We start from the raw sequence: 64,894 nt of genomic DNA on the forward strand, positions 1-64,894 counted from the left end.
CTATTGCTGTCGCAGATACAGAGACTAGAGGAGCAACAGACTGAGCTGCTAAAGATTGAGGATCATTCGGCTTAAAGTCTTCGGGTATAATTTATACCCTAACTGTAAATATTTCTTTTGATGTATATATTGCACATAAATGTATTGACATGTAAAAATGGGTCTTGAGCAGTTTGTATAAAATTTGTATAAAGTTGTAATATATATTGTAGTTTGAAATTCTCTTAATATAAATTTTATAATGATGTATATAAATTGTTTTGTCTCTAATAAAATATGAATGGAACTATTTTATTTAATTTGAATGAAATAGATTGCTAGTATTTTGATGATTATTGGATAGTGGATTTGAAATTTGAAAGTTGATAAATGTGTTGAGAAATTGATTGAGATTGAGTATGAAATTGAAGCAATTGTTGAAAAAAATTTTTAGAATTGCTTTTTATAGGTATTTGAAGAACTGTTTTCTCAAAATACAGAGGGAACTCTGTCAAAATTTTTATAAAATTTGCGTAAAAATAAAATGGGCAAAAAATATTAACTAGTTTTAATTTTAACTGAATGTTTTAAGTACTTATTAGAAAATGCTCACCACTTATCAAAAGTAAGAAAATTTTTTTAAAATCCCTTGTAGGGTACTTAATGAGTTATCGGTAGGTGAAGTTTGATAGTTCATTAGGTATTCTACGGGATCATGTTATGCCTTACAGAGGGGTAAGGTGTGACATGTTTTAGTGGTATCAGAGCAAATTTTTGAAGTATGTTTTAACCTATGAATTTGTGTCTTTTCTTGTTAAGTACAACTGCTCAATGTCCATAATTATTACATACAGTGCATTACATCATAAATATGAACTAACGGAGGGAAATCTCCATGTGTTACTTGTTCAGGAGATACCCTAACTTCATATTGAAATGGAAAAAGGAGATCGCTCAGTCGAGCAATCTGTTGAAGCTGAGGCATAAGGGGAAGCCCCAGCTTTACCGAATGTCAGTGGGTCAGTAGCACCAGCCCCGCAAATGCCGCAATTTCCTGCATAGTTCGCACAGCAGATGGCGGCAATGTTTCAACAAATGGCTGGCGGTATGCCTGTTCAAGCTTCACCCCAACCACCTATGGCACAACCACTGCCTCCAGCCAGACAATATGATAAATTATTGAAGTATGGGGATACATAATTCAAAGGTACAGTGGACCCTTTAGAGGCAGAGCAATGGCTTGAAAGAATGGATAGAGTATTTAAGAAGCTGCACTGCCAAGATGAACTAAAGTTTGAGTATTCGGTGTCGCTCCTGCAAGGGGATGCGTATGATTAGTGGAAGACCATCCCCCACAGCTTGGCTGAACCACCAATGCTGACCTGGGATGACTTCATCAGAGAGTTCAGACAGAAATACATCCCAGATGTATATGTTGATCAGAAATTGCAAGAATTTTTAAGTTTGAACAAGGGAACCGATCAGTGGCAGAGTATGAGAGAGAGTTCTTCCGCTTAAGTCACTATGCAGGGAGTCTCCTTACTACCAGCAAGGCTAGGTGTAAGAGATTTAAGACGGGTTTGAAGCCCAGCATAAGGATGCAAGTTGTGGGATTTCGACACAGCAACTTCTCAGAGCTCATGTCTCAAGCACTTGAGTTAAAAAGAATAGAATCAAAAGCAACCCCAGTGAAAGAAAAATTAGAGAAAGCTGAAAAATCAGAAAAAGACAAGGGGGAAAAGTCAGTAGAACAGAGTTCTGGTGAGACTTCTGGGAAGAAGAAGAAATTTAGTGGACCCAGCAGGGGTCGAGGTGGAAGATTTGGTAGGGGCCGATTCTGCAGGACGTAAACCCCTAGGTGCAGTCGTGATCGAGCGAGTTCACCTTCTGCCCGCCCCTGTAAGATTTGTGGCAAGATTGATAGGGGGGAATGTTATTGGGCCACTGGAGCCTGTTTTAACTGTAGAGGCAAGGGCCATATAGCTAAAGACTGCACTAGTGCTCCGAGATATGGTCCAGCTCCTACTACTGCCAAGGGATCTATTCAGAGTCCTGCTCTCAAAGGTTCACAATCAGTTAGTAGAGGAAGAGGCAGAGGTTGTCACACCTTACCCCTCTGTAAGGCATAACATGATCCCGTAGAATACCTAATGAACTACCGAACTTCACCTACCGATAATTCATTAAGTACCCTACAAGGGATTTTAAAACAATTTTCTTACTTTTGATAAGTGGTGAGCATTTTCTAATAAGTACTTAAAACATTTAGTTAAAATTAAAACTAGTTAATATTTTTGGCCCATTTTATTTTTACGCAAATTTTATAAAAATTTTGACAGAGTTCCCTCTGTATTTTGAGAAAACAGTTCTTCAAATACCTGTAAAAAGCACTTCTAAAAATTTTCCTCAACAACTGCTTCAATTTCATACTCAATCTCAATCAATTTCTCAACACATTTATCAACTTTCAAATTTCAAATCCACTATCCAATGATCATCAAAATACTAGCAATCCATTTCATTCAAATTAAATAAAATAGTTCCATTCATAATTCATTAGAAACAAAACAATTTAGATACATTATTACAAAATTTACATTAAGAGAATTACAAACTACAATATATATTACAACTTTATACAAATTTTATACAAACTGCTCAAGATCCATTTTTACATGTCCATACATTTATGTGCAATATATACATCAAAAGAAATATTTACAATTAGGGTATAAATTATACCCTATAACTTCAAGCAGAATGATCTTTAATCCTTAGCAGCTCAGTCTGCTGCTCTTCTAGTCTCTGTATCTGCGATAGCAATAAAAGCTATCGCTGAGTACTAGGACTCAGTGGTGCACAACATACTAAAATAATCTTTATGCAAAACTTAAATCACATTTATTCAAAATTTGAACTGAGCATGCGAATTAAACACAAAACATAATTTATGAGATTTTAATCCCAAACAATTTCATTTTGAAGTATCAAATCACATTTCATGAAACCCACAGTTAGATCATGCCATTCGAAACAAATAGAATCTCAATAGCCAGAGGCTATAGAGAAATCACATCACAAGGCTAGCTAGCTCAAATATATGGATATCCATTCACATCCTCTTCTACTGGCACACCTCAACACTTCTCCAGAGAAGGAATCAAAATTCGAAACTAATTACCCCCACTAGTCGTGCTAGTGAGGTGTTCAAATGTATGGCCATGACACTGTAGTTTCAAAACTTATCTTAACAATTTGCTAAACATTGTCATTTCAAATATACACAATAACTTTCACAATTTAAATCAAACATCATAAGAATGCCATAATTCAATATTTCACATTATTCAAAACAGTATGTAGAAGATGATTATAAAAAGTATACGTTGTGCACAAACCTCAAACGAGTCGCCTGTTGGCCTTAACTCGACTCCTCGGGTTCTGTCCCGGTATTCTTTTCCACTGAAACACATAATTTCACAGTGTTTCATTACCATAACTTAGCATAAATCCAATAATAAATTTAACTTCACTTTTACCTAGCTCTAACGTGCTAAATTCGACGTTCTTGAAATTTTGTGTTTTGGGTTACTATTCACTGCACTATTCAAGTCAAATTATTGACTTTCTAAGGCTTAATAGGTATGGGAACTCTAACTTCACTCACATACCACATTTTGGTCACCAAACTTGTTGGTTTTGGTCACTTTCTCAAAACTTAGGTCTTTTAAGCAAAATTGCCAAATTTTTAATTTTGGTGTCCCTAATTGTACTGTTTCATTGGTCAGTTTAATGTTGGAATTTGGCAAAAATTTCTTCATAGAAAATGTTCTTTATTATCTTAAGTTTATTCTCCTTTTTGAATCACTCCAATTGGATTTTTTTAGCTCAAGTTATAAGTAAATTACGTTTACTGTTCATGCTGCAGAATTTTGGTTCTGTAGATTTGTTGATCCAACTTCATTCAGTAATTTGATCAAGTTAGGTCCATAATTTGGTCTAATTTTCTTCATATGAAATGTTCTACTATTCTTACGTTTCCATCGGTTCAAGAATCGCCTAAATCGGAGTTTTCTAGAGAGAGTTATAGCCATTGAAACTTTACTGTTCATATGACAATCTGCAGTTGTGCAGATTCAGGTCACCAACTTTGCTCAGTAATTTGATTGGGTTAATAGTATAATTTGGGTTGGTGTTCTTCATAAAAGTTTGAGGTCTATATCTCATCTAACCACTGGTAAAATTTCAGGTCATTTAGACCTTTCTAGCTCGAGTTATGACTAAATGAACAAACACTGTTCATTTGGTCAGTTTGTGCAGTGGCAGCCTGTGATTTCTCAACTTCGGTCACTTTGTTCACTAGGTTTTAGTCACTTTTTGGGCAGGCTTCCTAAATGAAAATTGTGTCATTTAGTGCCTATTTTCATCCCCAATTAGTCCCATATCCATTGGATTTGTAAAATTTCATTTTTGGTCCCTCAAAGGGAATTTTGGTCATGCTGCCAGCACATGACCTTATCCAATCCGAATTGGCTTTTAATTCCAACACTTCTAACACACCTCATTTGGTCACAAATAACCATTTTTCACTTCACATTAGGTCAAAGATACCATTTACAAGTTTTTCACATTTTTGGTCTCTAACCCTAAGTGTCCCAAAACCCTAACTTACTAACTTGTTGCATTTAACTAATTCAAAACATTTAATCACGATCATTCAACACCAATAAGCTCACATACACGTTTAAATTCACTAAGTTCATGCATACACATCCTCAAACCCTAGTTGACTAAAATTTAGGTTTGGTCCTTCAACAATTTATTTCATTTCATTTTTCCATAATTTCTAGTGTAATTCAACTACTTAATTATAAATTTAAACATTATATTAAAAACTAACCACTAACCTCTTTTGTTGAATTTCTCCCTCTTCAAATCTTCTTTATTTCCTCTTCTTTTTGTTGTCAAGATGCTTGTCAAAGTCCAAGAACAAGATTTACTTAAAGGAGTTAGGGAGTTTATAAATTAAAATCAAGCTTTTGAAAGCTTGAGATGGGTGTTAATGGTGGAAAGAAAATGAGAGAAATGAGAGAGAAAGGGGTGACGGGAATGGAGGAGAAGTAATTAAATTTTTTTTTCTTTTTCTTTTCTTTTAAGTATTTTGTCTTTAGGAAGACCATAAATTCCAATTTAATTAATTATATTAATTATGACTTTTGGCATCATGCATGATATCATGCATGATGTCATCTTCCTACACCTTTTTAACTTTTTCATTTTCTCTTCTTTTTTTTTTCTATTAGTTTTTTAATTTAATTTTCGATTCGAAGATTTTCTTTTTTCCGATTTTATTTGACAGTTAGGTCAGGAGTCAGCTCTCGGGGTCAATTGACCAAATTGCCCATCGCCGGTTCAACCCGGTTTGCAAATAATTTAATATTTCTTTTGGCTCCCTGACCTAATTATTTGACTGGCTTAATAGTTCTTTTTCGTGATTTTCTCTTTTCCACTGTGTTCGTAAGGGTCCTAAGGACCGCAGCGTCACATTTTACGGTTCGAAATTTGAGTTTAAATCGACTTCATGATCGTTCGAGAAGGTCACCCATCGCTGTGACTCTCGGCTCGTTTAACTTCTTATGTTCTGTTTTTCTTATTTATACTTAACTAATTGACAATTACTAATTATTTGTGTTTATAGCTTCTCTAGTTATCTTAAGTGTGGTTCTAATCCCCTTAATTGTCCGGACCGACACCGGTCACCGGAATAGTAAAATATACCAGGCTATACAAATGGGGGTGTTACAGAGGTAGAGGCACTGCTTCGGGCAGTCAGGGCACAGTTGGTCAGTTGGCACAAGGGAGTGCTTCAGTCAGGGTTTATTCAATGAGACAACGAGAAGAGGCTGAGACTTCTGATGTTGCAGCCGGTACTTTCTCTATCTCTGAGCAAGATGTATTTGTGTTGTTTGATCTGGGTTCAATCCATTCATATGTTAGTACTAGCATAGTCAGTTCACTTGCTGTTCCATGTGTCCAAATGGGTTTTAAAGTGCTAGTAACTAGTCCGTTAGGACAAGAGGTTCGGGTCAACAGAATCTATAGAGACTGTCCTTTGGTGATCCAAGGACATGTTTTCCTGTCAGATTTGATTGAAATGCCCTTCAAAGATTATGATATTATCTTGGGCATGGATTGGTTAGCCAGGCATCACGCCATGATTGACTATAGACTGAAGACAGTCACTTTTGATCTCCCTTTGTACGGTGATGTGGTAATACACGGGGAGAGGCATTTACTGCCATCAAACATCATTTCGGCTGCACTAGCCAGAAGAATGATCAGAAAGGGGTGTGAAGCATACTTGGCACATGTGATAGACACCCAAGTGGGGAGTCCAGCACTAAGGGACATTCCTACTGTATGTGATTTTTCGGATGTGTTTCCTGATAAATTGTCAGGATTACCTCCAAAAAGAGAGGTGCAGTTTGAGATTGATGTTATGCCTGGTGTGGACCCAATCTCCATAACACCATATAGAATGGCACCTGCAGAATTGAAAGAGTTGAAAGTGCAGTTGCAAGAATTGCTTGACAAGGGCTTTATCTGCCCTAGAATGTCACCTTGGAGAGCGCCAGTGTTGTTTGTTAAGAAGAAAGATGGCACTCTCCATTTGTGTATTGATTATCGACAGTTGAATAAGGTGACAATAAAGAATAGATATTCATTGCCCCGCATTGATGACTTGTTTGATCAGTTGAGGTGTGCAGCTGTGTTCTCCAAAATTGACCTGAGATCAGGTTATTATCAGCTGAAAGTACAAGAGCAGAGTATTCTTATAACTGCCTTCAAAACTCGCTATGGCTATTATGAGTTCTTGGTCATGCCATTCGGGTTAACTAATGCTCCAGCTGCTTTTATGGATCTGATGAACACTATCTTCAGACCATACCTCGACCAGTTTGTTGTGGTATTTATAGATGATATATTGGTCTATTCGAGGAAAGTAGAAGACATGATAGACATCTGCGGATTGTACTGCAGACTTTGAGGGAGAAACAACTATATGCCAAATTGTCAAAGTGTGAATTTTGGTTGAAGAAAATATCTTTCTTGGGGCATGTAGTATCAGAAGAAGGCATCAAGGTAGATCCAAGTAAGATATAAGCTGTCCTTAATTGGAGGCCACCCAGAAATGTCACAGAGATTCACAGTTTTCTGGGTTTAGCTAGATACTACCGTCGATTTGTGAAGGGATTTTCCATGTTGGCATCTCCATTGACTAAGCTACTTCGAAAAGATGTAAAATTTCAGTGGACGGATAAATGCCAACAGAGTTTTGATGAATTGAAAAGATGTTTGACTGAAGCTCCAGTCCTGACTTTACCTACACCGGGTAAAGAATACACCGTTTACAGTGATGCTTCTCACAATGGGTTAGGTTGTGTATTGATGCAAGATCGAAATGTCATTGCCTATGCATCACGCCAGCTGAAACCGCATGAGAGAAATTATCCAACACATGATATGGAGCTTGCAGCTATTGTGTTTGCTCTTAAGATCTGGCGACTTTATTTTTATGGGGAAAAGTGTTACATCTACACAAATCATAAGAGTTTGAAGTATTTGGACACTCAGAAGGAGTTGAATTTGAGACAGAGGAGATGGTTAGAGTTGATAAAAGACTATGATTGTCTGATAGACTATCAGCCAGGGAAGGCTAATGTTGTGGCTGATGCCTTGAGTCGCAAGATTGTGGCAAGTCTACGGGTTACTCCTTTGTCTTTGGTACATGAGTTAAGATCATTGCATGCCAGCTTAGAGATTAATGATGATGGGCAGACAACAGTTGCATGGCATGTACAGCCAGTGTTGATTGATCAGATTAGAATGGCTGCTCATAATGATCAAAAGTATCAGAAACTGATGGAAGAAGTCCGACAGGACAAGAAACCAGAATTCTCAATCAGAGATGATGGTCTACTGCTACACTAGGGCAGAATGTGTGTTCCTAATGATGTTGAATTGAGGCAGATCATTTTGAAGGAAGCACATGAGTCTCCTTTTGCCATGCACCCTAGTGGCACAAAATGTATAGAGGGCTAAAGGAGCATTACTGGTGGATGGGTATGAAAAGAGATGTGGCAGAGTTTGTTTCCAAATGCCTAACTTGTCAGCAAGTGAAGGCAGAGCATCAAGTACCCGTTAGGTTGTTACATTCACTACCAGTACCGGAATGGAAATGGGAGAGAATAACGATGGATTTTATAATGGGACTTCCAAGGACACAGAAGAGTCATGATACAGTTTGGGTCATTATTGACAGACTGACTAAGTCTGCTCATTTTCTACCAGTCCGAATGGACTACAGTTTAGAAAGATTGGCCAAGTTGTACATTGATGAGATTGTGAGACTGCATGGAGTGCCAGTATCCATTGTGTCAGACAGAGATGCTAGGTTCACTTCTAGATTCTGGAGTAGTCTTCAGAGAGCCCTAGGAACTAGATTGAACTTCAGTACTGCATTCCATCCACAGACAGATGGCCAATCTGAGAGAGTAATTCAGATCTTGGAGGACATGCTACGAGCTTGTGTGGTTGAATTTGAGGGCAGTTGGGACACACGCTTGCCTTTGATTGAGTTTGCTTACAACAACAGCTACCAATCAAGCATTGGAATGCCTCCATATGAAGCTTTGTATGACAGAAAATGTAAAACCCCGTTGTGTTGAGATGACGTGGGTGAAAGAAAGATGATTGGACCCGAAATTATTCAGTAGACTGAGGAGAAGATCAGGGTGATCAGAGATCGACTTAAGACTACAACAGACTGTCAGAAGTCCTACATTGATTTGAAAAGAAGGGATATTAAGTATGCAGTAGGTGAGAAAGTTTTCCTCAAAGTTTCTCCTTGGAAGAGAATTATGAGAGTCGGCAGAAAGGGGAAACTAAGTCCTCGTTTCATTGGGCCATATGAGGTTCTGGAAAGAGTGGGTCCTTTGGCATATCGTTTGGCACTACCTCCAGAGTTGGAGAAGATACATAATGTCTTCCATGTATTGATGTTAAGGAGGTATCGATCAGACCCATCTCATGTACTACCAGTAGAGGAAATTGAAGTAAATCTAGACCTCACATATGAAGAAGAACCCATATAGATTCTGGCTTATGAGGTAAAGCAGCTATGGAACAAACAGATACCGTTGGTAAAAGTGCTGTGGAACCATCATTCTGGCCAGGAGGCTACTTGGGAACGAGAGGAGGACATGAGGAGACAGCACCCACAATTGTTCAGAGATTGATACCAGGTAAAATTTCGAGATGAAATTTATTTAAGGGGGGGAGAATTGTAACACCCCTATTTGTATAGCCTGGTATATTTCACTGCTCCGGTGACCGGAGTCAGTCCGGACAATTAAGGGGATTAGAACCATACTTAAGACAACTAGATAAATCATAAACACAAATAATTAGTAATGTCTAATTAGTTAAGTATAAACAAGAAAAACAGAACATAAGAAGTTAAATGAGCCGAGAGTCACAACAATGGTTGACCTTCTCGGGAACGACTACAAAGTCGTTTTAAACTCAAATTTCGAACAGTAAAATGTGACGCCGCGGTCCTTAGGACCCTTATAAACACAGTGGAAAAGAGAAAATCACAAAAAGGAACTGTTAAGCCAGTCAAATAATTAGGTCAGGGAGCCGGAAGAAATATGAAATTAATTACAAACCGGGATGAACCGGCGAGGGGCAATTTGGTTAATTGACCCCGAGAGCTGACTCCTGACCTAACTGTCAAATAAAATCGGAGAAAAGAAAATTTTAGAATCGAGAATTAAATTAAAGAACTAATAGAAAAATAAATAGAAAAAAAAAAGAGAAAATGAAAAAGTCAAAAGGTGATGACATCATGCATGACCTCATGCATGATGCCATAAAAAAATAAGAATTTGTGAATTTAATTAATTGGATTTTTGGGTCTTCCTAAGAGATAAATATCCAAAATAAAGAAATAAAAAACATTTTTTACTTCTTCTTTTTCTTCTTTTCCCGTCACTCCTTTTCTCTCTCAATTCTCTCATTTCCTTTCCACCATTAACACCCATCTCAAGCTTTCAAAGCTTGATTTTATTTTATAAACTCCCTAACTCCTTTAAGTAAATCTTGTTCTTGGATCTTGACAAGCATATTGACAACAAAAAGAAGAGGAAAGAAAGAAGATTTGAAGAGGGAGAAATTCAACAAAAAAAAGGTTAGTAATGAACTCTAAATTAATTCTTCAAATTTCATGTAAATATGCTTAAAGTAACTTAGAAATAAACTTAAAATGGAAAGAAAACTTGTTGAGGGATTATATAGAATTTTGGACAGCTAGGATTTGGTTGGACAAAGTATAAATTTGTTTGAGCTAAACATGTTTGGAAGCTTAATTGAGTTAAGGGAGCATGTTTATAAGTGTTTGATTAGCTAAATGCAACAAATGACATGAATTAGGATTTTGAACATTAGGGTTTAGAGACCAAAAATGTGAAGAAGTTCTAAATGATGTCTTTGACATAGTTTAAGAGAAGAAATGGTCATTTGTGACCTAATTAAGTGTGTTAGAAGTGTTTAAATCAAAGCCAAATTCGGATTAGGTATGAAGTATGACCAAAAGTCAACTTTGAGGGACCAAAAATGAAATTTTACAAGTCCAATTGATATGGGACCAATTGGGAATGAAAATAGGCACTAAATGACACAATTTTCATTTAGGAAGCATGCCCAAAAAGTGACTAAAACCCAGTGAACAAATTGACCAAAGTTGAGAAATCATAGTTTGCCTCTGCACAAACTGACCAAATGAATAGTATTTGTTCATTTAGTCATAACTCGATCTAGGTAGGTCAAAATAACCTGAAATTTTACCAGTAGTTAGATGAGATATAGACCTAAAACTTTCATGAAGAACACCAACCCAAATTATGCCATTAACCCAATCAAATTACTGAGCAAAGTTGGTGATTTGAACCTGCAAAACTGCAGATTTACCATATGAACAGTAAAGTTTCAATGGCTATAACTCTCTCTAGAAAACTCCAATTTAGGTGATTCTTGAACCGATGGAAACCTAAGACATAGTAGAACATTTCATATGAAGAAGATTAGACCAAATTTTGGACTTAACTTGATCAAATTGCTGAACGAAGTTGGATCAATAAATATGCTAGACTAAATTCTGTAGTATGAATAGTAACTGTAATTTGGGTATAACTTGAGCTAAAAAACTCCAATTGGAGTGATTCAAAAAGGAGAATAAACTTAAGACAATAGGGAACATTTTCTATGAAGAAAGTTTTACCAAATTCCAACAGTAAAAAGACCAATGAAACAGTGCAACTTAAGACTCCAAAACTGAAAATTTGGCAATTTTGCCTAAAAGACCTAAATTTTGAGAAAATGACCAAAACCAACAAGTTTGGTGACCAAAATGTGGTATGTGGGTAAAGTTGGAATTCTCATACCTATTAAGCCTTATAAAGTCAATAATTTGACTTAAATAGTGTAGTGAATAGTAACCCAAAACACAAAATTTCAAGAACGTCGAGTTTAGCACGTTAAAGCTAAGTAAAAGTGAAGCTAAATTTATTTTGGATTTATGTTAAGTTATGGTACTGAAACACTGTAAAATTGTGTGTTTCAGTGGAAAAGAATACCGAGACAGAACCCGAGAAGTCGATTCAAGGCCAACAAGCGACTCATTTGAGGTTTGTGCACAACATCACTATGCTTTAAAAATTCATTGATAAAGTGAATGAAATATGCATTTTACTTTTGCTTTGAATTGTTGAAGGTTTATTGTGACCTTATTTATGATGTTTTGATTTAAATTGTGAAAGTTATTGTGTATATTTGAAATGACAATGTTTAGCAAATTGTTAAGATAAGTTTTGAAACCACAGTGTCATGACTATATATTTGAACACCTCACTAGCACGACTGTTGGGGGTAGTTAGTTTCGAATTTTGATTCCTTCTCTAGAGAAGTGTTGAGGTGTGCCAGTAGAAGAGGATGTGAATGGATATCCATATATTTGAGCTAGCTAGCCTTGTGATGTGATTTCTCTTTAGCCTCTGGCTATTAAGATTCTATTTGTTTCGAATGGCATGATCTAACAGTGGGTTTTATGAAATGTGTTTTGATACTTCGAAATGAACTTGGTTTGCATTAAAATTTCATAATTCATGTTTTGTGTTTAATGCTCATGTTTAGTTAAATTTTTGAATAAATGTGATTTATATTTTGCATAAAGATTATTTTAGTATGTTGTGCACTACTGAGTCCTAGTGCTCAGCGATAGCTTCTATTACTATCGCAAATACAGAGACTAGAGGAGCAGCAGACTGAGCTGCTAAAGATTGAGGATCATTAGGCTTGAAGTCTTCGGGTATAATTTATACCCTAACTGTAAATATTTCTTTTGATGTATATATTGCACATAAATGTATGGACATGTAAAAATGGGTCTTGAGCAGTTTGTATAAAATTTGTATAAAGTTGTAATATATATTGTAGTTTGAAATTCTCTTAATGTAAATTTTGTAATGATGTATCTAAATTGTTTTGTCTCTAATAAAATATGAATGGAACTATTTTATTTAATTTGAATGAAATGGATTGCTAGTATTTTGATGATTATTGGATAGTGGATTTGTAACAGCCCAATCCATCTCTAGTCAGTATTGTCCGCTTTGGCCCGTGGGCCTCACGGATTTGTCCCTTGGGAGGTTTCATTCCCAAAAGCGCGCTAACCAGGTGAGGAAGGCTCCCACATATATGGCCCAAATCTTTCTTCCCGTTTCCGATGTGGGACACGAAGTTTCCACCCTAGTGCGTAGCTGGTTGAACAAACACGTCCCAACCCCATCCCTGGGTCGTGACAAGCCCACCAGCTTCCGCCTGGTGCGTCCTCGCACCACACACCGTATTAGAGGGAGTCCAGCTCTGATACCACAATGTAACAGCCCAATCCATCTCTAGTCAGTATTGTCCGCTTTGGCCCGTGGGCCTCACTGATTTGTCCCTTGGGAGGTTTCATTCCCAAAAGCGCGCTAACCAGGTGAGGAAGGCTCCCACATATATGGCCCAAATCTTTTCTTCCCGTTTCCGATGTGGGACACGAAGTTTCCACCCTAGTGCGTAGCTGGTTGAACAAGCACGCCGCAACCCCATCCCTGGGTCGTGACAGGATTTGAAATTTGAAAGTTAATAAATGTGTTGAGAAATTGATTGAGATTGAGTATGAAATTGAAGCAGTTGTTGAGAAAAATTTTTAGAAGTGCTTTTTACAGGTATTTGAAGAACTATTTTCTCAAAATACAGATGGAACTTTGTCAAAATTTTTATAAAATTTGCGTAAAAATAAAATGGGCCAAAAATATTAACTAGTTTTAATTTTAACTAAATGTTTTAAGTACTTATTAGAAAATGCTCACCACTTATCAAAAGTAAGAAAATTGTTTTAAAATCCCTTGTAGGGTACTTAATAAGTTATCGGTAGGTGAAGTTCGGTAGTTCATTAGGTATTCTAGGGGATCATGTTATGCCTTACAGAGTGGTAAGGTGTGACAATTCCTGTACTCAATTTCGAGTAAAGTACCTTTGGTTATCTACACTTGATCATTTCGTCCATGGTGACAAGTGTAATATTAATGAATTAATAGCGCATTTTACATTCAATTCTCTTTTTCTTTTTCTTGAAATCCATTCTTATGATATATTCCACTTTCGTTTCTTCAGGACCATTCATCAATTAACACCTAATAATTCAATAGACTCAGAAATTCCTCTGGTTAATTTTGAAATCCCCATAACTGCCATTACTTCAAGTGATTCTGAGGGGGAACTCGTAGAAGAAAGGGATGAAGATATGAACCTTCCCTAGTGCCTTGTGGGGATGAAACGCACACCATAAATTTAGGCACAGAAGAAATAAAAAGGGAACTTAAGGTGTTGGGGAGTAGAGAATTAGAAGATATGGTCAGTTTACTCAAAGAATTCTTAAACGTATTTTCATGGAGCTATAACGATATGACCGGCTTAGACCCTCACATAGTGACGCACAAAATTCCCCTAATTCCTGGGATGATCCCAGTAAAGCAGAAGCTAAGAAGAATGAACCCTGACACGCTACTCAAAGTTAGGGATGAAGTCAAAAAGCAGTATGATGCTGGGTTTCTGGAAGTACTTAAATATCCTCAATGGATAGCTAACGTTGTCCCGGTAATGAAGAAGGACGGGAGAGTCAGGATGTGTGTTGATTACAGGGATCTTAATAAAACAAGCTTGAAAGATGATTTCCCTCTCCCACATATAGACGTGCTAGTAGACAATACTGCAGGATTGGGCAGATGTTCATGTATCGATGGGGCGTCCGAGTACAATCAAATCCCCATGGATGAACAAGATAAGGAGAAAATTGCTTTTATCACTCAGTGGGGGGTATTCTGTTATTGGGTCATGCCATTTGGCTTAAAGAATGCTAGCGCTACCTACCAATGTGCTATGGTCACGTTATTCCATGATATGATGCACAAAGAAGTGGAGGTGTACGTAGATGATATGATCATTAAATCTAGGGAAGGAGAAAGCCATGTGCAGGTGCTGAGGAAAGTATTCAAGAGACTCAGGAAGTATCAGCTGAAATTGAACCCTGCCAAATGCGTGTTCGGAGCTAGATCTGGGAAGTTGTTGAGATTCATAGTGAGTGAGAAGGGAATAAAAGTAGATCCAGACAAAGTTCGAGCCATTCAAGAAATGCCATCCCCAAAAACAGAGAGGGAGGTGCGCAGTTTCTTGGGAAAGCTGAACTACATTTCGAGATTTATTTCCAACCTCACTCCTAAAGCTGAGCCTATCTTTAGACTACTCTGAAAGAACAACACCACTCAATGGGATTCAGTTTGCCAAGAGACTTTCGAGAAAATTAAGCAGTACCTGTCAAACCCGCCGATATTGGTTCCTCCAGTGGCAGGAAGGCCACTGATTCTGTACATGGCAGTCCAACAAAGCTCAATGGGATGTGTTTTGGGGCAGCATGATGATACTGGTTGAAAGGAGAGGGCCATTTATTATCTGAGCAAGAAGTTCAATGATTGCGAGTCAAGGTACTCTTTCTTAGAGAAAACTTGTTGCGCGTTGGCCTGGACAGCAAATCGGCTTAAACACTACATGTTGAATCATAAGACATGGCTCATCTCCAGGATGGATCCTATTAAGTATGTGTTTGAAAGCCCTTTCATGCCAGGGAGGATAGCGAAATGGCAAGTCATACTCTCTCAATATGACATTGTCTACATGACCCGAAAGGCAGTAAAGGGTAGCATAATCGCTGATCTTCTAGCAAAAAACCCTATCCAGGATTATGAAGCCTTGGATTTTGAGTTCCCTGATGAGCATGTTAACGAAGTCAACGGCAAGGAAAAAGAGCCAGCTGATGTATGGAAAATGTATTTTGACGGAGTTGTCAATTTGTCTGGTAATGGAATCGGAGCCGTGCTGGTATCCCCTGACGGAAAACACTTCCCGATAGCTATCAAATTAAGGTTTGAATGTATCAACAATGTCACGGAATACAAAGCATGTGTGATGGGTTTATAGGCTGCCATCGAAATAAAAGTCAGGAAGTTCGAGGTATATGGAGATTCAGCCTTGATCATTTATCAAGTCAAGGGAGAATGGCAAACCAAGGATCCGAAGTTAATCCCATATCAGAAGTACCTACTGGAATTGATCAAGAAATTTGAAGAAATTTCTTTCACTCACCTCAGTCAGGATAAAAATCAATTCACGGATGCCTTAGCCACCCTGGCTGTCATGGCTCAAATAGAAGAAGGGCAGACGACTCAAGTATTGCAGATCAAAGCAAGGAGTGAGCCGGCGTACTGCTTCATGATCGAGGAAGAAATAGATGGTAAACCTTGGTATCATGACATCCAGGTCTACATCAAAACCTGGGGCAAGTAGAAACGAAAGGAGAATGATCCGGAGATTAGCTTTGGGATACTTCCCCAGTGGTGAAATTCTATACAAAAGGAGCTCCAATGGCGAATTGTTAAGATGCGTAGATGCAAAAGAAGCAAGGAGGATCCTTTTCGAGACTCATGAGGGGAATTGTGCAACCCATGCTAATAGGCATATGATGGCTAAGCAAATCATGAGACGGGGATACTTCTGGACTACTATGGAAAAGGATTGCATCGAGTACTTTTGGAAGTGTCATAAATGTCAGATCTACGCGGATCCGATAAATGTTCCGCCTCACCAATTGTTCAACCTCGTCTCACCATGGCCTTTTGCAATGTGGGGAATCAACATGATTGGTCCCATCAACCCCAAGGCATCCAATGGGCATAGATTTATCCTGGTAGCTATTGACTATTTTTCAAAATAGGTCGAAATGACATCATATGCTCACATCACGCAGAACACATTCCTCAAAATCCTTCGAAATAATATCATTTACCGACACGGCCTCCCCAGCGAAATCGTCACTGACAACGCCAAAAATTTAAATGGTCCGAAGATCCAGAGATTATGTGATTAATATAAGATCTAACATTTTAATTCTTCACCATACCGTCCCCAAATAAATGGAGCAATGGAAGCCATAAACAAAAATCTCAAGAGAATAATCCGAAAAATGACAATCACCTATAGAGATTGGCATGATATGCTTCCTTACGCCCTTCACGCATACTGGACCTCTGTAAGAACATCAACTGGGGCAACCCCATACTCACTGGTTTACGGGATGGAAGCTGTTCTACCTATTGAAGTAGAAATTCCTTCCCTAAGGATTCTGAAGGAATCAGGGATTGATGAGTCGGAATGGAACCAGTCAAGGTTGGACCAATTGAATTTGCTAGACAAGAAAAGGCTAGCGGCGGCATGTCATGGGCAGTTATACCAAAGAAGAATGGCTAGGGCATTTAACAAAGGCGTTCGCCCACGCGAATTTCAACCAGGAGATCTCATCCTGAAAGGTGCTCCCGAATCAAAACGATGCCCGGGGTAAATGGTCGCCAACCTATGAGGGACCCTACGTGGTTAAAAAGGCATTTTCCGGTGGGGCCCTGATCTTGACCCATATGGATGGTGAAGAATTCCTAAGACCCGTGAATGCCGACACTGTCAAAATGTATTATGCCTAAAAAAAAAAAAGGGTGAAAATCATAAAGGACGCCCCTAACAAAATGTGCAAAAGAAAGTGAAAACCCGGAAGGGCGCTTTCTGTAAAATTAGTGAAGGGTGAAAACCCGAAAAGGCACCCTAAAAAAGAAAAGAAAAAGAAAAAGAAAAAAAGAAAATAAAATCTGAGGGTGAAAACCCGAAAGGGCGCCCTTAGAACCAGAAAATGGAGAAATAAGGAAGGGGACACAGGACTAGGAACGGAAATAAACCATCACGGCATGAATCTTCGTCAATAGAGTACTTGAAATAATGGCAGTTAAGAGACTTCAAAGTCAACTATGAGGAATCTGTGAGATCTATCCTTGTACCCTTTTTCTTTGAAACTGTACCTTTATCTCTCAAGCCATAATAAAGTCATCATTTCACTTTGATCTATCTTCTTCGCACATTTGCATTTTAATTTATCTTTTTGCTTTATCTTTCTCGTATACTCATACTCTAATGCTGTCTTTTTCTACATCTTTATTTTGTGCGCTATTAATCTGTTGAAATTTTGTCATAAGATTAGGATTTGGATATTGATAACCTTATGTACTTTGCTATGAGATTTGCAGGGAATGGTCTAAAAAAAAAAAAAATTAGAGGTGAAAACCTGGAAGGGCGCTTTTAGTCAGATGGGCAAAAGGGAAAGTGAAAACCCGCAAGGGTGCTTTTCACAAAATAAGGAAGTCAAGAACAGAAAGAGAGTCCTGGGAAGTGAGTAAGAAATGGAAAATGATGGGTTAAGTCTTGTAACTTGTCTTCCATTAATCGTTCATCTTCAGGATCCTGTTAAGTACACTTCATCGCGGAAGAACTTCTCGTGTCAGGTTAGGCTTGCTTTGTAAGCATTTTTAATTTTTCAGCATTTGAATTTCTGTTATCAACCTCTGGTTCCTTGATCCAAGTTGATTTTAATTTTTCGCATTTAAATTCCTGTTATCAACCTCTGGTTCCTTGATCCAAGTTGATTATAATTTTTTGCATTTAAATTCCTATTATCAACCTCTGGTTCCTTAATCCAAATTTATTATAATTTTTCAGCATTTAAATTCCTGTTATCAACCTCTGGTTCCTTGATCCAAGTTGATTTTAATTTCCAGCATTTATATTCCTGTTATCAACCTCTGGTTCCTTGATCCAAGTTGATTTTAATTTTTCGCATTTAAATTCATGTTATCAACCTCTGGTTCCTTGATCCAAGTTGATTTTAATTTCGAGCATTTAAATTTCTGTTATCAATCTCTGGTTCCTTGATCCAAGTTGATTTTAATTTCCAGCATTTAAATTTCTGTTATCAACCTCTGGTTCCTTGATCCTAGTTGATTTTAATTTTTCGCATTTAAATTCCTGTTATCAACCTCTGGTTCCTTGATCCAAGTTGATTTTAATTTCCAGCATTTAGATTCCTGTTATCAACCTCTGGTTCCTTGATCCAAGTTGATTTTAATTTCCAGCATTTAAATTCCTATTATCAACCTCTGGTTCCTTGATCCATGTTGATTTTAATTTTTCGCATTTAGATTCCTGTTATCAACCTCTGGTTCCTTGATCCAAGTTGATTTTAATTTCCAGCATTTAGATTCCTGTTATCAACCTCTGGTTCCTTGATCCAAGTTGATTTTAATTTCCAGCATTTAAATTCCTGTTATCAACCTCTGGTTCCTTGATCCATGTTGATTTTAATTTTTCGCATTTAGATTCCTGTTATCAATCTCTGGTTCCTTGATCCAAGTTGATTTTAATTTCCAGTATTTAGATTCCTGTTATCAACCTCTGGTTCCTTGATCCAAGTTAATTTTAATTTCCAGCATTTAAATTTCTGTTATCAACCTCTGGTTCCTTGATCCAAGTTGATTTTAACTTCCAGCATTTAAATTTCTATCATCAACCTCTGGTTCCTTGATCTAAGTTGATTTTAAATTTTCAACATTTAAATTCTTGTTATCAACCTCTGGTTCCTTGATCCAAGTTGATTTTAATTTTTCGCATTTAAATTCCTGTTATCAACCTCTGGTTCTTTGATCCAAGTTGATTATAATTTTTCGCATTTAAATTCTTGTTATCAACCTCTGGTTCCATGATCCAAGTTGATTTTAATTTCCAGCATTTAAATTTCTATTATCAACCTCTGTTCCTTGATCCAAGTTGATTTTAATTTTTCGCATTTAAATTCCTATTATCAATCTCTGGTTCCTTGATCCAAGTTGATTTTAATTTTCAGCATTTAAATTCCTGTTATCAACCTCTGGTTCCTTGATCTAAGTTGATTTTAATTTCCAGCATTTAAATTCCTGTTATCAACCTCTGGTTCCTTGATCCAAGTTGATTTTAAATTTTCGCATTTAAATTCCTGTTATCAACCTCTGGTTCCTTGATCCAAGTTGATTTTAATTTCCAGCATTTAGATTCTTGTTATCTACCTCTAGTTCCTTGATCCAAGTTGATTTTAATTTCCAGCATTTAAATTCCTGTTATCAACCTCTGGTTCCTTGATCCAAGTTGATTTTAATTTTTCATATTTAGATTCCTATTATCAACCTCTAGTTCCTTGATCCAAGTTGATTTTAATTTCCAACATTTAGATTCCTATTATCAACCTCTGGTTCCTTAATCCAAATTGATTTTAATTTCCAGCATTTAAATTTCTGTTATCAACCTCTGTTTCCTTGATCCAAGTTGATTTTAACTTCCAGCATTTAAATTTCTGTCATCAACCTCTGGTTTCTTGATCTAAGTTGATTTTAAATTTCCAGCATTTAAATTCCTGTTATCAACCTTTGGTTCCTTGATCCAAGTTGATTTTAATTTTTCACATTTAAATTCCTATTATCAACCTCTAGTTCCTTGATCTAAGTTGATTTTCCAATATTTAAATTTCCGTTATCAACCTCTAGGTTCTTGACCTAAGTTGGTTTTAGTTCCCTAACTTTAAAGTCAAATTTTGAGTCTTAACATTTTAATACCCAATCACCCAAAATATGGGTCTGGATCTTTACATAATTCCTACACGGAAAATTTTATTCCCTTCAATAGAAATTATATAAAGAGGGGCAGCTGTCACCACCATATTTTGGCCGATCACCGAAATCAATGAACTTTGAAAAATCGACCCTCAATTGACATTCCTCGGTTACAAGTAACCTGAATAGGAAATAAGCCGATCCCGCATCTAGTCGAATGTTTTCCTATCTCTCAACAAAGAAGGTCACACCAATATCAGGTCCCCACGCTGTTCAATCACATTTTCGATCTCCCAAGGAGATCGCATTAATATCAAGTCTCCATGTCATACGATTCATTCCCGATCTCTCAAGCCAATATCAGGCCTCCATGCCATTCGGTCTCGTCTCAGATCTCCTATCAAAGGAAATCAAATTAATGTCAGGTCTTCGTGCCATCCAGTCTTATTTACGATCTCCCTTTTATAAATATTGTGGATAATCGTTTAATAAAGTTAAGGTTTCAATCCGGCTTAATGGTGCTTCCAATCTTAAGTGTTCAAATCAGGTCTCCAATTTTAATAATCTTAAGTTCCGTTCGGTGTTTGTTCTCGACTTAGGCCGATCTCATGCTTACAATGTTTTTTGTTCGACCTCTCATACATAGATTAATAATCGCTTTCAAGTTTAGTGTTCTAATATGTTCAAACAATCAGGCGCTTGTACAACTTGGATACTTTCCGATCTCATCAAGTCATTAAACAAAAGAGAGAATTTCATTTCATTTCAAAGTAAAAAAAAATACAAGTCATTTGGCTAGAGGATCACCCCCAGCCTGTTTGACATTTCGCTCATCCTCTCTATCTCCCTCAGCCTCCTCCTCACTCTCCTCTTCGTCTTGGGGAGCCAGGTCCACCATTCAAGAAAAGTCCTCCTTAGGATAACGCCTCTTGAGCTTGGCCAAAAGGTCCCCATGGGCGTTCACGTAAGCACCGGCCTCCCTCATCACTGCCTCTTCTTCTTTCGCTCTAAGTTCTTCAGTGAGGCGAGCGACATCAGCAGCTCAGAGCGCCCGAGCTTCTTCAAGATCATGAGCCTGCTCGGCCAATTTGTCTTCATAGAATTTCATTCGCCCCTCAATTTTAGCTATATAGTCCTGGGCAGATGAAAGTTGGGCTCGGGCGGAAGCTGCATCCTAGCCGCCTTCTGGATCTCCTGCCTCAAATGATGAGCCTTTTCCCTGATGATATGTTGGTTCACCAAGATCTCCACACTCAAGCTCATCGTCTGGGCTAAGAGATCATCGATGTTGCCCTGGGTCAGCCTGTGCCGATCCTCCTGGAGGCATATGGAAGCTCCCAGAACCTTTGCCAAACCTGGATTCTCCCGTACAGATCGATTCTTCTCCAAGGAATGAATGAGGACTTGGGAGCCGCGGGAAAGGGTCCTCGTAGTAGGTTGGGAAGGGCCACCTTCCTCACTCGGAGGAGCAGGTGAAGGTGGTGGTTCTTCTGGTCGAGGAGGAGACCGAACTACTTCTATTTCAGGGATCGGTGGTCCCAAGGGTCAGGATGAGCCTCCCAGCACCTCTCTTGAATCATGCCTTAGCGTCTGTGAGGCCTCGGCGCTCTTCATCTCCCACACTTTCTTGGAGACCTCCCTCTTATGCTTTCGGCTCTCTTTAGAAGCCTCGCTGCCCGCCATACCTGCACAAAGAAAAGTCAGTGAGTTCGCTAAGGCCCAGAGATCAGAGATGTAGAAAGTACCAGGGCCGAGGTCAGAGAGCTGAAGCCCGCGTTCTTCGCCAGTAACCAGCTGCATCATCCAATGGTGCAGTTTGACCATCACCGCATCTAAACAGGAGAACTTCTGAGTGGCTGCCTGATCTTTTAGCTCCATTACCATTGCGCCCTCTTCCCTACTCTGGGTGACATGCTTTGGAATTGATGGGCCCAGATGCAGCCAGCTATGTGGGAAACCCTCAAAACAGTTCAGAATCTTGCTCCTCAGAATAAAGAAGCGATTCTTCTAATTTTTCAGTGAAGAGGGGAGATCGGTAAAAAGCCCACAGTGCGATTTGGCTTGGAAAAACCAATACTCGTCATCCTTTCGATGAGTAAGTCTATGCAGCTCGGCAAAAACCTTTGCTGTGGGCTCGAGCTTCTTGGCTCGGCATAAGCCTCTGAAAGCCACTAGAATTAGCCATGAGTTCGGATGTACTTGGGCTATACATACTTGGTGGAATTTCAGAACGTCCTTGAAAAAGTTATCAAGGGGAAACCGCAGCCCTGCTTTTAATTGCTCTTCATATATCATGATCACATCATTTTCTTCAAAGAAGTGATCGGCTCGGAGATTGCCATGACATCTGATAAGCTCGTATGAGTCAGTCCGAAGGTTGTATTCTTGGCTAATCAACTGCAGATCAGTTTCTTAGACGATTGACGGCAACTCATCCACGGAAAGGTTTTCTCTCCCTGAGGAATGCGTTCGTCTTGAGGGTGCCACTTGACCACGGGCTGAAATGAAAGTCGTAGGAGGTTTAGATTGCCCACCTAGTCCGACCACTTCAACTTCATCCAACGACCACGAGACATGGATAGAAGGAGGGCTCGCCGCTCTCTGACCCTCGGCGCCGCTCATTTTCAAAGAAATAAAAAGTTTTAAGTAAGAAAAGGATTAAAGTCCTTACCGGAGTGTGATCGGTGCCAGAAGAACTTGAAGAAACGAGAGAATTTTGGAACCGCTCGCGAAGTGCTGAAAATAACATAAAGGAGCAACTGACTGACCCTTCCCCTATTTATTCTCGTCTGAGCATTCAATGCTCACAGTGTCCCAAGCGGCGCATCGGTTAGCAGAATTTGCCAGCTTTTCTGACACATCGCAAGAACATTCCAGAAACTCCATAAAAAAATAAGGGGAGATCGGCTGGTTAAAGATCGGAGAATTAAAGAAGATGTTCAGAATTACAGATCGGCTTAGGGCTATTCAGTTAGGAATCAGATCGGATATGCACATTAGAGATCGGAAAATAACTAATGCAATAATAGTAAAATGATAATTGTCAAAATAAAATTTCATTTCCAAAAGAGCAGATTACATCATTTGGGCGATCTCAAGAGATCAGATTATATCATTAAGAACCTTTAAAGGTCGGATTACATCATTTGGGCGATCTCTAGAGATCGGCAGTACATTCTACATAGTAAGGACCTACGTCAAAGCCTAGTCTCATGGCTGAATCAAAATATGTGTTTAATTAGAAAGTCAGCCATAGGCATCGGATAGATGTACAGCTCAGATGGAGTGACTATGACTCTCATGAGGATGAGGAGTCATCGTCAATGTCATCGACCAGAACCGAGCTGCAGTCAGGACGCCCGATGTAGTGAGGAGCCAAATGAACTTTAAAAGGCAGTCACCGATGTTAAGAGGAAAATTAACAGTCTTCTCGCCCGAAATCGACTCACCGATTATATCGGTAGATCGACCCGAGATCGGTATGATCGATATTTTCAATCTTGATCGGTAAATTAGTCCTATTCTCTCACTGTCATTAGATGTGGTTATCATGATTTTTCGATCACCGGGGTCGTAAATTTTCAGTCAGGGAGCTAGGAGAACAGTCAGAAAAAAATCAAAAGCAGTCACCATGGCTAGAATGTTACCGGAGAAATTAGAACAGAAGAAGAGAGAAATGGAAGGAGAAGAAATGGAATGTGGGAGAAATTTCCCGCTAAGGCATATATATAGGGGGTCTGAGCATTTATTACTAACGAAAATCGAAGCGGATGCATCGGTAACCGAAGGATTAAATGCTTTGACTAAAGCAGCTCAGATAGAGGGGAAGATTCTGGAATCGGAGAGATCGGGAGAAGGGCCTGGTATGAGAAATCGGAAAAGGTCATCGGAAGGGATGGGAGATCGGAAAGCAAGGAAAGGATGAGAAAACTTTCAATAACTATCGTCATAATCAGAGCCGAGGTAGTTAAAGCGTTGCAGACGAAATCAAATCTCCACCGCACGCCTCATTTGCAGAATCGCCCACATTGCTGACAGGTGCCAGGACATGTCATGACAGTTCTGTACATCTCGATCTCCACCGTTGATCTTACTTGTAAGGACAAGCCCGGAGCCCTTGGATCAAAGAGAAGACGACAAGACCGGCGCCTTTTATTCCCGGCCCTCGGATCTCCCTTGATAAGAAAATTTGGAGCCATTGGATTAGAAAATAGAAAGGATAAATATTCTGAATAGGATCTCAGCCATTCATTTTGATTCTCTTCAATTCTCAAGCATCAGATCATGTCCTTTAAAATCCAAACCTTCCATCTCCCTTAGGGGAAATCCTGACCCTTCATTGGGAGCACCCGTTCCCTATAAATACCTGCATGAAAAAAACTGTGGGGGGAACGAAAAAAGGGGTGGTGATTATAGTGGAAAGGCTCTGAAACTTGATTCAGTCTTGCTACTCTGCTATTTTTAAGCTTTCAAAATAGAAAAACTTTAGAAACTAGTTTTCTAAAGTATTTCCATTGAAGGAGTGTTGGATACTGAAACTCTTCATTTTCAGTTTGTTCATTACTCTGCGATACCATCTCTCAGTTTCAGTTTTGTCTTCATCATCTTTATATCCACTTTTTATTTTCCAAGCTCAATCTCATTCCAACCCGGTTACTGTTACTTCGGCTCAACTGCATTCTAACTTGGTATTCTTCATTTCAAGGCAAGCATTAGTCCCCAGACTATTAGCACGCAGCTCCACAATATTTATTTCAATAGATTCAACCCCCTATAGGTGAGCGTCTAGACTATTGCTTTATCAAGTGCTCATTTTTATTTTCTTTGTTTTCATCCTCGTAATTTTCGTCAAGTTTATGTTATGTTAAAGACCCCCACGAAGGTGGTTATTATCTTGAGTCTACCTTTTTGTTCATCAGTTCATGTTATTTATTTGTTCTCAGCCTTTGTTGCCTTCAAATGTAGTTGTTCTGGTTACGGGTAATGTGTAGATAGTTTGATAAAATATTGGTAGCGTATCTTAACATGAGAGTTTCTTTAAAATAATAAAAGTTTGGATAATAAATCAGAGGAAAAGTTATGAAGTCGAACCACTAAACAAACTTAGGAAATAACCTGGTATAGTGGGGGATCGAGGTAAGATCAGGTCCCAGACTAGTAAACGAAAGAGATCGAACATTGTCTGTCAAAAGGCACTAGTAAGGCGATCACAAAGGAGATCGGTAAAAATTCAGTCTGGTATCCCCTCCCTAGTTGTAAGGTATCAATGGGTTAAGAGAAGCCTTGTTCGGGTTCTCAGCATCTTCGGATGCCAGAATCCTTAGTCTAAGGTTCTTACGATATACGATCGTAATTAAATTTTAAGAGGTCGAGGGAGAGTCCTTACCCAATCCTCATTCAAACAAAAAACAAGAGATCGGAGGAGAGTTCTTATCTGAGATCCTTCATTAAAACTCTAAAATTGCATATTTAAAGAGATCGGAGGAGAGTTCTTATCCGATTCTCAATCAAAATTTTAATAAATACTTAAAGAGATCGAAGGAGAGTTCTTATCTGATTCTCAATGAAAAATTTTAATAAATATTTAAAGAGATCGGAGGAGAGTTCTTATCCGATTCTCAATCAAAATTTTTAATAAAATCGGAGGAGAGTTCTTATCCGATTCTCAATCAAAATTTTAATAAATACTTAAAGAGATCGAAGGAGAGTTCTACTCTCCTCCGATTCTCAAATCAAATTTTAATAAATATGCGAAGATAGGAGGAGAGTTCTTATCCGAGATTCTTCATGCTTAATTCTAAATTAAAATTTAAAGAAATTGGAGGAGAGTTCTTATCCGATTCTCAAATCAAATTTTAATAAATATGTGGAAATCGAAGGAGAGTTCTTATCCGAGATTCCTCACTCAAACTTTAAACAGATTACCCCTAGAGATCGGGAGAGGTTTTTACCTGGATTCTCTCAAATCCAAACTAAAATAACACAATATGCAAAGTAATCCTCTAAACCAAAACCGCTGCGCAACATTAACTCACTAAGGGTCGTCTCATGTACTTATGTATCTGGGTAACCTGAAACAGTGAAAAATCAAATATTCCCTTTTATCAAAGGGATTAACACCATCATTCTAACCCCCCCCCCCCCCCCAACTTCCGATTTTAATTTGTAAAGAGCATAATGTTAAATCTGTTTACCCTCATAGAGGAACCCTTATAGAGGAACGAGGCGGGGTGCTTAACACCTTCCCTGCCCGTATATGGACCCCGAACCTAGAATCTCTATTTTTGAAGTGGTTTCTTTTAATTCATCTTTTTTTTCGTGTACAAATGGTTTCCTTTAATTTTCCTCAAAATTAAAGTGGCGACTCCTCACTCTTTCCCACTTCAATGAGTATTCGTCCAGGCGACCGCAGAATACCATGCGACACCCAATAACACATATGCACGGTTCACATTTCTATTCCAAGGTAACCTAGACTTCTTGTATTCAGCAGGCTTCAAGCGAGGAATCTGCAAATACAGCAAATGATGAATGAAAGAGTTGAGAAAATTTTCACCCAAAAAAAATGCAAGTTGAGAAAATTCATTTTTTTATATAGATTTTAGGTTTTCATTCAAAAATTCCTAAAGTGTTTAAACACAAAAATAAAATGAAACCCTAAAAAATTTCAAAGTCTAAGAAAAAACTTACCAACTTGAAAATTGAAACATTCTGGCTTGGATAAGCACGAAGTAACACTCAATACCAGCTTATAACCAATCTATCATCTGTAATTTTAGATTAAAAAAGGTGCGTGTGTGGAAGAAAATAGAGATCTGCCACTGGTTTCTGTGAAAGACGGAGTTTGGTTAAGAGATGGGTCTTCTGCATATGGGTATGGCTTAGTGATAAAGAGGATTTGATGGTGATGCAAGGGAGGAGATGGAGGTGCGAAGGTGCGATAGTGAACAGGAGATGGAGGACTTAATGATGCACAGCTAAAGGAATGGTTTTGGCTAAGAGGGAAAAATAAAAAGAGGGAATCACCTAAAAAAATTGGTGTTGGAATTTTTTTAAAAAAAATTGATAATTTTATTTAATTAATTAATATTTGTATTAATATTTTTTACATAAATTATTTTCATTAATATTAATAATAAAATATTAAAACATAATAAATTTATAATTAAATGTTGAGTTGCATATAATATAGAGAATAATTAAATTTTTTAGCATTTTATATTTTTCTTTTCTTTTTAGTTTTACCAACAAATACATGTTGGTTACTAATTACCAACCACAAGAATTGGTAGGTAAAATGTTTTAGCATTTAAATTTTATTTTTTATTTTCTCCTTACTTTTACCAACTAAATGGTTATAATTAGTAATTACCAACCATATAGTTTGGTAGGTAGAATTATTTTGCATTTTTAATTTTTATATCCTCTTCAATTTACCGATTAAATTAATGTTGGTTTACTGACCACCTTAGTTGGTAGGTAAAATATTTTAGCATTTTAAGTTTTTTTTCTTTACTTTTTACCGACCAAATGGATATGGTCCGTAAGTACCAACCACAAGGTTTAGTAGCTAAAATTGTTTAGCATTTTAAATCTTTATTTGCTCTTCAATTTTACCGACCAAATAAATGTTGGTTGGTAAGTAGCGACCACATACATTGGTAGGTACAATTTGTAGCATTTTAAATTTTTATTTTTTTATTTTCCCTTTACTTGTACCGACCAAATGGATATTGTTGGTAATTACCGACTAAACTAGTTGGTAGCTAAAATTTATCATTTCAAATTTTTATTTTCTCTTTAATTTTACTGACCAAAAAAATTTTGGTTGGTCATTATCGATCATATTGTTTTGTAGGTAAAATGTTTTTAGCATTTTAAATTTTTAATTTTTTTTCTCTTTACTTTTATGACTAATAAATTGGGGTTAGTGATTACCGACCATAGTGGCTGGTAGGTAATATAATTTAGCATTTTAAATCTTTATTTGCTCTTTTATTTTACCGACCAAATACATGTTGGTTGGTAATTACCGACCATATATGCTGATAGGTAAAATTGATTTGCATTTTGAATTTTTATTTTTTTGTACTCTTTAATTTTACCAACTAAATTAGTTTTTGTTGGTAATTATCAACCAATTATATTGTCGGTATATTTTATAATTTGTCGCTAAATTTGCTGTCAGTATTTGAATCAACTTTTACCTACGAAATAATGTCGTCAGTAAATGTTTAGTCGGTACTCAGTCGGTAAAAATGAATGTCAATTTTTATTTTTTTGGCATCTCTTGTTTGTCGAAAAAGCATCGGTGTTTACCAATGATATTTTTTTAGTCGGTAATATTCGTAGCAAATTTTTAAATTTTTTGTAGTGATTTAATAATAATAATAATAATAATAATAATAATAATAATAATAATAATAATAATAATAAATTTTAAGAATAACACAAAAATGAGTTTTAAAAATACTCTCAACCAAAAATAATAAAAATGAAAAAATAAATTTTTATTCACCAGTGTGTGACCTTGCATACGAAGTTCAACTCTAAATATTTAAAATTGTTATTTAATAAATTAAACAAATTTTAAAAATAATATAAACAATTATTTATCTTTTTAATATTATTGTTTAAGGATTTAAAATAATGTTATTTAAATTTACGTCTAAAATATTTTAATTTTGCATATCAATTAAAAAATTAATTCATAGGGTAATTTTTAGGGTTTGAATAAGAGACCCGATCAATGTATAATCGTGGTTTATAAAATTTAAAATATCAATAATAATATTTTTGAAATGAATCTTTAAAATTTAAATGAAAACATTAATCTTTAATTTGTTGAAATAAAACTATAAAATTTATATGAAAATGCTATTGTTATCATAAATTATATATTATACATATAGAGAGAATTGTTAACCAAATTGAATCATTTAATAAATTTTCTTTTAATAAAATAATTAAATTTAAATAATTTGATTTGATTTTTCTATTATAACAATGTTTCAATATTAATCTTTTAATATAATACATTGATACATTATGTAGTAGTTGACATGGGTCAAATAATTTAACCTTTAATATAATTATTGTTTTATTTGTTTCACAAAAAATAACTTCTATATGAAAAATATTTTTTTGAATAAATATTTTTCATAAAAATATTTTCAATATTTGGTTTTAATATTAAATTAATAATATGTATTTATATCATGTATATATAAGTGTTTTCATATTCTAATAAGATTATCAAATTTTATAAAATAAAAAATTATTCTTTAAAAATAACTTAGTGCCTGTTTGGTATTGCTTTTGAAGGGTCGAAATTATTTTTCTGACTAAAAATATCATAACTAATATATTTTAGTATTCTTATAATTGAAACATTTCAAATTTAATTTTATATTATTTTTTTAATACTCTATAACTAGTATATTTAAAAAAGTAATTTTCTCAACAGTAATGTCAAACAGGCCCTTAGTTTTCTCCTTAGGTAGAAAAATATTTTTTGTTAATCTATTTTCTTAAGTGCTCCAAATGCCAAACAATTGCAAAAATATATATATATATTTTTCAGGAAAATATCTTCCATAAAATAAATAAAGCTTTACATGTGTATTCATTTTCTAATGATACTAATCAAGTCCGATTTAAGAGATAAGTCTCTACTAAAAAATAAAATTGCTAAGAGAATTCGTTCCCATAGATATCTACTATATTCTAAAGCAAATTGATAAGTTATTTATTAAATGAATGTAAATGATGAAACAAAAAAAAAAAGTTGCTTGAACAATTTAGCAAAGAACAACTTATCAATTTGCTCAATGATGTAGTAGATGCTCACTAATATATTGCAGTTTTTTTTTATTTTTTTAAAAAAATTTAAGAGTTTATTTGTCCTATTTCTAAAATTTGAAAGATTTTTTTTTTAATTTAAAAGACTTATTTGAACTCTAAACACTATTCGCCATTTTAAAGGGTTATAAAATGCCATTTGCCTTTAATATAATAAATTGATACATTATCTAGTTGTTGATAAGGGTCAAACAATTTAACGTTTCAGATAATTATGTGTATTCATTTTCTAATGATACTAATGATCTAAGATTCAAGAGATAAGTCTCTTCTCATGTAGTTTCTTGTGATTCGGATGAAAATAAAATTGCCAAGAGGATTCGTTGTAGAAACCGACTTGAGAACCTAGAATCAGTAGGTTGTAACCTTTGCTAAATTCCATGATTTCACCCAATCATGCTGCTTTTGTTCCAAAGTGACAATTTCAGGACAATATCTTCATTGCAAATGAAATCTTTCATGAATTGAAAATTGCTTATAGTTGCAAAAAAATGGAACATGATAGCGATGGCCCCGACCTTACCACTCTTCTAGTTTTCTTCCTTTGGAACCTTTGGAAAATATGAACAGATGGGTATTCGATCGATAGGGATTTCCTTATCAGCAACTTATTTCTCAAGCCATTAATCATCATCATGACTTTATGGAAGCTCATTTTCTTCTGCAAGCTCAGTTGCCCCATTCGGTCTTTCCTCCTAAGAGAGGGGGTCCTTTTACATGGGTGCCTTCCCAGGTGGGAGAGATCAATATTAACTTTGATGGTGCAGTTAATTCCTATTATAACAAGCACGCAAATCTAATGCACACACACAATTGCACAATCTCATAGTATTGAAGAGAGAAAAAGAATAATACAGGATTTAACATGGTTCAACCGTAAGGTCTACGCCTACGGGCAAGACAAGAGAAAAAAGTTCGACTATGATGAAAAGAGCAAGATAACCACAAAACACTCTGTCTTGCCATATGCCTTTGTAAGGGCACTACTGAGGACTACAAATACCAACCAAGTCTAGGCAATGCCTAAACTTGCTGACTGGGACTCCCTTAGTCATCATATCTACTGGATTATTATGTGTAGAGACTTTCTGCACAACTACAGTCTCCTGAGATACAATGTCCCAAATGAAGCAATATCTGACATCAATATGCTTAGTTCGCTCATGGTACATCTGATTCTTTGTAAGATGTATTACACTCTGGCTGTCACAAAACACTGTTACCTTGTTCTGTATCAACCCAAGATCACTCACCAAACCTTATAACCATAAAACTTCCTTTACTGCCTCTACTAAGGCCATGTATTCAGTCTCTATAGTAGACAAAGCAACTGTAGCTTGCAATATTGCCTTCCAACTGATAGCACTTTTAGAAAGAGTAAACAAATAACTTGTCAAAGATCTCCTCTTGTCTAAGTCCCCTGCAAAATCTGAATCCACATAGCCAACAACTGAATCACTCATCTTGGCCTTGTCAAATGTCAGACCAACATCTGTAGTACCCTTCAAATACCTCAAAATCCATTTCACTGCCTGTCAATGCTCTTTCCCAGGACACGCCATGTATCTACTCACAACACTAACTGCATGTGAAATGTCAGATCAGGTGCATCCCATAGCATACATAATGCTACCAACCGCACTCGAATAGGAACACTAGACATGTGCTTCATCTCCTCATCTGTTTTTGGTGACATGTCTGCAGATAACTTGAAATGGGCAGCATACGGAACAGTCACTGGCTTATCATTATTCATGTTGAAACACTTAAGCACTTTCTCAACATAGGCCTGTTAAGACAAGAAAAGCTTCCTAACACTTCTATCCCTGGTAATTTCCATTCCCAATATCTTATTTGTAGCACCCAAATCCTTCATCTCAAACTCATCACTCAACTGCTTTTTCAGAATATTAATTTGTGACATGCTTTTAGCAGCAATAAACATGTCATCCACATATAATAGCAAATAAACAAAGGAATCATATGAAAGCTTCTTATGATATACACAACTATCATATAAACTATGATTAAAGCCATTATGAACTATGAATATATCAAATCTTTTGTACCACTGCCTAAGAGACTGTTTCAGACCATATAAAAATCTCTTAAGCAAGCAAACACGATTTTTCATACCTGGAATGACAAATCCCTCAGGTTGACTCATATAAATTTGCTCCTCTAACTCACCATGCAAAAATGTTGTCTTCACATCTAGTTGCTCAAGCTCTAGATCATGAAGAGCAACCATAGCAAGTAAGTCTCTGATAGAACTGCGCTTCACAACTGGAGAAAACACTTCATTAAAGTCAACCCCCTCCCTCTGAGTAAAGCCTTTTGCTACCAATCGTGCCTTATATCGAGGTGCTTCAACCCCTGTAGTGCCTTCCTTTTTCTTAAACACCCATTTGCAACCTACCACTTTTTGTCCCTTAGGCAATGTTACAAGCTCCCAAGTTTGATTCTTGTGAAGAGATTCAATTTCTTCACTCATAGCACTGACCCACTGATCTGCATCTGAACAAGAAATAACTTCTCTATAATTACTGGGTTCATGCACATCAACTGTTTCAACAACTGACAAGGCAAACGCAACTAGATCTACATATGCATATCTCTGTGGTGGTCTAATATGTCTTCTCTCTTTACCAGTTGCAATGCTATATGGTTCCCGTTGCTTTTGCTCAGGTGCATCCTCTTGTTGATCAGGATCTTGCACCTCATCCTATGAATTACTGGACTGAACTGCTGAAGTATCAATATCAAGCTCCTGCTGTTCTCTGACACTGTGATTTGATTCTGCTATTAACTTCTCTCTCTGACTATCCAATGAAGCAGACTCATTAAATGTTACATCCCTGCTGATAATTAATCCTGGAGACTTTGGATCATTGCACCACAACTTGTAGCCTTTCACTTCAGATGCATACCCTAAAAATATGCATTTTCTTGTCCTCGGCTCAAGCTTACCATCTCTCACATGAGCATAAGCAGGGCAACCAAATACTCTCAGCTGAGAGTAATCAGCAGGTGAACTGGACCAGATCTCAAAAGGAGTTTTGCACTCAATAGCTGTAGATGGAGATCTATTAACCAAGAAATAGGTTGTATTAATTGCTTCAGCCTAGAAATCCTTTTCCAATCCTGAATGTGAGAGCATGCTTCGTGCTTTGTCACAAAGCTTTCTGTTCATGCGTTCTGCAATACCATTCTGTTGTGGTGTCCTTGTACAAGTGTGATGTCTCACTATACCTTCATTGTTGCAGAATGCATCGAACTCACGATTGCAAAATTCCAACCCGTTATCAGTTCTAAGACGCTTGACCTTCTTTTCTGTCTGCTTCTCAATCATCGTCTTCCACTTTACAAAGGTTGAAAATGCCTCATCTTTTGTTTTCAGAAAATACACCCACACCATCCGAGAGTAATCATCAATCAAAGTCATGAAGTACCTGGCACCGCTCTTGGAAGGGATTCTGTTAGGACCCCATAGATCTGAGTGGATATAATCCACCGTTCCTCTGGTCTTGCACACTGCCTTTTTGTCGAACTTCACCCTGGTCTGTTTGCCAAACACATAGTGTTCACAAAAGTCCATAGATTCTATTTTCTGCCCGTCCAACAAATCCTACTTGCTTAACACAGATAATCCTCTTTCACTCGTATGACCAAGACGCATATGCCACAATTGAATTTGATTTTGATTATTGCTTCCGGATGCTACTGCAGCTTCCCCTGAAACTGTACTGCCCTGAAGAAAATAAAATCCTGAAACCAAACTGCTTTTCATGAGTACCATAAAGCCCTTACACACTTTGAGAACTTCATTCTCTGCATGGTATCTGAATCCATGAGAGTCAAGTGTCCCAAGAGAAATTAGGTTCCTTTTTAGTCCTGGAACATGCCAACACTCTATAGTTCTGACAATGCCATCAAATATCCTCAATCTGATGTTACAAATTCCTTCAACAGAGAATGCATGATCATTGCCCAGAAACACCTTGCCACTCACTGTTTGTAAGTGACAAACCAGTTTCTGTATGGACACATGTTATAAGAGCACTAGTATTAAGAAACTAGAAATTTTGTCCATGATCTGAACTCACAGATAAAATTTCTCTAGCACTGTCATCACCATCAGAATCAATAAAACTATCAACCACATTCGCAGAACTTTCTAATTGCTTTCCCTTTTTTTTTTCAACTTGGGACAGTCTCTCCTGTAGTGACCTTGCTCTCCACACTCAAAACAGTTGGCATTTTTCATTCTTGACTTAGATCTGGCCTTAAATTTCTTTCTACTGAAAGAACCCTCCCTTGAATGTGTTCTCCCCTGCTCACCAAACTTTCCCCCTCAAATCTTTCTCTATTATCTAGAAATTTCTTTTTCAACTCCTTCAATTTTAAAGAATTACTAACATTGTCTAGTGAAATACTGTCTTTCCTATATAACAGAGTATCAATAAAAGTTTCATAGGAGGGTAGCAAAGAACATAACACAATAAGGGTTTGATCCTCACTATCAATCTCAATAACAATATTTTTCAGATCCATAATAATTGAATTGAATTCATCCAGATGTTCTTTAATGGGCGTACCTTCGCTCATTCTTAGATTGTAAAGTCTTTTCTTTAGATACAGGCGATTGGTCAATGATTTTGGTAGAGTATAACTCCTCTAATTTCTTCCATGCCGTAGATGCTGAGCTTTCATCAGTAATCTTGCGTAGGAAATTATTAGTTATGCTCATAAAAATGGCACTTAAGGCTCTTTCCTTTAGATCAGCCTTCTCCGCCTCTTTCATACATTCTGGAAAGTTATCCTCGATTGCCTTCCATAAACCTTGTAGGATTAAGAAAGATTTAATTTTAATCTTTCACATACTGAAACTCGATCCACCATCAAACTTCTCCATCTCATACTTCGTTAAAGACGACGCCATCTGTAAACTCTAGGTTATGCGCACAAAGCTCTGATACCAATTTATTATAACAAGCACGCAAATCTAAGGTACACGCACAAATCGCACAATCACATAGTATTGAAAAAAGAAGAAGAATAACATAGAATTTAACATGATTCAACTGTAAGGTCTACGTCCACGGGCAAGACAAGAAAAAAAAGTTCCACTATGATGAAAAGAGAAAGATACAATCAATCAGAACTCTCAAACCCTAACTCCAGTGTATTTTCCAAATATCTCACAACTCTACCGCAAATGGTAGATGTCACGACCCAACCTATGGGCCGGACCGGCACTAGGACCTGGGCCAGCCTAAAGCCCCCGAGGCCCGTAGTAAGCCTAACTATTCCTCAAATCCATAACCAGGCCCACAATTTAGGCCCAATATGCGCATAAAATAATTTAAATTAAACTGTTAAAATTATATTTCGGGCCAACTTAGCCCAGAAATTATCAGAAACAAAAATTAGGGGAGCCCAGCTCAACCCTGTTACCTCATTTATAACCATTTAAAACTCATAAAATTTTTTCTTTTCATTTATTAATACAAAAACTTGAATTCATACAGTCCCTGACAGGCTTAATGCTACTACTAGCACATGCGGAGTCCTAAATTACAAATTTAGAGAATAATAATACAATTAAATAATCAACGTTAAACCTGCGAGGAAGAAAATAGGTTGCTCTATAAAATAACTCCTCCTGTGGCCTGGAAAAATATTGAACAGGAGTGAGCGTTCGACTCAGAGAGTAAAATATCAATTTTAACCATAATCTCTATAACTATCTAAAACTAATGCACCCTGTAGAGTGAAATGCAACATCAACAACATTTTCACATCATAACATCAAAAAGGTAATTTGGAGCACTCACACACCCAGTGATATCAATCATAATATATGGGAGCTGATCCCCTATACAGCTCTCTTAAATCCAACCTGGTGCCAGTGAAGAACTCAAGCCGGACTTTCGCTTAATAAACCAAATCGGGGGTCCTAGCGAAGAACTCAAGCCGTGACTACCCCCCGAAGGATCGGGCCCCAGCGAAGATCTCAAGCCGTGACTACCCGTCCTATCCATAGTCCACACCACATCACACGCACGCCAACGCACCCACACTGCTCCAAATTACCACAGCAACATACATGGCACTTTCACAGTTATGAATGCAACATAAATCATGCCTAAAGTTTATCTACATAGATATATGCATATAAGTAATGCATGGGCATGCTTGAACATATAATAATAATGAAATTACAATTAAAATTAATATTTTACTCACAGTACACCGATGACTATTGTGGCTGCTGGATGCAGAAAAATAGCTGACCTCGATCACCTAATAATTAAATTATAAATTTATTAGTACTAAGTTAAGATAAAACTCTAAAGAGGCAATAGACAGCCTAATTTATGCCGAAAATCCGGCAGAGTTTCCCCTATACCTGGGACCTATCCAACCTGCAAAAAGGCTCAAATAACACTTCTAAATTCTCAATTTCCACAATCACATCTCATCAATATCACATGGCCCCTCCTGGGCCCTCCAAATCAGACAATACTCAAAATCTTAAAAATTACGTTTTAGTCTCTATAATTGACATTTTTCAAAAATCCACTCAAACAAGCTCTAAAAATTCTAAAATTTTGCCCCGCGGTCCTTAATAATATTATAAGGCTATTGCAAAATGAATTATAATTTTCTAATCACCCATGAATATTTTATTTAAGAATTTTACTCGATTCCATAAGTTTTCAACATCTAACATATTCTTAATTCAACCTAATTAAATATTCACATATTTAAACCTCCATCCTCAAGCTTCAACCAATTATATAAAATTTAATTATCTTAATTTCAAATAATCTTATATGCCCATATGCTAAAAATCTAACTAAATTCCATCTATATTTTTCAAAAATATTCTACAATCACTCAAAAATTCAACAAATACCATAGAATATCTCCAAATAATTTTACTTTCATCATATATTTTTCTTAGAATTTTTTTTCTAATTTTTCCTGTTTAAGAAACACTGTATTTATGCTCCACAGACAGAAAAATAATAAAAATTGTCTTACCCGAAGTTTATCTGTGTCTCAAAAATTCCAAAAATTTATGAGGAAGCCTCTGGAAGTTGAATTATCTCCATAGCCCACCGGAGCCACCGCCGGAACCACCGCGCACGGTGGCCGGCCGTCGGTCGCCGGCGACATTTGTCAGATCTGATCATACCACCATATTCCTCTCCTCTTCCTCAGTCCATAGGTGGTCTCGGATCGTCGATCCAACGGTCGGATCGTCGTAGATCTGATGAAAAAGCTTGAAAAACCCGAAACTTCTCTCCTCCATATCTCACTCATCTGATCTCCATTTGCTTCAAAATTGGTATCAAAAGAAAGCTCTCGGAACAAGCTTTCCAACGCCACCGGAATCGCCTCGATCGGACGTCGGACGAAGCTGGAATCGCGCCGGAAAGCCGCTGCCCACTGTGCGCGCGTTTTCTCTCTCTTCTCCCTCTCTTGCCACCGTTTCTGGTGGTTTGGCCGTCGCCGGAGGGTCGTCGGCCGGGTGGGGAACTGCTTGGGACGTCGCTGGCCGGTCGCCGGAGAAACGAAGAAGAAGAAGAGAGGGAAGGAGAGGAGAGAGAAGAGAAAAGGGGGAGGGGGGGGGAGTTCCTCCTCCCGTTTTTGAACCAATATTTTTTTTATTTTTTTTATTTTTTTTATTTTTTTTATTTTTTTTTATGGTTGTTACATTTTTTCCCCCTTAAGAAAAATTCGTCCTCGAATTTTCGATTAAACAAGAGATAAGGAAAAGAAGATTATTAGAACAAGCACAATCATTACTCCTCCAGCTATGCAGAAATTGATAAAACATTTATTCTTCAAACTCTTCGTATATTATATATGATATTCTACCGCTCTCTGATTCTACTATAGTATCCTATTTGTCATCTCTTATCTCTTGGCTATTCACTGACCATTCTTCTGACACCTCAGGTATTCATTATAACTCTATTACTCTCGACTTGATCTCTGATAACTTTAATTAACTTTGGCGCTTACCTAACTTTTATTACGCCCTAACGTGTCTCTTGATGATTTCAGTCCTCATCCCTTTGTTTCAATAATCTCTTTCTTCCCCAATGACATAACTTATGTTCCTTGTTTCATAGTATCTTATGAGTAGCTTTCCTGTAGCACCTAATCTAGGCATCCTGTTCAAGATCTTCACTCTTCTTATGGCCTCAGTGGTCAATACCTATAAATCTTCTCACTCCCATGATATTTCAAATTTTTAATCTCTTTTTGTGTCATTACTAAGATACTTAGACCAACCTCTGTCCATCTTATGTAACCAGTTAGGTAGAGTCTCCTCCAAGGGCCAAGTGTATCATTTATCAATATTGGAAAGTGAACTGGATCTCTCCTTCTAGGAACAAAAGTGTTTATATTCCATGACAACTCAATCCATGTGACTTTATCAATTCTCACTCCTTCTCTGGAATGGAAATATCTAGACTTCTTCCTTTAGCTTCTTAGTATGTGGCCTATTTCTGACACATTGGCACTCAGATCGAGGCTCCACTACTCCTTTAATCTATCATCTCATAATAACTTATTTTAAACATCTCTTAGTGTGTTCCTAGCATACCTATTCCTTCTTATCCTCATCATTATAACTGACTCTATCGAGCTTTCTTCCTGTCCTTTACATCTTATCCACTTCCCTTTTTTTTTATTTCTAATATTATTAATATCTTTTCAACCTGCTATACTTATTCCTTAATTTTAGTCCTATCTCACCCTTACACCTTTTTCCGTCAAGGATGTCCATCCCATCATCAACTTTAACTTTCATCTTATTTCTGAGTCTTATCTTGATTACTAGTTCTATTACTCCGGGAATTCTAACCTTACGATTTATTCCTATCAGCACATTCTTCACCTTATGTAACACTTATAATTACCCATAGAAATTTCTTTTTGTATCTCTTTTTCCCAACTTACCTATCAGAACATTATCATTCCCTACCAGCCCTAGTAGGAAATTACTCATCCTGCATGGATAGGAGCCCCCGAAACTATAAGTTTCATCTGAACTAACACAGCTGTGGGAAATGCGTGCCATGCCTTAATTCTAGACAAAATACTTCATGTGTTCATTCTCCTTAATATAATCACATATACTGCCTATAGCTTTCCAAACTTCAGCCTCAACTTTTCCCCTTAGCAACAATTCTATTCACTGTAACTCATTAGTAATTAGCACTTCCTCCAGCTTATAGTTCAAAAGGGTTGTAAGCCCTAGTAACTAGCTCGATTTAACTCCTGTTATTACTCTGATCGTTCTTTCATACTTAACACTAAGTATGCACTTACTGTCATTCTCATATCAGGAAATTGTGTATGGATCGGTGCCTACCAAACTCTTAAACAATTAGGTCTCCTTGCCTCAGTTTCTGTTCCTTATATAACCCTCTAGAACCAATAGCACAAGCTAAACTTGGATAGAAAGAAAAATGTCCTCTTATATTCAACTACGCCGGATTGTCCATATAATAACGTTTAACCTATGTTTCTTGGTCTTTCTCTTCAAATTTCATCATCTCCTAGCACAATTCTGCTATACCTATAAGGTATCATCTGCATGAACCCTTTACTGTACCATTGTTTTTCCTGACATAATATTTTATAATTTATTAACTTTACTTATACTTGACCTATGATTCATATCTATCATCATTTATATTGTGCCCTTAACTTTTGTTGATTCCTGAAAGATTTCTCTTACTAATAGATTCTTCCAACACTAATTCCACCCTTATCTATGGTCATTAATTTGATGCTTGAACTTTCTAGTGATTTATAACCACCCAGACTTGTCACTTCTAGTTCTACCATTACTGTTGTTCTGTCGTTATTGCTTCACTGCAAAGTGATTCTGTTGATCACACTAAAGACGTTTGCCTGACATTCATAACAAACCTCTAACTACCTTCTCACTATCTCAAAAGTCTAACCTAAAGCCTATGTGCCATTATCTATAATTCTTTCCACTCATCATACCTATTCGATCCCTTAGATTAACTTTTATTCAACTTACTACTTATTAACTTCTTTTTCTCTGCCTAATTAGATAGTCCGCAATACCCTCGCACACTTCTAGCTTTTGCTCATTATTATTGTATTCCTTGCCTAATCTTCTTGATACTGTTAACAAGTTCAAAGAATCTTGTCCCATTGCTATTCACTTCACCTTAGGAATAGGGAATAGATAAAATATGATCGAATCATGTAACTCCAAGCTCTATATTTTAGCCCCTGTCACAATCTCAACTACATCATGCTATGAGTATCACATTACTAGATTCTATACCTCCATCACTATTCTCACTAATATGGTCCCATTTCGGTTTCTTCATCCTTGTCATTCACCTTGCCAATAATAACACTTAGCCTACCCTATATCTTAACTTTGTTTCTTTTGTTACGCGCCTTTCAGGTTGTCCTTTTATTTATTTCCTTTGTCTTACCCAAAATAGAACTTGGCTATTCTATCCCTGGTTCCATTCTTCTTCCTAACATGACAGCTGTACTAGCTAACTATATCTTTCAGAGTCTCTACCACGTTATCACATATCTGTGCTACTCAGATTTGGTCCTTTGACCACTCTAGCTGGTACTTCCACTTCCATTTAGATTATATTGCATCTGCAATCAATTGTCTAAACTTTCATTCTGCACTTTCTTTATCCTTTAGCTTACATAATACCCTTACTACCTCGAGAACTGATTCTGCAATAATTTTATTTATTTGTAATTATTATTATTATTATTATTATTATTATTATTATTATTATTATTATTATTATTATTATTATTATTATTATTATTATTATTATTATTATTTTCCATGTTTACTCAATTAGCTAAAACTTAAGATTCCGGGCACCCAAACCCGTCATCCCATTCAAAGGATTTACATTCATTGTGATCTGATTATGTATGATTTCTATAATGGAACTTGTATCCTCTGCAGGATACCCGAGCCAACTACTCTCTACCACACTCTACAGTCCCATCTGGGGCACTATTTTGTAAGTCATCATTATCAGTAATAACCTTCGATCCCTTCTCTAGGTAGTAGAGTTGTACTTTATTCCTTACTGATACATACAAGGTATACTATTCTCACTAAACTCTAAGCAAAACGTCTATCGTACTACAAAAACGATCCAAAATTCCATACTAAAGACTAGATTATCTCACTCTATAAGTGTCATGTTTACTTTGCAACTAATCCGAAACCTTTGGTCTGATGGCAACTCTTGATGTAACTCTAGCTCATGCTAGGGTAACTGAGTCACTGACTCTAGTTACCACCCAACTGTGACCTTTCAATATTCTAACTCTAGACTCCTAACCAGGAGTTCCCAACTCCTCTGCAGATATAAAACTCTGTTCTGACATAACTGTACCAAAACAGAAGCCATCCGCAAACACCCTCATTATGGAGCACCACGGGGATGCACGCAGCTCTACATAATAATCTCATGTCGGTACTGTAATCTGCAGCTTACAGAGCAGACATCGAGAACATTGTATAGTTACTACGATACGTCCCGACAGACTAGGTCTCCCAACTTCTTATCTCTCTTGAATCTTCTATTATCAAAAACTTATTCTGACTGGGTCATCTACTGATGATTGTTAGCAGTGGTATCCTCATCCTTATCTAGGCCAACTATACTTTCAAGACTCACTTTTATGTACTCGTGCCTTGCACGAAATGGACACACCATTTAAACCCATACAGACAGAAATATAGCATTTCTTGGAGTACGTATCCTCATGATGGACCTCACATGTCTACTAACTCTATTTCACATTTCTATGTACTCCATGAAAATCAAGACACTAATTGAGAAACTTTTATATTTCCCAAGGTATAACGCAGAATCTAGAAACAAGGAATTACAGAAAAAGACTAAATAGAATCCTATACTCCGCATGTAACATCCTAACAAGACTCCTTTTACACTCCCAATTATATTATTTCCCATGAATCTAGAGCCTAAGCTCTGATACCAACTTTGTCACGACCCAACCTATGGGCCGGACCAGCACTAGGACCTGGGCCAGCCTAAAGCCTCCGAGGCCCGTAATAAGCCTAACTATTCCTCAAATCCATAACCAGGCCCACAATTTAGGCCCAATATGCACATAAAATAATTTAAATTAAACTGTTAAAATTATATTTCGGGCCAACTTAGCCCAGAAATTATCAGAAACAAAAATTAGGGGAGCCCAGCTCAACCCTGTTACCTCATTTATAACCATTTAAAACTCATAAAATTTTTTCTTTTCATTTATTAATACAAAAACTTGAATTCATACAGTCCCTGACAGGCTTAATGCTACTACTAGCACATGCGGAGTCCTAAATTACAAATTTAGAGAATAATAATACAATTAAATAATCGACGTTAAACCTGCGAGGAAGAAAACAGGTTGCTCTGTAAAATAACTCCTCCTGTGGCCTGGAAAAATATTGAACAGGAGTGAGCGTTCGACTCAGAGAGTAAAATATCAATTTTAACCATAATCTCTATAACTATCTAAAACTAATGCACCCTGTAGAGTGAAATGCAACATCAACAACATTTTCACATCATAACATCAAAAAGGTAATTTGGAGCACTCACACACCCAGTGATATCAATCATAATATATGGGAGTGATCCTATCTGACTCTCTTAAATCCAACTTTGGTGCTGAAGAACTCAAGCCGGACTTTCGCTTAATAAACCAAATTGGGGGTCCCAGCGAAGAACTCAAGCCGTGACTATCCCCCGAAGGATCGGGTCCCAGCGAAGATCTCAAGCCGTGACTACCCGTCCTATCCATAGTCCACACCACATCACACGCACGCCAACGCACCCACACTGCTCCAAATTACCACAGCAACATACATGGCACTTTCACAGTTATGAATGCAACATAAATCGTGCCTAAAGTTTATCTACATAGATATATGCATATAAGTGATGCATGGGCATGCTTGAACATATAATAATAGTGAAATTACAATTAAAATTAATATTTTACTCACAGTACACCGATGACTATTGTGGCTGCTGGATGCAGAAAAATAGCTGACCTCGATCACCTAATAATTAAATTATAAATTTATTAGTACTAAATTAAAATAAAACTCTAAAGAGGCAATAGACAGCCTAATTTATGCCGAAAATCCGGCAGAGTTTCCCCTATACCTGGGACCTACCCAACCTGCAAAAAGGCTCAAATAACACTTCTAAATTCTCAATTTCCACAATCACATCTCATCAATATCACATGGCCCCTCCTGGGCCCTCCAAATCAGACAATACTCAAAATCTTAAAAATTACATTTTAGTCCCTATAATTGACATTTTTCAAAAATCCACTCAAACAAGCTCTAAAAATTCTAAAATTTTGCCCCGCGGTCCTTAATAATATTATAAGGCTATTGCAAAATGAATTATAATTTTATAATCACCCATGAATATTTTATTTAAGAATTTTACTCGATTCCATAAGTTTTCAACATCTAACATATTCTTAATTCAACCTAATTAAATATTCACATATTTAAACCTCCATCCTCAAGCTTCAACCAATTATATAAAATTTAATTATCTTAATTTCAAATAATCTTATATGTCCATATGCTAAAAATCTAACTAAATTCCATCTATATTTTTCAAAAATATTCTACAATCACTCAAAAATTCAACAAATACCATAGAATATCTCCAAATTATTTTACTTTCATCATATATTTTTCTTAGAATTTTTTTCTAATTTTTCCTGTTTAAGAAACACTGTATTTATGCTCCACAGACAGAGAAATAATAAAAATTGTCTTACCCGAAGTTTATCTGTGTCTCAAAAATTCCAAAAATTTATGAGGAAGCCTCTGGAAGTTGAATTATCTCCATAGCCCACCGGAGCCACCGCCGGAACCACCGCGCACGGTGGCCGGCCGCCGGTCGCCGGCGACATTTGCCAGATCTGATCATACCACCATGTTCCTCTCCTCTTCCTCAGTCCATAGGTGGTCTCGGATCGTCGATCCAACGGTCGGATCGTTGTAGATCTGACGAAAAAGCTTGAAAAACCAAAAACTTCTCTCCTCCATATCTCACTCATCCGACCTCCATTTGCTTCAAAATTGGTATCAAAAGAAAGCTCTCGGAACAAGCTTTCCAACGCCACCGGAATCGCCTCGATCGGACGTCGGACGAAGCCGGAATCGCGCCGGAAAGCCGCTGCCCACTGTGCGCGCGTTTTCTCTCTCTTCTCCCTCTCTTGCCGCCGTTTCTGGTGGTCTGGCCGTCGCCGGAGGGTCGCCGGCCGGGTGGGGAACTGCTTGGGACGTCGCCGGCCGGTCGCCGGAGAAAGGAAGAAGAAGAAGAGAGGGAAGGAGAGGAGAGAGAAGAGAAAAGGGGGGGGGGGAGTTCCTCCTCCCGTTTTTGAACCAAAATTTTTTTTTTTTTTTATGGTTGTTACAATAAAATATTACAATATTTATACTGGCCCATACCGTAGGGGAGTTGCGGCCCGTGCCCTCTGCTACCACCATTGATCTCACTTTTTATCCCAATCAGGTCGCAGCGCGAAACTTTTGGGTCGGATTACAATTCGGGTCTATGAAAACATATCCAAAAATTCAAAGCTACAAAAAATAACAATTCCCATAAAGCTGAAGGTGCCATTGCTTCGGTGGCAAGGGATCACCAGGGTCTTCACTGTGGTTGGATCTGCAAGCCTTTTAAGGGTATGACTGATCCTCTCAGTGTGGAAAGCTTCGCTTGGAGACCGGGCCAATCCAGAAAATTTAGTTAGTGGGAGCGATGTGCATTGAGTATATAACACTGTATAACATACATGCATTCAAATCAAAATAAATATAAAATTATCAATAATAAAAGTAATAAATCTTATTAAAATTTTTGTATATTTTATAAATTATTAAAATTTTAATTTTTTTATTTCATCATCTAATAAGCCATTTATTATTTTTGTAATTAACTCTTGAAATTTTCACATGAGAGTGAATTTATTCTTTAACAAAAGTTTTTTTTTTTTGAAAAGATAATTGAGAAAAAAAAAGTAATATGTAATAATTATAAAAAGTGTTTTTCCTTTAGCTTAAGAATATATATAACAATGAATAAATTAATCTAATTTAGTGGTAATTTTATTTAATTTCTAATTTTTAGTAGCATTCTAATTAAAATTAAAATAATGCTTTTTATTTAGTCTAAGTACAATAAATAAACAACTTAAAAAATTAAGAAAATTATGGGACAAAATTGATAAATAACTTTAAAAAATACTAAATTATTTCAAAATTAAATGAAAATATATAATAAAATTTTAAAATTAAATGAGAATAACATATTAAATTATTTGGTTGAATTAACTTATAAGCATAATATTTATAAGGATTGATAAAATGAAAAAAATTAATTTTTTTATTTATAAATTATATTTATAACTCTAAAAATCTTTCAAATAAAGAGTCATCTTTATTTGGTTTAGTTTATGAAAATTGGTTTATAAGCACTAACATAAGCTATAAACTTTTAAAATTTTAAATAATTATATTATATGTTTAATTAGAATACTTATAAGGGATTGAAAAGTAGTTAACATATTTAAAAAAAATTATAAGTTTATTTATTATTAAAATTATTAAAAAAATTAAATGAGATATATGGTGTAATTTTAAAAATTAAATAAAAATATTGTAATTTTTATTATAACTAAAAAAATTACAATATTTTATTATAACTAAATTCTTTTCAGTTTTAATGGGGAAACATGCTTACTCAATGCGTAATTTTTTTATTTCATCAATCATTAAATTAACATGAATAAAGCTTATATTGCGGTGCAAACAATTCTTCTTGTCTGCAAATGTTGCTGGTCATTGTCACGACCCAACCTATGGGCCGGACCGACACTAAGACCTGGGCCAGCCTAAAGCCCCTGAGGCCCGTAGTAAGCCTTAACTGTTCATTTACCCAATTCTAAGGCCCATTGGGCCCAAATTCAAGAAAACAAACGGACAGAGTCCGGCCATAAAATGGACTTTCCAACGGGGAGTTTTCGACTCACCCGACCTGTAAACACAATAAACAATCCATTGGGGAGCTCAGCTCACCCTCCACATACTCATCAACATAATAATAAATGGGAGCTCAGCTCCCTCATCCAATCCATCAAAACAGACTTAAAATATTAAGTTTACAGGTCCAACATGAATATAATATTACAGACCAAATTCAAATAATTACTGCTAACACATGCGGAAATTCTAGGAGTAATTAAAATTACACAAATATTAATAAACAACCTGCGAAGTAGAAAAGCAGGTTAACCCAGAACAAAATATCCTCCTGTGGCCTTTAAAAATTTTTGAACAGGAGTGAGCGTTCGACTCAGAGAGTAAAATATCAATTTTAACCATAATCTCTATAACTATCTGGAACTAATGCACCATGTATAGTGAAATGCAACATCAACAACATTTTCACATCATAACATCAAAAAGGTAATTTGGAGCACTCACACACCCTGTAGTATCAATCATAACAAATGGGGTGATCCTATCTGACTCTCTTAAATCCAACTTTGGTGCGGTAATTACTCAAGCTCGGACTTCCACTTAATAACCAAATCGAGGGTCCCGAATTACTCAAGCCGTGACTACCCCTCGAAGGAACGGGTCCCAATTACTCAAGCCGTGACTACCGTCCTATCCATAGTCCACACCACATCACACGCACGCCAACGCACGCTGCTGCTCCAAATTACCACAACAACATCCATAGCATATTAACAGTTATGAATGCAACATAAATCGTGCCTAGAGTTTAACTAAATAAATATATGCATATAAGTGATGCATGGGCATGCTGAACATATAATAATATCGAAATTACAATTAAAATTAATATTTTACTCACAGACTTGACGACAAATTACTGTGGCGGCTGGGCGGAGGAAGAAGGCTGTCCCGGCTCACCTGACAATCATATTACATTTATTTAATACAATCTGACTCAATACAAACAAAGAAAAAGACCAATTACGTCCTAAGTCGTGCCGAAAATCCGGCAGAGTCTCCCCTATACCTAGGACCTACCCAACCTGCAAAAGGGTTCAAAACACACTTCTATACTCACAATCCATATATCAACAGTTCAATCATATCACACAGCCCCTCCTGGGCCCATCAAATCAGTCATCCATCACAATACGCAAAATTTCAATTTAGTCCTTATTATTGATCATTTTTGCAAAAACTGCCCAAACAAGCTCTAAAAATTATAAAACTTTGCCCCGCGGTCCTTAGCAATATTACTAAGCTATTGCAAAAAGAATCGTAATTTTCTAAGCTACCACGAATATTTTATGGATTTTTAATCCTATTTAAGCACTAGAAAATTACGTAAAAACAAGGTTCGGGTTTACCTTTGCCAATTCCGACTTGAGGCAGCGCTGGGGCGTCGACAATGGGGAGCTAGCCAAAACCTCGATCCAATTCGGAGACTTTTCCGTAGCAGTGCATGCGGGACGGAAATTCACAGATCCGGACAACTGTCGAATTTCTGCGAATTGAAGATACCTACACGAAGCCCAATAATAATATATAAAAAAATCAGGGGTGTTACAGTCATGGAATATTGTTTAGAATTTTTAATCCTTATAAGCTTTTATTTTCACTTATTAATTTATTTTTAAAGTTTAAATGAAACTAAATATTAATTTATTTAAGATAAATTATAATTTAGTTATTGAGATTTGACATTTTTAATTTAATTTTTATATTTTTAAAACCAAATAATTTAATTCTTAAATTTAATAAAACTTAATTAAAATTTTGTTAACCTACCACTAATTTTAGTAAAAATAACAAAATCTTGTTATCTTTATTTTTAATTTAAAATTATTTAGCTTCTAAGGTTTTATTTTATTAGTAATTAGTCTATAAAAATTTGTTTTATTAATATTTAAGTCCCTATATTTTTAAAATGTAAATCTCATTAAATTAAAAAAAATTTAAATTTAAATTGCTGACGTATAAATTAATTATTTTAAGGTTCATAAAAAATTTTAGTTATATATTTAAAAATTAATCTTTAATATTATAACTATTTATAAAAAATCTTTATAATTTTCTAAAATTCTATTTATCATCATCATCAATTTATAATATTTTCATAAATATATTATATTATTACATATATAAAAATAGAATACATTAAAATAAAACTTTAACAACTAAATTATTTTCATAAATATTTTCAATAGTTTTACTAAATTTAATGAGAAATTAATTGTAGTTCTATCAATGTAAATTAATTTATAAATATATTAAAATATTAAAAATTAAATTATTTAATTTTTAATTTATTAAAATTAATTTATAAGTTTAACTAAATCTTAAAAATTAAATTATTAATAAAATAAAATTTTAATAATTAAATTATTTTTTAATTAAAAATAAAATTAAGGGCGTTTTGGTCTTTATATAATTTTTTTTATTTATAAGGCTCAAATCTAAAATTGTGATCGAGGAGAATCGAGTCATGATAACTTCAGTATTAATGTGTCATCCAGCAGTCACATTCCAAATAGAAATTGCTTAACGGTCTAATAATAATAATAATAATAATAATAATAATAATAATGATATCTTAGGAGCGTTTCATCCACGTACCCATTTTGGTATTTCTCTCCGTACGTTACGTATGGTGCTCCACCACAAGCGAAGTGAAGTGGAATGCCTCTCTTCATTCTCGAGACAATGCCCATTTTCCCTAGATCTTTCTAGAGTCCACCCACCGCAAATATCATCTTTATAATATGGTTGGTTTAAAAAAATTAAAAATAAAATAAAACAAATTTTTAGTAAATTAAGTTTAATGAATTAAAAATTTTAGTATAACAAACCAATTTGAATTCAACCTGTTTAAAAAAATTCATTTCAATTTATCAATTTTCGCTTTATAGTTCATATTAATTTTTTTTAAAAATTTTTTTTTATTCATTTTAGTTATATTGAAATTTTTAATTTAAATTTTAGACTTAATAATAAATAAATGAATTATTCAATTTAATTTTATTATTTTTTCATAAAAAAATTAAATAAAATAATATAATTAATGATTACTAATAGAAAAAAATAGATAAAAGAAAGGGTTTGATAATGAGAAAAATAACTAAATACATTTTATTTATAAAATAATTAATAAATTAATAGATTAATAAAAAATTATTAAGTGTACTCAATAATTATATATTTTTTCTCACATAATATATGAAACCCACCTAATATATTTTAAAATCTTCCTAAATTAATTTAAAAAATTTTAATTTTTAATTATAACAATTTTATTAAATTAAATTAAATTTTAATAAATTTTATAATAAAAATAAAATTTAATAATTTTTATTATGTATAATATTTTTTCTCCTAAAGGTAAACACACGCATATAAATAATTCAATAATAAAACACATTTTTTAATAAAATTTTAATAATTTTATCAAAATATATTAATACATATAAATTATCTACATACATCATTCATAATTAATGTGAGATATCAAATTATTAATTCTTTCATGTAGAGAATCCCGTGTATTTAAATTATGTGGGAGATAACTCTCACACATATTAATTCACTCTCTCAAATACTTTAATTTTTTTTAATTCTATACATATATATAAATAATTTAATAATTAAATATATATAATAATTTTATTAAAATATATTAATTTATATAAATTATTTACATATACTATTCACAAATGTGAAATCTGAAAAACCATGACGAACGATATTTACCCTAAATTTGATAGACATAGCTCAGAGTCTTGCTTTCAAAAAAATGACACGAAAAAACGGCCCGCACTAGCCATTTGTACGAATTAATAATTCTATGCCACGTGGACGATCACGGTAACAAGTGCGGGTGCCCCCATCAGCCCATACCCACCTGCACATGCAGCGTTCACATTTTTCAGATTCTCCGTCCTGATTGCCAAACGTGTCCACTAGGGTCCCCTCTTTGTGTTCCCGCGAATATCCTAATCGTTGACTAGTAGATAAACCAATAACCTCATCTATTTTCAGTCAAGGAAAGTAAGTCCCTATATTTTTTAATTAAAATTAAATAAATTTTAATTTTATTGTTGATCAAAATTTTTAATTTCTTTTTATAATTTTATTTTAATTAAAATTAATAAATAATTTTTAATATTTAAAATAGAAAAATAAATAAATCTACATTTTACAATTTAAAATAAATAAATAATTTTTATTCATAAATAGTTATAAAACAACTATAATAAAACTCATATCTTGAATTTAAATATCAAAAACAACAAAATTTTTTTATATCATTAATAATTATAACTTGATTTAGTTTTGAAATTGTAATATTACTTTAAAATTATTTTAAATTTTTATTATTAATTATTTGTGCTATAATAAATTGTTTTTAAATTTAAATTAACACTACAATTAATTCATCTCTATTTTTTATATGCTTTTTTTAAGAATTCTTTTTAGTTTTACGACATATCGTTGAAGAACCGTTAAAAAAAATTAATAAATAAAAATATAAAAAAGGAAAGAATTAGATATCATATTTTGTAATAAAATAATTACAGGAAGCACATAATTGATTAAGATGTAATTAATGCATGCAAAACATCACCCGTAGAGAGGTGGACACGTACGTCTGTAAGTGGCCTGTTTTAAAGTTAAAAATGTCACGTGTCAATTAGGTGACAAGTAATCAGAGAATATTTGCCATTTGGCAATAATTATTGGAAGTGGACAGTACATGATTTTTTTTTTTCAACCTAAACCCTATCTTGTCTTTTCTCTTGGACCCTTCTTTGTTGCTCAATTTCATGGCCAAGAGTACCATTTTTCCTTTTTTAAATATTTATCCATTTTATATTAATTAATGCATTTACATCATTTTATAAGAATTACACAAAATTTTATAAATTTTATTTATAATTTTAAAATTTTAATATTTAATTTAAATAAAATTTTATTTAAAATTTTTAATAATTAATTTTATAAAATTAATTATAATTAAATTAAATTTTATTAAAATTAACAGAATTTATAAATAAATTTTAAATTTATAAATAAATTTTAAATCTAAAATTATATAAATTTTAAATGGAAAAATTATTTTTTTAATATATATTATATTATTTTATTTTATTTATTCTAAACATAAAATTTATTTCATTTAAATTGAATTCACATTTAATATGAACATACAAAATAAATAAATTTATTTATAAATAAATTTTATCATAAATTTTATTTATAAGTGAAATAAATTTTATTATATAATTAAATCAAATGGGATTTAAATAATTTTTTAAAAAATATAAGTATAATTATTAAATTAAATATTTATAAATTATTTTATTTATTTTATATACACACTTTAATTAATTATATATATATATTTAATATAAATATTTAATTTAATAATTATTAAACTCATTATTATTTCAAAAAAATATTATTAAAAATATTTTGAAATTTTATTTTATTATTTTAAAATATTTATTATGATAAATTTAATATAATGTTATTGTTAATAATAGCTTCAGAAAGAGGCACTCCTCTGTAAGCATTTTACTCCCAGAAGTCTCCTCTATCTCTCAATCAGATTATTATCTACAAGATATTTTGTGAAAATAATTTAAAAAAAAAATCAAAATATTCATTTTTTTGGTTTGATAAGAAAGAGAGAATACAAAAGGAAAGGGTTATAATGCTTTGGATATTTTCTCTATAAAATTAAACTTTAATTCTAAATTAATTGGATTAGTTATATGTATATTTTTTTATTAATTAATTCTGTTAGACATTAGATCATATCAATATTTTTTTACTTATTTAAATAAAAAAATGAAAAAATAAAAGATATTTTCTTTTTAATACTTTCCTTTCTCACTATTTATTCAAACATAGCATAAAAGGAATAAAAATAAAGTTTTAATTACGAATTACTAGTTAAAAACATGTAATTGGTCATATGTCTTAAGTCAAGACACCATAAAAAATAATTTATAATAATGAAATTAAGTTATTTTTTTGAAGTTTTTTTTATTATTATTATCATAAGAAGTGTACTCGCATTTATCAGATTAATCAATTCCTTATATTTTAGAATAATTTAAAAATCTCAATAAACAATTAATGAAACATTATGTCTCAGACTCAAATTTAATTGGACCTCAGTGTTAATTATCCATTCAATATCAATTTCTTATATTTTAGAATAATCTATAAGTCTTAAGAAACAATTAGTAAAATATTACGTCTCAGACTCAAATTTAATCAGACTTCAATATTAATTATCCTGTCAAAATCAATTTCTTACCTTTTAAAATAACTTAAAAATTTTAATAAATAATTAGTAAAATATTACGTCTCAGACTCAAATTTAATCAAATTTCTTAAAGTAACTTAGAAATTTCAAAAAATCATCAATGAAACATTACGTCTTACACTCAAATTCAATCAGACTTCAGTATTAACTATCCAAACAACACCTAACTATCAAAATGTTTTGAAAAGTTGACTTGTTAGAAAATTGCCATCCTAAGTTCATGAACCTAACTAGCTTCGAAGCTTGTGAAAAAGTGATTTTGACATTTGAATCATAAGTAGAAATTTGCCAAAGCTATCCTCCAAAGTTTCTGACTATAGTCACTTCACTTTCACTTTTTCTTTTCTCTTTTATAAATAATTTTTTTCTTTAGTTATTTCACTAGTTTTGTTTTTAAAATTAAATATTTTAAATAAAAATATATTTTTATAATAACATTTTAAAAAATAAAATATAAAATATCACATTTCTATATTTTAAATAAAAATTATCGACTAAATATAAGAATATTTAGCCAATAATTTTCATTTTCAATCCATAAGTATTAAAGTGGTAGTTAGTAATTATTGACTAAAATGAAACTAATTTATAATTACAAAGTAAAAGTATAATTGATATTTGTAAATTTTAGTTGATATTTTTATCATTAGATTATAGGCCATTGAAATCTATTGAAATATAATCAATAATTACTGATTAAATTTAGTTATTTGTAATATAATATATTAATATATTAAATATATTACTGATCAAACTAAATTTAGTTAATAATTATCTATAAAATACATAATATAGCAATTATACGTGATTTAAAATTAATTTTTAATAATTTTGTACTATGTGATATATTGTCAAGAGCAAAATGATAATTTTTATTTATTAATAACCATATGATATAATATATGATATATTTAATTTCATGTGATATAATATATTTAATTTCAAGCAATTATATCTTTCACTATAACAAATATTAATATTAATAGTAAACATTAATTTTACTGTCTATAAAGTTAATATAACAGTTACTACTAATTATATATAAAAAAATATAATAGCAATTATTATTATTATTAAAAAATTTTAACAATAATAATTATTACTATTAATAATTAATTTTTTATTGTAATTATAATTTTATTATAAAATATTTATAATTATAATTTTGTAATAATATACAATAATAATTTATATAATACTACTCTAAATATATAACAATAATATTTTTATTACTAAATATATAAAAATTACTGCTAAATTAAATATTTCTTACAGTAAATTATAAAATTTGATAAATATCGTTATAGTGAATTATAGTATTTGATAAATATCACCATTGATGTAGAAAGGAAAAAAAAAAAAAAAAAAGGAGGGTGATGTCTAAGCACCAATAAAATTTTAATTTACTAATGATAATTTTTAATTAAAAATTGTTAAAAATTGACTTATAAAATATTTATTATTTTCAATGCAATTGGCTGCTGTCACATTAACTTATTATTAATGATGTTAATGAATTAACTTATAAAACTATATTTATTAAAAAATAAAATTTCTCTCTTAAATATTAAAACACAATATTATATAATATAATATATTTTTAACTTAAAATTTAATTACACTCCTTCCTTATTAAGAAAATTTAATTTAATTTAATTTATTTTAATTTTTTATTTAATTTAATTTAAAATTTTTAATTTAAATTTAATTTAATTCAAAAATAAAAAAAAATAAAGAAAGTGAGCAACTTTTGAAATTTAAGTTTAAATTAATTTATATAAAAAATTTTAATTAAATTAAATTAAATTTATCCAATAAATATAAGAACTGAATTAAATATTTCACCATATGTTTTTTAAAACTATCTTTAAAATTTTTCAATAAAATCACAACACTGCCACTCTTTAGTCTTTATAGTCTCACTACCTACCACTACAACCACTGCTTATGATCTCTGTCATTATTATTAGAATTTATTTAATCCTATACATGAAATAGACCAAAAGCATTTAAAAACTATAATAAATTAATTAATCATTAACCCCTAATCACTATACTAATGATGATGAAACTTTGATTTTGAGTGTTATTTAGTTTTGAGTCTTCTTATTGGTCAAGTATTTTATTTTGCAACTAGTAATATTTTTAATGTAATGTATTTGAAATTTACCCTTATATATGTGATCATGTATAAATTTAGTTTGGTCTCTGAATTTTGACAGATATTATCATTTAATTTTTATATTTTGAAAATTAAATGAATTAGTCTCTCGCATATACTTTTATTAAAATCAGAGATATTTCTATCTAATATTGCCATTAGTTTAAGTAAAAAAATAAATATACTCTTTATTCAATTATGATTTGGTATTTATATTTTGAAAATTTAATGATTTAATCATCACTTATATTTCTCTTTAATTAAAATTAATTATTATTAAATAAATTAATTATTTTTGTTCTAAAAAAAATTTAATAAAAAATTTTAATAAGACAAATTAATAAGAAAAAAAAAATTCTATTAATTTCAACAATTATCAAATATAAAGACTAAATCATTCAATTTTTAAAATATAGAGACCAAGTTATAATATCGGTCAAAATACATAGACTAAATAGTAAATTTTCTTTAATTGAATAAAGAATATATTTATATTTTTACTTAAACTAATGGTAATATTGAATAAAAGAACCTCTGATTTTAATAAAAATAAAAGTAAGAGACTAAATCATTCAATTTAAAAAATACAGTAACTAAATTATAATATCCGTTAAAATCTAAGAACCAAATATTAAAATATCCATAAATTTATTTATCATATTAAATTTTTGAAAAGTTAAAAAAATAATATGAGATTTAGATGCTATTATTATAAATTTAATTATAAGTAAAAATAAATTTAATAATCATTAAATTAAAATTTATATAGATTTAAAAAACTTAAAATTTCTATATTAATTATATACATTTTAATTATTTTTATATAATATAATTTTTAATATAAATATTTAATTTAACTATTATTAAATTTATCCTCTCAAATTTATGTGAAGTATCCAATTTTTTATATTATTTTACAACTAAAAGAAAATTAATTCATCTCTTCTTTAATTGCTTCATTATGATTTTTCCATTGTAATTAAAAAAAATCATAATTATACCCCAATATGACATAACACATTGGATATGTACAATAAATTACGTGGATGGGCAACATGTTGATAATTTTTTATTTTAAAAATAAATTTTTATAATTATGAATCTTGTGTAAATGTATAAAATTTATCATAATATATACTTTCATAAATATAATGAGTTATTGGAGTGAGATTAAATTTAAATTTGTCAAGTAAATAATTTGTTTTAATTACTTAAATAAATAAGTTAAAATTAAAATAATATATTTTAAAAATAATAATATATTTTTTTTAGAAATAAATTATATACAATTATATACACTTATTAAAATCGCAGAAAATCCTCTCTCACTATTGTGATCCTAAATACATGAATTTAAGCTTAAAAAAGTGCGACAGAATAAAGCAAAAGAGGAGTAAAACAGGGAAGATGATATAAAGTAACCATGGTTAGGCAGAGATAAGAGTCCGTAAAACACGGAAAACTAACCATGGTTAGGGAACATGGGTTCAGTTTGCTGATGATGATGGGGTTTGGTTTGGCGCTTGGTGGGTTGCTGTTGTGTATATAACAGCCGAAAGAGGTGAGGCAGCAAAGCAGCCATTATCATATATTCTTTACAGCACCTATATGACTTCCTAAGCCCATCAACAACTTGGATACCATTTTCTTTAACAACCCCTTGAAATGAATCTGCTTGTAAGCTCTTGTTCTTGCTGTTCATACATATATATATTTGGTATATGCACACACTTTTCTCTGGGAACAGTTTTCTGTGCCAGAGCTCACTTGAATCCATCATTTGCAGTTCCATTTGCAAATTTCTTCTCTTTCTTTCTTTATTCCAGTCTTCTTTCTCTGGGTTTTCTTTCAAATGTTAAAATTTTACGTTATTAAGATAAAGATCATATCTTTGGATTTGTGTGAAAATGCTAGATCTCATATCACTCTTTGATGCATTAGCTTAATGGGTTTTATATTGGTTCAGTGAATTCATTTTAAATTGTATGAATTTGAGCTTGTATTTCTTTATGCTTCATATTTCTTTACCTTTCGTTATGATTTTGATCTTCAATTTTAAACTACCACCTGAGCAAGGATAGATCTTTATAATGAAATTGATGATTTCTAGGATTTGTCTCTGTCAAAATATTAAATCAGATGGTACAAAACAAGGTAGCCTAATTTGGCTGCTTTCATTCGTTTGATTGAGAGATTTTATTGCTTCAAGACTAGTCTACTGCTTCAAGACTAGTCTACTGCTTCAAGACTAGTCTATCCAATTCTTTTATACGGACAACTTATTTTAAGTAATTTTGTCAGTTCTTGCTGCCTATTGAAGGATGTCTTGCATTCTGTAGGCTCCAACCCAATTGATACTGTTTCATCGGCATTAAAAGTAACATGTTTGTAGAGTTCTTGAGGGGATTAACTACCCCTTTTCTGCGTTTCTCTAATCTCATTTCTCTGTTATGTTCTGGGTTTATGGCAGGTCAGCCTTTTGGCCTCTTTAACAGGATATTAACCTCATCCTTTATCATATTCAATAAGACTACTGAAACACACAAGGTAATTGATCAATCATTTATTATTATTATCTGTTTTATACAATATGTTTCTTCCTTCCCTGTTTAGTTGATACTTGTCCATGGTTTTCTATTTTGTACGGTATTCTAACTCCCCCTTTGATGTATATCAGAAAAAGCATCAAGAAAAAAGGGAAAACTTCTGTTCCATTCCTGATTATCTTCTCTGTGATTGATCAAAATCCTCCCTTTTACTTCCATAACTGTCAATTGATTCAAGAAAATGGGTCTCTCAAGTCTTCCAGCCCCATCTGAAGGAGTACTATGCTTGCTGTTGGTAAACTATGCCTTATCAGTCTCCATTTTCAAAGGCATAGTCCGGTCAATCCTTCGTATTGTTGGCATCCGTTTATCATCCTTCTCCTCATCATCTTCAACCCCCTCATCAGATTACCGTGAAGGCCTCACAGAATCAGTTGAATTTCGTTTAACTCCATCAGATACCTACATTAAGGAGTTTCGGAGCAGGAGTCCTGCAACGCGATTTGATGCAGTGTGTAGCTGTAAACAGCCTGAGCATGACTGCTCAGTTTGCTTGACTCAATTTGAGCCAGAATCAGAGATCAACTGCTTATCTTGCGGCCATCTTTTTCATAAGGTGTGCTTGGAGAAGTGGTTGGATTACTGGAATATTACATGTCCACTTTGCAGGTCTCCTGTGATGCCTGAAGAAGAAGATACATCTTTCTTTTGGTGAGCATATACCAGAAGTTTGCTAGTCTCAGGACATGTTCATGTACAGTGTGTAGTGTACAGGTACTTGAGTGTATCAGCCAGGACATGGTGTTTTATGCTGCTAATCATGGGTCCCTGAGAGACCAAAAAAATTTTATTGTACATATTGTAAGGCTTATGCTGTTCTATGCATAAATGCAACTTTGGTCTCAAACCTTTTCCTTTTCAAGTCTCTTTTGGAGAATGATTCTCTCTTTGTTTACTCTCAAATTTTGCTTGAATATATTGAATATTTGAAGTGCTTTTAGTAAATGGAAATGATGAAATCCTTTGTTTAGAAATTGCTTACGAAGCACTGCACTATGAGGTTTTCTGCTCTAGGTGTAGTATACTTTTATCAACAAATTGTTGTCCTGTATCTCGAGTATTTTATATTTATCTGTCTGTGGAATTTATTTATTGGTTTATACTCTGTTTGTTTTACGGTGAAAAATATTTTTTTAGAAAATAATTTTTTATTTTTAAAAGAAAAAATTATTTTTATTTTTAAAATTTTATTAATTTTATTAAAATATAAAAATATATACGTGTGTGTATATATATATAATAAATATATATTATTAATTTAATATAATAATTAAATAATTAAAAATATTTTTATGAAAAATTATTTTTTAAAAAATATTTTTTATAAAAAATATTTTTTATATATATGAATTATTTTTTCTGAAATAAATTAAAACTTAGTATTACGTGAAAAATTAGAACTTTATAGAATATTATCATGCTCGAGACTATTAAAAGTGCTGGGAAATTGGCACTGTTAAGCCAAGTAATTTTGTAATTTTGGATTTATTTAAGGGTATTATTGTCTTTTAACCTGGAGGGCAATTTTGTTATTATGGTTGAATTGGAGGGGCAGATAATTTGGTTCTCTTTCCCTCTGCGCAGATGTGTTTGCCTCTCCCTTTCAACGCCCCCCTAGGAGGGGAAAACGGCGCCGTTTTTCCTTAGCTTCACCTAATAATCATATTGAAAACGAATTGTACTCATATTTAGTGGGTGCATAAAGAGTACATAAGGGCGCTAGACAGCTCTTTTCAAAGAATAGACCTTTTCACACTTTAAGTGTATTTGGTTTGTAGAAAATTCACAAAAGAATTACTTTAAGAATTGTTTAGAAAGAAAGAGGACTTTCAGATAACTGTACAAATGATAAAATTTATAAGAAAATTATTATTATTATTTTTTTGTTATTATGCAGTAATAATATAGGTGATTGCGTCTATATTAAAGCAGTGTAATACATTCAATGCAGGCAAGTAATTTTCAGAAGGTTGATAATAATGGAGAAAAAAGATAAATCTGGTTGAGACCCCAGTATCTATTTGGGTATTCCTTAACAAGATTTTTCAAGATATGGCATGATATGAAGATTTAGAAGCTACCACAAATTCATTGTTTGAGAAATCTCCTTATTCCTTGGAAAGATTTAGAGAAAAGGGTTGAATATGATCCTGGAAAATGTGAAAAATGATGGGGTTAACCATTAGGATCCCCCCATGAAAGCGATGTCTAGAAATTCCTTTCAAGTGTGATGATAGTGATAATGTGTTTCATTCCATTTTGATTCGGTTATAATTGAGACTCGAATGTAAGGTATTATAGCTCTGAAGACTATTCTAATACTATTGAGCTAATTAAATATAAATTTAAAATAATGTGTTAAAATCTCTTAATTGTCAAATATAACAATACTCATACCTGAATTTCTGAAAATTGAGAACGTGGGTGGGTTTGACAACCTGGACACTTGCTCTTATCAAACACTCATAGCAGAATCCTATGATGGACAAGCTGATTATGATTTCAGTTCCACTAAAGCTTTTCAATGCTCTAGCATTTCAATCGAAAATTATGTGCTTCAGATTGCAAGGGAGTTGTGAACGTAAGACATTGGTGGTTATATTGTTGTGGACTTCATAGATACGGCAAGTGACTGTAAGTTCAAACTTCCTTGGCCTAAGGGGCCATAATTCCTCTTAGAAGTCTGCTGCGAAGGGTCATCTCCGCATAGCTAGTTAGTAGATTGAAATTTAGTTACCCATACACCAACTATAAAATCAGAGCTCTCAGTGGCAATCCTTGCTATGTTTACATCTAGTAAGTCAAATTAAGCCACAGGTTCCATTTTTTGTGGTACCTTTGTTTGTTAACAGAATTAAGCAAACAAATTGATCCATCAACTAAGAATAGTCATGCATCAGGAAAAGCTCTCAGTCTGTCTGTAACAATCCAAAATTTTTAAATTATAAATAAAATGAAAAAGAAATATTATGTTATTAATATTATAGGATTTATTTGAATTGATTTTAAAATAAAGGAAGATAATAATAATAAATGAATTAATAATAAATAATTTAATTAAAGTTAATTTATTAAATGAGAATAAAATAATTAAAATTTTCTTGATTATATTTATTTTATAATTACTAGAGTTTTATTAAACTTTAACATAATAAAATAATGTTGGATCTAATTGTAAACCTCTATGTCGCAAGGAGTTTTGCGGTCGCCTGAATGAACCCTCACCGAAGTGGGAAAGAGTGAGGAGTCGCCACCTTAGTTTTGAGGGAAACTAAAGAAAACCATTTGTGAAAATAGATTGAAATGAAACCACTTCAAGACAGAGATTCTAGGTTCGGGGTCCGTAAACGGGTGGGGAAGGTGTTAGGCACCCCACCTCGTCCCTCAATAAGGGCAAGTAGATTTAATTTCGCGTTTTTCATAAATTAGTTAGGAGGGCTCGGATGGAGATGTTAATCCTTTTGTCAAAAGGAAATTTTAATTTTTCACTAAATTCGGATCACCCAGATACACAAGTAAATGAGACAACCTTAGTGAGTTACTGTTGTATGTTAATTTTATTTGAAAGGAATATTTTATTAAAATTTAATTTAAGAATTGGATAAGAACTCTTCTCCGAACTCTTTAATATTTATTAAAATTTTGAGTTAAGACCGGATAAGAACTCTCTTCCGATCTCTATTAAATATTTATTAAAATTTTGAGTTGAGACCGGATAAGAACTCTCCTCCGATACTCGTTAGATTAAAATTGAATTGAGACAGGATAAGAACTCTCCTCCGATCTCTATTAAGTATTTATTAAAATTTTGAATTGAGACCGGATAAGAACTCTCCTCCGATCTCTTCGAAATTTGATCACAGCTATATATCTTAAGAGCCTAAGTTTAAGAGTTCTAGTATTTAAAGATGCCAAGGGTCGTAATAAGGCTTCCTTTAACTTATTGGTACTTTGTGACTAAATAAGGGATGCCGGACTGAATTTTACCGACCTCCCATGTGGTCGCCTTACCAGTATTCCCTCTGTTCCATTTTACTCATATGAGATTTGATCTTTATTCTGTCTTATGGTGTTATGCCGGCCTATCTTCTACGTCAGCCTAGTGATTCAATTTAGCTATTTCCCCTGACGTGTTATTTAGACCCTCTTTTTTCAAAGAGACCCCTAAAATACAGTTACCTATTTTTATCCTAACCACTTATATATTATTCAGGACTAGATGACTTGCGTTCCAAAATAATAAAGATTAACAAAAATATGATTTGGCCGACGTAGAAGCCAACTGAAGCACGACCTACCTTTGCATTTTCAAGTGTGATATGACCTTAAAGAAAATAACATGCATGAAAAAAAAGGAAATACGCAAAACAAGAACTAAATAAAATGGCAATATGAACACTGACCTGTAAGAAGTCGGATTTAGTGAGCTAACTACAGAATCACAGAACGTAATAAAATCGCAAGTTGGTAGCCAGGAGACTAAGGTCCGCCTTGGAACAAAGAGTACTTCACTAAATGCAATCGAGTCAGAATTATACTCGAGTTTAAATGAGATTAAACATGGACGACGGAAATAAAAATACAGATAACCGAGGCGAAAAATGGGAATGCTCTTGGATAATGAGCAGTGAAAATGAAAAGTTCCAGTGTTCAAAATCTTTTAAGAAAACACTTCAGGAAACTGGTTCCAAAAGCTCTTCTTATGAAAGCAGAGTAATAATCTGAATTAAATTTCAGAGTTCTTCCACTATAGTAACAACCTTCTTTCTTTTTTCCGTCCCCTTTGAACAGTTTTCATGCAGGTATTTATAGGAACCGGGTGCTCCCCATGAAGGGTCAGGATCTATTTTGAGGGAGATGGAGGGTCAGGATTTCGAAGGACATGATCTGAGGCTCAGGAATTAAGGAGGATCAGAACGGACGACTGAGATCCTCTTTAGAAAATTTGTCATTTTCTTCTTCTAATCTGACGGTCCCAAATTCTCTTGTTCGGGGAGATCTGAGGGCTAGGAGTGAAAGGCGCTAGTTTTGTCGTCTTCTTCTTTGATCCAAGGGCTCTGAGCTCGTCCTTACAAGTTGGATCAACGGTGGAGATTAGGATGTACAGCGCATGTCAGAAATGTGGGCGATTCTGGGGCGTGCGGTTGAGATTTTACCTGGCAATGCTTTAATTACCTCGGCTCTGATTATGGTGACAGCAGTAGGCGCCCTTTCGTTTTCTGTTCTCTCTTCCTTTCCGATCTTCTTAACATGGTCCTTCTCCGATCTTTCATGCCGATCTTCCCTCTTCCGATCTCTATTATTCCAATACTTTCCTTAACCAGGCCCGGTCCGGTCAAAGCATTAATTCCCCTCAATTCCCAAAGCGTCCGCTTCGTTTTCTGCTCAGCAATAAATACTTGATTTCCCCCTATATATACCCCCTGACCCAAAGCTTTCTCCATCTGATTTTCCTCTTTTCTTCTTTACTTTCCTATTCTAGTTATTCCGGCAGTCGTTCCGGCCGTTGTTCCGGCAGGATTGTAGTTTTTGATCTTTTTCGATGGACCTTTTTATTCCCCGACTGAAAACTCATGACCCTGGTGATCGAATAATCGTGATGACCTTAACTGATGATGGTGAGAGAACTAAATCAATTAACCGATCTAGATTGCGGACCTCGATTGTATCGATCTCGAGTCGTTCAACTGGCATAATCGGCGAACCGATTTTGACCGAGCAAATTGTTGATGTTTTGCCGACCCTTGATGGTTGCTCTTCCAAGTTTATTTGACTTCTCACCACATTGGGTGTTCCGACAGCGGCTTCCCTCCACATTGGGTGTTCCGACAGCGCCTCGGTTCTGGTCGGTGACACCCCTTTGGATCAGTCACAATGTTGACTATTGACACAGGCCTCTTTAGATAGGATGTTCCGCTGATCTTTTAGAGATCGGCCTTTTGATGTAATCAGATCTCTAATGTATTCTGATCTTTAGATCGCCCAAATTATGTAATCTGACTTTTGGAAATGTATTCCGATCTCTTGAGATCGCCCAAATGATGTAATCCGATCTTTTGGAAATAAAGATTTTATTTTGTCAATTATTATATTATTAATTATTTTTCGAGCTCTAATATGATTATCCGATTTGATTCTTTACCTGAATGACACTTATCCGATCCGTAATTCGAAACACCTGGATCTGCCGCTCTATAATTAACCGATCTCTTTATGGAATCTTGGGAATATGCGTGAGACGTGTCAGAACAACTGGCGAGTCCCGCTAACCGATGCAGTGCCTGGAACATCGTAAGCATTAAATGCTCGGACGAGTATAAATAGGGGGCGGGATTAGCCAGTTGCTCTCTTATTCCATTTTCAGTTTCTCGCGAACAAACCCAAAATCCTCTCGTTTTCTCAAGTTCTTCCGACGCCGATCAGATTCCGGTAAGGGCTTTGATCTTTCTTTTAGTTTAAATTCTTTATTTCTTTTGAAAATGAGCGATGCCGAGGGTCAGAGAGCGACGAGCCCTCCTTCCATTCAGTTCTCGTGGTCGTCTGATGAAGAAGAGGTGGTCGGGCCAAGCGCACGACCAGAACCTCCTAGGGTCTCCGTTCCAGCTCGGGGGCGAAACGCACCATCGAGGCTTGTACCTTCTTCAGGGAGGGAGAATCTTCCTATGGACGAGCTACCATCGATCTTGCAAGAATCCGATCTGCAATCGTTTAGCCAAGAGTACAATATTCGTCCTGATTCGTACGAACTTATCCGGTGTCACGGCGATCACCGAGCCGATCACTTCTTTGAAGAGAATGACATGGTTATGGTATACGAGGAACAGTTAAAGGCCGGTCTTCGGTTCCCTCTGGATGACTTCTTCAAGGAGGTCCTAAATTATCACCGAGTGTGCATTGCTCAAGTTCACCCTAACTCGTGGCGGATCTTAGTAGCCTTCTGAGGCCTGTGCCGAGCTAAGGGAATCAGTTCTACGGCTAAGGTGTTCGCTGAACTGCACAGGCTAACTCGTCGAAAGGACGATGAGCACTGGTTTTTTCAAGCGAAGCCTCATTGTGGGCTCTTTACCGATCTGCCCTCCTCCCTTAAGAATTGGAAGAACCGCTTCTTCATTCTGAGGAGCAAAAATCCGACCTGCTTTGAGGACTTCCGTGTTGGTGGCACCAGGGGCCCTTGATTCCGAAGCGTATTACCCTAAACAAGGAGGAAAGCCTAATAGTGATGGAACTGAAGAATCAGGCGGCCACTCAGAAGTTCTCCTGTTTAGATGCGGTGACTGCCGAGCTGCACCATTGGACCATACAACTGATCACCGGCCAAGATCGCGAACTTCCGCTCTCTGACCTCGGCATTGGTATTTTTTACATCTCAGATCTCAGGACCTTAGTGATCTCACTAACCTCTTCTTTGTGCAGGTATGGCGGGTGGTGAGGGTTCTAGGAAGCGGAAGAAAGAAAGAGAGATTTCCCGGAAGGTGAAAGAGATGAAGCGTTCGGAACTGCTTCAAACACCCGGTCATGAACCTGGGGAGACACAAGGAGGCCCGCCCCGACCTTCGGGACCGCCGATCGCAGAAGCTGTCCGATCTCCTCCTCGACGAGAAGAGCCGCCTCGACCTCCTCCAGTTGCTCCAAGCACAGAAGGGGGGT

The 64,894-nt window shown here is 34.4% G+C and overlaps 1 protein-coding gene and 2 long non-coding RNA genes across 4 annotated transcripts; 1 reads left to right on the forward strand and 2 right to left on the reverse strand.

Moving 5' to 3' along the window:
• Positions 1 to 35,493: 35,493 nt before the first annotated feature.
• Positions 35,494 to 37,508, reverse strand: LOC131169489 (uncharacterized). The gene is made up of 3 exons (XR_009140428.1): positions 37,065 to 37,508; positions 36,264 to 36,320; positions 35,494 to 35,686 (listed from the first exon to the last, which is right to left on the reverse strand). It is a non-coding gene; the product is annotated as an uncharacterized LOC131169489 (long non-coding RNA).
• An 8,715-nt stretch (positions 37,509 to 46,223) lies between these two features.
• LOC131169490 (uncharacterized) lies at positions 46,224 to 47,477 on the reverse strand. Its single transcript, XR_009140429.1, has 2 exons — positions 47,009 to 47,477; positions 46,224 to 46,445 (listed from the first exon to the last, which is right to left on the reverse strand). It is a non-coding gene; the product is annotated as an uncharacterized LOC131169490 (long non-coding RNA).
• An 8,683-nt stretch (positions 47,478 to 56,160) lies between these two features.
• Positions 56,161 to 58,109, forward strand: LOC110641519 (probable E3 ubiquitin-protein ligase XERICO). Of its 2 annotated transcripts, none has more exons than XM_021793259.2 (3): positions 56,161 to 56,318; positions 57,112 to 57,188; positions 57,319 to 58,109. In XM_021793259.2, the coding sequence occupies exon 3, from the start codon at positions 57,429 to 57,431 to the stop codon at positions 57,900 to 57,902; it is 474 nt and encodes a 157-aa protein (XP_021648951.2). In that variant the 5' UTR covers positions 56,161 to 56,318; positions 57,112 to 57,188; positions 57,319 to 57,428; the 3' UTR covers positions 57,903 to 58,109. The 2 variants fall into 2 exon arrangements, with proteins under 2 accessions (XP_021648951.2, XP_021648952.2); XM_021793260.2 differs by having other exon boundaries at positions 56,181 to 56,318; positions 57,117 to 57,188.
• Positions 58,110 to 64,894: the final 6,785 nt, after the last annotated feature.

This window comes from Hevea brasiliensis, chromosome 10 (genome assembly GCF_030052815.1).
Source record: "Hevea brasiliensis isolate MT/VB/25A 57/8 chromosome 10, ASM3005281v1, whole genome shotgun sequence".
Taxonomy (NCBI): domain Eukaryota; kingdom Viridiplantae; phylum Streptophyta; class Magnoliopsida; order Malpighiales; family Euphorbiaceae; genus Hevea; species Hevea brasiliensis.

Bases quoted from the DNA above. Each gene is read 5' to 3' on its own strand.
- LOC110641519 (XM_021793259.2), top strand. From the start codon at position 57,429: ATGGGTCTCTCAAGTCTTCCAGCCCCATCTGAAGGAGTACTATGCTTG.